The sequence below is a fragment of the Myotis yumanensis genome, unplaced genomic scaffold, assembly GCF_028538775.1.
Source record: "Myotis yumanensis isolate MYYU_CA2020_CCGP unplaced genomic scaffold, mMyoYum1.0.hap1 SCAF_62, whole genome shotgun sequence".
NCBI classification, from domain to species: Eukaryota; Metazoa; Chordata; class Mammalia; order Chiroptera; family Vespertilionidae; genus Myotis; species Myotis yumanensis.
In genome coordinates, this window is record NW_027223813.1 from 21,293 (window position 1) to 89,078 (window position 67,786).

The 67,786-nt window shown below is 54.5% G+C and overlaps 4 protein-coding genes and 2 long non-coding RNA genes across 11 annotated transcripts in view; 2 read left to right on the top strand and 4 right to left on the bottom strand.

Annotated features, from left to right (window-relative positions):
* Positions 1-8,948: 8,948 nt before the first annotated feature.
* Positions 8,949-11,444, top strand: LOC139001006 (5-hydroxyisourate hydrolase-like). Its single transcript, XM_070402879.1, has 4 exons — positions 8,949-9,186; positions 9,469-9,608; positions 10,546-10,681; positions 11,182-11,444. Exons 1-4 carry the CDS (start codon positions 8,977-8,979, stop codon positions 11,269-11,271), a joined length of 576 nt encoding a protein of 191 aa, XP_070258980.1. The 5' UTR covers positions 8,949-8,976; the 3' UTR covers positions 11,272-11,444.
* Positions 10,285-24,493, bottom strand: GAS8 (growth arrest specific 8). The gene is made up of 11 exons (XM_070402878.1): positions 24,409-24,493; positions 22,883-22,960; positions 20,705-20,902; positions 20,269-20,475; positions 18,509-18,563; positions 17,723-17,928; positions 17,058-17,225; positions 16,634-16,720; positions 15,257-15,466; positions 13,076-13,141; positions 10,285-11,842 (listed from the first exon to the last, which is right to left on the bottom strand). Exons 1-11 carry the CDS (start codon positions 24,409-24,411, stop codon positions 11,693-11,695), a joined length of 1,428 nt encoding a protein of 475 aa, XP_070258979.1. The 5' UTR covers positions 24,412-24,493; the 3' UTR covers positions 10,285-11,692.
* A 379-nt stretch (positions 24,494-24,872) lies between these two features.
* LOC139001016 (uncharacterized) lies at positions 24,873-27,637 on the bottom strand. The gene is made up of 3 exons (XR_011469799.1): positions 27,570-27,637; positions 26,884-27,050; positions 24,873-24,946 (listed from the first exon to the last, which is right to left on the bottom strand). It is a non-coding gene; the product is annotated as an uncharacterized lncRNA (long non-coding RNA).
* Positions 27,638-28,095: 458 nt separating this feature from the next.
* DBNDD1 (dysbindin domain containing 1) lies at positions 28,096-36,736 on the top strand. 3 transcript variants are annotated; one of them, XM_070402875.1, is made up of 5 exons: positions 28,096-28,325; positions 32,250-32,449; positions 34,323-34,472; positions 34,782-34,922; positions 35,803-36,736. In XM_070402875.1, exons 2-5 carry the CDS (start codon positions 32,374-32,376, stop codon positions 35,958-35,960), a joined length of 525 nt encoding a protein of 174 aa, XP_070258976.1. In that variant the 5' UTR covers positions 28,096-28,325; positions 32,250-32,373; the 3' UTR covers positions 35,961-36,736. The 3 variants fall into 3 exon arrangements, with proteins under 3 accessions (XP_070258976.1, XP_070258977.1, XP_070258978.1); XM_070402876.1 differs by having other exon boundaries at positions 34,329-34,472; XM_070402877.1 differs by lacking the exon at positions 32,250-32,449.
* A 1,834-nt stretch (positions 36,737-38,570) lies between these two features.
* On the bottom strand, positions 38,571-49,162 carry LOC139001003 (uncharacterized). The gene is made up of 3 exons (XR_011469795.1): positions 49,044-49,162; positions 40,618-40,741; positions 38,571-39,745 (listed from the first exon to the last, which is right to left on the bottom strand). It is a non-coding gene; the product is annotated as an uncharacterized lncRNA (long non-coding RNA).
* Positions 49,163-53,152: 3,990 nt separating this feature from the next.
* The window catches only part of DEF8 (differentially expressed in FDCP 8 homolog), a 15,136-nt gene continuing 502 nt past the window's right edge, over positions 53,153-67,786 (bottom strand). For 2 of the 4 annotated variants that reach the window (XM_070402899.1, XM_070402898.1), the window contains exons 2-12: positions 62,671-62,804; positions 62,292-62,389; positions 61,296-61,445; positions 60,317-60,458; positions 59,192-59,356; positions 58,523-58,650; positions 58,202-58,315; positions 57,445-57,525; positions 56,584-56,724; positions 56,340-56,449; positions 53,153-55,300 (exon numbers count right to left, since the gene is read on the bottom strand). In XM_070402899.1, the coding sequence (XP_070259000.1) occupies positions 55,198-55,300; positions 56,340-56,449; positions 56,584-56,724; positions 57,445-57,525; positions 58,202-58,315; positions 58,523-58,650; positions 59,192-59,356; positions 60,317-60,458; positions 61,296-61,445; positions 62,292-62,389; positions 62,671-62,794 (1,356 nt within the window). In that variant the 5' untranslated portion in view covers positions 62,795-62,804 and the 3' untranslated portion in view covers positions 53,153-55,197. Of the gene's footprint in view, positions 55,301-56,339; positions 56,450-56,583; positions 56,725-57,444; positions 57,526-58,201; positions 58,316-58,522; positions 58,651-59,191; positions 59,357-60,316; positions 60,459-61,295; positions 61,446-62,291; positions 62,390-62,670; positions 62,805-65,913; positions 66,234-66,347; positions 66,630-67,786 lie in introns of those variants that run through there. The other 2 variants (XM_070402900.1, XM_070402897.1) reach the window with 2 other exon arrangements.

Sequence of the window (67,786 nt, forward strand, 5' to 3'; positions counted from 1 at the left end):
AATGCGCCATGGACAGCGTCGATGATTTTGTGGGTTTTCCTTCGTGTTTTTGATTGCTCCTGTCTTTGTTTGGGTAGAATTTTCAATCAAGTACACAGAGCATTAGCTGAAATTTCAAGGACCACGGACAGAACACAAGGTGTTATTCTTTGAATGGACACAAGAGGGTAGCAAAGGATCTATTTTGCTTAGGTATAGGCTGACCGCTTCCTTCGCGTAGTAAGTATATAGATGCATAGATGTGATACTTAACCTAGTAAACTGGTAACCAGTAACCTGGTAACCAGTAGCCATTAACCTAGTAACTAGTAACCAAGTAACTAGTAATCAGTAACCTAGCGGCTAGTAAATAGTAACCTTTTCTAGCCTAGTAACCTCATAATTAGTAACCAGTAACCCAGTAACTAGTAACCAGTAACCTAGTAGCTAGCAACAAATAACTTCAGTAAAGGCGACCTATCCCATACTGCCTGACTCATTACCGAAGGCCTCCTCAATACGGGCAGCCTCAGTAAGGGCAGCCTCCAGGTTACGGAATGCCGCAATCATAGCGGATTCCAGGTTACAAGGACGGCGGCTTCCAAGGTACTGGCTGCCTTAGTAAAGGGGACTGCAGGCTGCTGGCTGCCTCAGCAAAGGCCACCTGTCCCGTACGGGCTGCCTCGTTCGCAGAGGCCTGCACTGTATGGGTGGCCGCAGTAATGACGGACTCCAGGGAAACGAACGCCTCAGTAACAGCGGACTCTGGCGAGGTCGCCCGGTCTCGCGATACTCCACACCTCGCTGTAAGGACTGCCTGCCTCAATAATGGCGGCTTCCAGGGCACAGGCACCCTCAGTAATGGCGGCCTCCGGGGAAAGGACTGCCATAATCAGAGCGGACTTCAGGTTCCTGGCTGCCTCAAGGACGGCGGCCTCCAAAGTCCCGGCTGCCTCAAGAATGGCAGCCTCTAGGTTTCAGGCTGACATCGTGAACACACAGGTTCACTCACGATATCAGTGCATCAGCCAAGACCTCCCTTTGCAGGGCTGGGGCGGGAAGAGGTGCAAAATCCAAACCCGTGACTTCAGTCCATCCAGGGAAGGAATGATTGCAGCCATGTACAGGCTTGATGATTTTGTGTGTGTGCTTTTTTTGTTTTGTTTTTGTTTTGTTTCCGGGTATAATTTCTTGTCGTGTTCCCGGGGCATTACCTGGGATTTCAGCACCACGGACAGAAGCACAATGTGTTATTCCTTGAACGACCACAAGAGGGCAGCAGAGGATCGTTTTTTGCACAGAAATTGGCATACAGCTTCCTTTGAGGTTTGTGTACTAAGTACATAGATGCATAGACGTGTACAGTATGATCAGTAACTTACTTGAAGGAGAAATAAAACCGTTTGTCCTAGAAAACCACAGTGTAAGTCTGCTCTAGGCTTGCATTCTGATAAATCGCAAAATAAGGAATCTTTGTTCTCATCACATTTCTATAGGACTATTTTATCTTTCATTCTGAAAGGCACAGGTATAGGTAATGAGCAGAACCCTTTGACATACAAGAACATGTTTCAAAACCACTGTGTTGCAACACCAAACTATTAACTAGAATCTTTTACTCAGAAAAAAAAAGTGTTTACAACTAATTTACTAGCAGACAAAAGTACTCATAATAACCTAATGTCACAGAAGTAACTTGAAAAGATATGAAGCAATATTGGAATTTGCTAACAACCTAGAAGGGTAGACTAATTTTTATGCTGCTGAAATACAATCAGAAAAATTCACCTTTTGCAAAGGAAATTCATCTCCAAAGCAAATTCACCGTTTACACTTCTGACCCTGACTCCAGCCCTGAAACTGACACCTCGCCCTAAAACCCTAACCCCACCCCAGCCCTAGCCCCATCCCCACACTTTACCTCTGACTCTTGACCTGGCACAAATTTATATTTTATTAGTGTACAGAATCCGTACCTGGTGTTGCTCACTGGTTAGAGCGTTGGCCCGCACCTCTGGTGAAAGACTAGGTGGAGGGAGAGTGGGAGTCTGTGGTGGAGCCTGTGGAGGAGGGAAGTACCTAGGTCTATGTTTACAGAGAGGATTCTGAGGACAGTGTGTGGGATGGGGTTGAGCAGAAGAGCAAGTCTCAGGGTCTCTTGTGCGGAAAAGCACAGCAGGCAAGGAAGAACTTTCTAGAGGGCGAGCTCTGCCGGGACCAGGCCGGGCCTCACACACTCTGCACTGTCACCCACACACTGTCTGTGGCCTGTGCCATCTTCACTTGCAGAAAATCATGTATGTGTAATTGTCTACACTCCATGCAGACTTTTGTCATCAGTGGAAAACACGGTTTTGAAATGACTTAAGTCAGACTCTACCATTGAGTCGTCCTGAGCCCTTGGTAAGTTTAATCATAGAGCCTCCCCCGCCCCAACACCCTTTTTTTTTTTTTTTTTTTACTATTTTTATCATCTTTTAAAAAAAATTTCTTCCAATACAGCATAGGTTTTCCCTGTGACAGCTGGTAGTGGATGCTGTTATTTCTTGACTGTCCACAGGGCGGCAGCAGAGGATCATTTTAGCTCTGGAATTGGCTGTCACTGTCAGAGTCCTTTGAGGTCTAGTGTCATAAGTATATAGTTCCCTACACGTGTACGATATAATCATTACCGTACTAGAAGCAAAATAAAAGCGTTTTTCCTATAAAAGTTGTGTATAAGTCTGCTCTATGTTTACATTCTGATAAATCACAAAATAAGGGATGCTTATTCTTAGTACATTTCTACAGGATTATTTTATCTTTCATTCTGAAAGAGGCAGGCATAGATATTGAGCAAAATCCTTTGACTTACAAGAATATCTTTCAAAACCACTGTGTTTATATGCCAAGGTATTAACTAGAATCTTTTGTTCAGGAAAAAAAATGTGTTCACAACTAATTTACTAGCAGAAAAAAATACTCAGTAATAATAACCTAATGTCACAGAAGTAACCTGAAAAAATATGAAGCAATATTGGAATTTACAAAATCCTGTAAGGGCCCACTCATTTTTGATGCTGTGGAAATACAATCAGGCAGCCACCACGGACCTTATCATTGAGATGTCTGCAATGGTGTAGGACTCTGAGTCACTAACCTTTTTCCCAGCCACTAATTCCTATATTATCATGAAAAGATTAACAACATTGATGCCCAAACAATGGAGTCCCACCCCAGCCTTCATAGCCTACTTCCCCATGCCTGTACTAATCCTTGCCCTACCCTATATCAACATCTGGCTCCTCCCCTCCTCCCCTTCTCCCCTTCCCGCCTCCCCACCACAATCTCTGGTAACTTCTGATTTACTTTCTCTCTGAATTTGCCTATTCTACACATTTCATATAAATGGGATAATGAGGTATTGATTCTTTTTTTACCTACCTTACTTTGCTTACCATAATGTTTTCAAGATTCATCTATGTCGTGGCATGTATCAGGACTCCATTCCTCCCTTCCTTCCAGATTTTTGTGGGTGGATGACTTGATGCATTCCCATATAGCTGGCTGTATTGGAAGAAGTGCTCCTAAGAGATTCAACCCTGTCTCTGCTTGATTGGTTCAAGCAGTGACAGGCAGCCTGGGCACACTGATTCACCGGTTACAATGCCAACCTCCACTCCGACTCACCCCCACCGAGTCTCACTGAGACTTGTTTTTTGTTTGTGCTTGTTGTTAATTCTTAACGGAGGATTTTTTCCATTGATCTTTTAGAGAGAATGAGAGAGAGAGAAACATCCATGTAAGAGAAACACATCGATTGGTTGCCTCCTACACGTGCCCCAACCAGAGCCGGGGCCAGGGAACCTAGGTACAGTAGCATTGACCAGAATCAAACCCAGAACCCTTTGGTGCACAGGCCTGGGCCGAGACTCCTTTCTCAATTAACATTGTCATTCGATGAAATCATGAAAATCACCCAATCTTGTTTTCAGGTCCCTGAAGGGCTAATTCTTGGGCTTTGCTCCATGCCCAGCCCCGTTCAAGGTGCTCATGGTCCAGATCCCCTACAAGGCCATGAGAGGTGTTTCTTTGCTTCCCTCCCTCCCTCCCTCCCTTCCTTCCAGATTTACCGAGCGCCTGTCTGTGCCAGGGGCTGGAGCACAAAGGCAAAGCTAGCAGCCACGACCCGTGAGAGCATCATCTGCAAAAGGGCTGTGACTGGGGCGGACGCAGGGTGCAGGGGGAGACCCACATGACTCAGGGAAGGTTCTCCAGTGGAGTTAAAGGTGAGATGGGATTTGAAGGATGAGGAAGGGCATTCAAGGTGTAGGGAACTGCATGTGCAAAGGCAGGGAGTCAGGAAACAGCTTGCCTGGACTTGGAGCTGTGGGAGGGTGATGGAGCCCAGGGCGACGGAGCCAAGGTCCAGGAAATCTGCTGGGTGAGATTGGGGTCCCAGAACCCACTACCTGAACCCTATGTCTCCTTGATCTCCTTTGCTCCTGGTGGCCTGGCCAGGAAGAAGCCCCTCCTACCTGCCCAAAAGGAGGCTTTGAAGCTGGAGGGGGAGTGAAGAAGGAGGAGCAAGCTGGTGTGTATTTTTGGATTGCTTCTCAGTAATCTCCTCCTCCTCCTCCTCCTCCTCCAACATCTTGGCAACCGTGCAGCAGCTGAGGGAGGACCTGTGAGCTGGGCTGAGTTGAGGGGGAGGTGGACTGGGGGTAGGGACCTCTGCTCCCCCTCTCTGAGCCTCAGTTTTGGCATCTACAATATGGGTACGACCACCCAGTTGCTGACTCCTGTCAACCCAGGGGCTACAGGAAGCGCAGGCCCAGGCTGGACTCATGGTGGGGAAGGCCTGCGAGGTGAGGTTGTGCAATGAACAGAGTCCGTGACTTCACATCTCATACCTCACACTGCAAATGTTCTGATGATTTGAAATGTTTTCAGATTTTATTGGAAGTTTTTTAGGCCGTTTTAATATTTATTATGACAACTCTCCAGTCCATAAGGGTCTTGAAGATGAGGCACCTTCTTCTAACGTGGCTAAAAGGCGCCTGGGGTTCAGCGCTGGTCACCTTCCCATCAGGGACGTTTCCAGAGCAGACAATGCCCAGGGGGGATCCTGGTCCTAGAGGGGCCACGCATGGGCTAACGGTTTCTGACTCCAAGGAAAGGGCGGCTCCCAAAGCTTCTGTGCTCCTCTGACTCTGGGTGGATCAGGCTGGGGAGTGGGCTGTGGAGAGGCCCGGAAGGGACTGTGAGAACTGCCTGCTCTTCCAGCCACTAGGTTCTCCCCGAGGACAGAGAGCCCCAGATTTCTGAAAGGGGAGTCGCAGGGCACTCCAAAAAGGTTTGTGTTTTTGTTGGTTTGCATATGACCGTGAAGCCTTAAATTGTTTTTAGAGTACAAAGGAAGGTTAAAGAGCAACAGTAAGTAACCCCCATGCACAACCGCTTGTCCCAGAGACGGGTCAGTGGTACCCATCTTTTGTGCATCAGATGAGACAATATTCCAATGGCTGACCTCCCCATGCCTCAGTTTCCTCCTCTGTAAAATGTGGAAAATACTTCGTGCATCTGAGGTGGCTGTGAGCACTGAGCAGCCGGCCTCTGTGATGTGGTGAAGGCTGCACAGAGACTTACAGCTCGAGGCTACAAACGCCTGCCTCCATTCCTGCCCAGTGTGATGCCTGTGGAGGCCTCGTCTTACCAGCAGCAGAGCACACTGGGGTGTGACAGAACTCACTATCTCTGCAGAGTGGGGACATGCTGGTTGTTTCTCGTCTCTTGTACCCACAGGCGTTTGCCGAAACAGGGTAAGCAGCATGTCTTTGGGGTTATCTCCTGTAAACATAGCCCTGCCAACTGTCATGTGTGTTCACATCTCAAATAGATATTTCCTAATCACCTCCCAAGAGTTGTAAACAGCTCACTCACAACCTTTGCTACAGGGTCAGCATCCCTGCCTGAGGGGCCTGATTCTAACCCTACAGAGAATCCATGCTCACTACGAAAGAATTCGAAAATGCACCTTGGTAAGAAGCAGCAGTTCCTGTGTCCAGAGCAACACGCCCACAGCGATGGATTCACACCTGCAGATCCAGCGCCCAGTCTCCTCCTTTCTGCAGCACCTGCCAGTCAGTGTGCGGAACTGGGGCCAGAGAGGGGGCGCCGGGGTGGAGGGGGACACAAGAGGCCAGAGGGGGAATTCAGAGACCAAGATGGCGGCGTAGGTAAACACTGGAGACCGCTGCCGCAAACAACCATTTCAAAAATACAACTAAAAGACTGAACGGACATCACCCAGAACCACAGGAAGGCTGGCTGAAGAGAGACTCTACAACTAGAAGGAAAGAGAACAGCAAATCGAGGCTCAGAGGCGGCACAGTGTGGAAAATACAAAGGTACCGAGGTGCGCGCGCAAAGCGGGCTGGTGGCTGAGGGCGCGGTTGTCGTTTTCTGCCGGGAGTGAGTCTCAGACTCTGGGCTCCAGATCCGGGTGAGTCTCTAGGGACCCAGACTCAAACGGGAGAAGCGGGACTATCCGGCATCAGTTGGGACCTGAGGGCAGCTTTCTCTCCGAGGTTTGCAGCGGCTGCCGGGGTTCTGAGAAGCAGAGCCTCTGGGAACGGGACTGAGCGTGGCCATAACTGCTCCCTCCGCCCGCCCTGTTGAGCCCGCCCCGCCCAAAACCTGCGCACAGCCATTTGCCGATCGCCTCAGGCAAAGGCTGGATTAGCACCTCCCCAGAAGGCAGACGTTTTCCACACAGCTGATTTCCACAGCCAGCCGGCCTGGTGGTCAAACCCCTCTAGTGTTAACTACAACAATTAAGGCTTGGCTAGAACAAGACTGCGCACAGAGACCACAAGTGGGTGCACCAAGAAAGCATAAAAGATGCGGAGACAAAAAAACATGACAGAAATGGAGGATATGGAGCTAAGAATCGCAATTTTGAGGGCTTGCCATAAATTTGTGCAGAGCCTCACGAAAACTAATGAGACCCTCGATGCTACGATAAAGAAATTAGAAAGTAAGCATACACGGACTGAAATAAAGAATATTATACCCAATAGCAGACCAGAGGAGTACAATAATCAAACCAAAGATTCCACAAAAAACACCCAATTGGAAAAGCAAAATGAAAAAAGAATCCGAAAGTGTGAAGATAGTGTAAGGAGCCTCTGGGACAGCTTTAAGCGGTCTAATATCAGAGTCATTGGAGTGCCAGAAGATGAGAGACAGCAAGATATTGAAAACCTATTTCAAGAAATAATGGCAGAAAACTACCCCCACCTGGTGAAAGAAATGGACTTACAGGTCCAAGAAGCGCAGAGAACCCCAAACAAAAGGAATCCAAAGAGGACCACACCAAGACACATCATCATTAAAATGCCAAGAGCAAAAGACAAAGAGAAAATCTTAAAAGCAGCAAGAGAAAGAGGCTCAATTACCTACAAGGGAATACCCATACGACTGTCAGCTGATTTCTCAACAGAAACTTTGCAGGCCAGAAGGGAATGGCAAGAAATATTCAAAGTGCTGAATACCAAGAACCTACAACCAAGATTACTTTATCCAGCAAAGCTATCATTCAGACTTGAAGGTCAGATAAAGAGCTTCACAGATAAGGAAAAGCTAAAGGAGTTCATCACCGCCAAACCAGTATTATATGAAATGCTGAAAGGTATCCTTTAAGAAGAGGAAGAAGAAGAAAAAGGTAAAGATACAAATTATGAACAACAAACATGCATCTATCAACAAATGAATCTAAGAATCAAGTGAATAAATAACCTGATGTACAGAATGAACTGGTGATTATAATAGAATCAGGGACATAGAAAGGGAATAGACTGACTATTCTTGGGGGGAAAAGGGGTGTGGGAGATGCGGGAAGTGACTGGACAAAAATCATGCACCTATGGATGAACACAGTGGGTGAGGAGTGAGGGTGGAGGGTGGGGTGGGAGCTGGAAGGAGGGGAGTTATGGGGGGAAAAAAGAGGAACAAATGTAATAATCTGAACAATAAAGATTTAATTTAAAAAAAAAAAAAAGAAAAAAAAGAGGCCAGAGGGGCCCCAGGAGGCCACAGTGCAGGCTCATCTGTCTTCTCCTGTGGAACCCTCTCAATCCCGAGTCATTACTGCCCCCTTTTCACAGATGGGGAAACTGAGGCATCATCACAGGGCCTGCTGGGACAGAGTTCAACACCTTACCTGACCTTTGAGAGGCTTCCATCAAAATGCTGACTGTTGCCCTGACTGGTTTGGCTCAGTGGATGGAGCATCGGCCTTCGGACTGAAGGGTCCCAGGTTCGATTCCAGTCAAGGGAATGTACCTTGGTTGCAGGCATATCCGCGGTGAGGGGTGTGCAGGAAGCAGCTGATCGATGTTTCTCTCTCATTGATGTTTCTAACTCTCTATCCTTTCCCTTCCTCTCTGTAAAAAAAATCAATAAAATATATCTTTAAAAAAATGCTGACTGTCCCGCGCTAACCGGTGTTGCCCAGTGGATAGAGCGTCGAACCTTGGACTGAAGGGTCCCAGGTTCGATTCCCGGTGGGGGCACAGGCCCGGGTTGCGGGCTGGGTCCCCAGTGTGGGGAGTGCAGAGATAGCAGATCCATGATTCTCTCTCATCATGCATGTTTCTGTCTCCCTCTCCCTCACCCTTCCTCTCTGAAATCAGTAAAAATACATCTATTTTAAAAATATACTGAATGCCCCAGAAGCGAAAAAATCCACGTGATTTCTGGGACTCCTGGCGGGGGTCCAGCTCATAAGTCACCTCCAGGCCCAGAGCTAGCGGCCCCTGCGGATCTCGCAGGAACCACCCTCCCCCGACACCCGCCCCGCCCCGCCCATTCCCTCTGTCACCGCCCATCCCTGCAAGTCCCCTGGATTTCACTTCCGGTGGGAGTCGCCTCCGCAGCCTGCAGGTCTGTGCGCCCCAATGGCCCGACTGGGCCCCTCCCCAGGGAAGTCCCTGGGGCCCTAGTGGTGGCACCGAGATGGACCTCCCCCCACAACCTGCCCCGTTGGGTCCGAAACTCGGCTCCCGGTCCAGGGAGGTGACAGCGGGACCGGGCGGCCAGGGAGGTGCCCTCAGGTGGAGGCGGGAGCGGGTGACCTCAGCTCGCGCGGTGTCCCGTCTACTGGACATGAGCTCGGGGTCCGCCCCGCGGCTGCGCGCGCTCCAGCGACACCTGGGCTCCCGGGAGGTAGGGCCAGTTCCTGTCCCTTCGTCCCTTCGGCCGGGGCTCCGACCTGGAAGCCGGGGACACTGAGCTGTGAGAACAGGGAGCACAGGCAGTGGTGGGTGGAGGGGAGGGCCCCAGTGGGGACGGATGGGGGACAGGTCAGCGTGGTTGACGAACTGCACTTTAGTGTGTCCCCACCCCAGGGACACTTGGGATCTCTGCCCCCAGGCTGTTACTCTAACTGCTGCCTCCTTGAGGCTGGTGTGGACACAAGGCTTGTCCTGTCCCTCTCTCCTGGCCCAGGGCAGAGGCATGGAGCCAGTCAGCAGCCCGCTGACCACACATGTGCTGGACACTGCCTCAGGGCTCCCGGCCCAGGGCCTCTGTCTCTGTCTGTCGAGGCTCGAGGACCACGGTCAGCAGTGGACAGAACTGAGGAGAAGGTAGGTTTGGGGTAGCACTGAGTCCAGAGCTCCTCCCTCAGCACAGGGCCCCCCCAAGGCGTCCCCCCCGCCCACCACAGCCCCTGCTGACTCCTGGAGCCTCTCCTGTCAGGGTCAGGGGTCAGGCTCGCCTGGGTAAGGCCTGAGGAGGAATCGGGAAGGCTCCCCTGTCACCAGACAGCACTTTCTCCTCTTCTATTCTCACTGCAGCCTAGTGGCCCTCCCACACCTGGCAGCTGCTCTCCGCGGCCCTGGCTTCTGCCCCACGTCAGCTCTGCTGGGGAGGCCCGGCCCAGGCTGGCATGTCTGCACTTGGTGGCCCTGTGGGCAGGGAGCAGACTCTTCTGGAGGTGGCAGTGGGAGCTGGGCCCCAAAAGTTCAGGGCCTGAGGGTGTGGAGCTTGTCCCTTCACCCTCACAAAGGCTGCGGGTCCAGGTCCCATCTGAAGGTCAGCTGTGGTCTTGGAAGAGCACATGGAGTCCCCTGGGGGGTCACAGGACCCATTCCCAACGCCCACAAGTGCTGGTGAGTGATGCTCTCTGTGGCCACAGTGCACGCTCACCGGCCTGCACAGCTGGGGACATGGAGACAGGAACAGGAACTGACCCAGAAAGCCACACACACAGACGACATGACTCACCCAGGTTACAAAACAATAGGAATCATAGAACCCATCTTACATTTTTTCCGTTTATAAATAAGCATACTTAAAAATAGACAGTATCTGGAAAAATATAGGTCAAATGAAGTGATGATTGCTCCAGGGATAGATTGTGGGAGGTCTTCCCCCCGTCCTGCTTCTCTGTGCTGTGCAACAGCTGTTCCGGAACCCCAGGCACCAGAGTCTCCCAAGTCAGGCTGCAGGGGCGTCTGAGGCTGCCAGGTGTGGAGACCCAGACAGCCAGGCAGGGGTGCACCTCCTCCCCTCCCCCCCCAGCTACACCGACCCCGATGGACGCTGCCCTGGGCTCCTGCTGCCAGGCCAGATGAAGGCGGGCACCTACAAGCTGACCTTCGACACCGAGGGTTACTGGAAGAAAAGGGGGCAGGACAGCTTCTACCCGTACGTGGAGGTGAGAGCTGCACGCTGGCATGGAGGTGGAGGCCTGGGATTCACCATGACCCCGAGGTCCTGCAGGAGGCAAGCCCTGCCCCCTCGCCCAGGGCAGTGGCAGGCAGTGGGTTCACCTGCTTTGAACTCCCAGGAGAAAGGTGGCCCTGCCCTGGGCCTGGGTCAGGCTGTGGGGGGCAGGGTCGAAGGTGACTCAGCCCCTGTGGACACAGGTGTTGAACAAGCCCTGCCCAATTCACTGGGCCTAATCTTGCTGCCTCCCCCTTCACCTGACCCGATTTCAGGGTGGACCCTTGGGAAGCTTGGCAGGCCCAGGGGCCCTCAAGCCAAGAGCTGTATCTAGAGCAGATTCAGCCTTGTCAACAGCCTTGGTCTCCAGGTCACCATCAGGCGCTGGCTGGTCTGGGGCTCCCTGGGAAGCAGCCCTCGGCCCACAGTCCGGCTTCTCCCTGGGAGCACTGGGTCAGGCCCTGGCTCCCTCCTGGTGCCTTCTGTTCTCAGGTCGTTTTCACCATCACAAGTGAATCCCACAAGTTCCACGTCCCCCTGCTGCTGAGCCCATGGTCCTACACCACCTACCGAGGGAGCTGACCACCAGCTGGCCCGAGGGCACCAATGCCCTCACTGTGGCCTGAGCCGCCCCCAGCCCTGCACAGGGCTCCATGTTCCTCATGGGGCCTCAGGTCCCACTTCCTGGGGGAGGTTCTGGCCCCCGATTCCTAGTGACACTGTGACTGGGCACCAATAAAGTCATGTGGCACCTGCAGGCTGCTGCGTCACTGGGCAGAGCCGCGCTGGTGCTGCCCAGCCTGAGGCGTGTGTGGGGGGCGGGGGGACAGCTGGGAGGGAAACAGACTGGCCATGGCCCTGGCGCTGCTTCTGCCACAGTCGTCACCAGGACACGCAGCAAACATGAAAGCCTTCATTTGCTGACCCAACAAATCACAAAAACACACCTGCTGTCCGTGGGTGTAAAAGGGGGTGTCCTGCAGGGAGAAGTCCTGGGTGGGGGCTATGTTGGGGTGCTCACAAGTCCCGCTGGGCCCTGGCCCAGGGTCTGCCCAACCACGGCCGTCTCCAGGGGCTTGAAGCCCACGTTGTCCAGAGGGATCCCGAAGGCCAGGAGCTTCGCCTCGTAGGTGCGCAGCAGGTCGCTGTGGGCCTGTGGGGACAGCGCATGTTGGGAGGGGCCAGGAGCCCAGCAAGGGCTCCCCCCTGGGCAAGGGCAATGCCAAGGCTAGCCCTCACTTAGGACACCCAGCTCTGTGGAGGGTGGGAAGGAGGGACCACAAAGAAGACTGATGGGGAGCACAGGTGACCCCCACGTCCCAGAAGAGCTCAGGTATGGGCAACAGTGCTGCCAGGTCCATGGACATGGTTCTGTCCCCTCTGGAAACCAGGCGTCTTGAAAAGGGTGAATGTCGTCGGTGGCTGTAGGGTCTGAAGAGGTGATGCCTGAGAAATGCTTGGAGCGTGGCTGACTCAGAACGAACACTGCAGAGGGCACAGTACCCTCACCGTCCTCACACCCCAGTGCAGGGACTGCGGTCAAGAGTTAGAGGTGAACTGAGTGGAGCTCCAGAAAGAACTGGGGGCTGGGCCTGGCTCTGCCCTTCGTGGGGCACAGGCCTCCTGACAACCAGATACAACTTGTGCAAATCCTCCCCAGAGCTGCACAGGCCAGTAGTTGCCACCGATTTTGTGTGTACAAGTTTCAGGGTGCCGGGGCATCCAGAGAAGGGTTGGATGGGCAGGTGAGGCTGGGAGGGTCGAGGGAAGGCCCAGCACCTCAGACGCCTTCATCTTGAGGCTGCACAGCCCGGGGCTTGCACGTAACAGAAGCAGCAGAAAAAAGAACTACGGGCACGTCTGAGTCACCCGTGAGGTGCTGCCCTTGGTAAGTGCGTGCCCAGGCAGCTACGTGTCTGCATGACCACAGGCAAAGCCCAGATACCTGTGGGGAATGCCAGAGCCAGGGGTGCTGGGTGCAAGGCCCAGGCTGCTGGGACTCATGGGACAGACAACAGTGCGGGGGCGGGCGGGGGGGGGGGGGGACGTCCAAACAGGCCTCAGCGCCAATGCGCACTTTGGGCACAGAAATGGTGTGCAGCGCTCATTGGACTCACAGAGGAGAAAGGGGAGACCTGTGCCTGCTCCCCGCATCGCCCCAGAGGCCAGGAGGGTGGGAGAGTGAGGGTCAGACGGACGGGGATGTGGGAGTCAGGAAGAGCTGCTGGAAGAGCCGAGCCCCCTCCTTTCCCAGAGGCTGGCCCTGGAGGAACACCAAGGCAGGCGGGGCTGGCCTAAGCCATAGGCAGCTGGACCCTCAGGCTAAGGTAGGAATCGCAGGGTCCTGGGTGGGGGCGTGCACTAAGACAGGCGGGGCTCCTCATACCTTGCAAACCCGGGCCAGCTCGTACTGTAGGTCCTTGATGGTGCTGTTCTTCGATTCCAGAACGTCCTGAAGAGAGAAATGCAGGCCTGAGTTTGAGGCCTGTCTTTGGGCCAAGACAGACTGGGCAGCCATAGGTCTGGCATCTGGGGCTCTAACGGTGACCCCAGATGTCCAGGGAATGGTGGCCTGGCCACATTCCTGTGTGTCCACACGGGGAGCAGGCTGTACAGAAAGATCCCCCAGGAAGAAAGGGAGCAGCACCTGCCCCTGGAAGGAGATGGGTGCTGAGAAGTGAGAGGCGCAGGCCTGGTGGGTTCCAACCAGGACAGCCAAGAGCTGACCCACACCCACCCTGGCCACTGGTGCAGCTGCGGTGACCCTTGTGGGTGAGACTGTTTTTTATCCCCTCATCACATCACTGGTGCTCCACAGGGACAGAGGCACACAGTCAGAGGTGAGCCCCAGACCCAGGACCCCAGTGCTGCCTACCCAGGCAAGGCCCCTCCTATGTGCCTGCCCTGCCCCAGGCCCCCTGCCTCAAGCCGGTCCCAGGGGACACGGGTCCCACAGGCACTGTGGCGCACTGAGCCAGGACACAGGAATGACCTCACCTTGGCTTCCCCAGCCCCGCCCCAATTGTGACAAATCCATCCTGCTCAGCCTTTCCTGCAGGTTCCTGTGGGCTCTTGGATCCAGTCTATCCTCCCCAGATCCTTCCATAGTCCTCCCCAGCCCCAACCTTCAGGGACACAGCTGACAGCTTCAGAATCCACACCCCCCCCCCCACAAGCTGGCAGTACCAAGTGCCAGCTGCAGGCCCAGGGGCAGGCTGGGTGCGGAGAGCAGCTGCAATGCTTTACCTACAGATGTGACCTGACAGGCTCAGCCTCTGGGCCTCGGGGTGGTGTGAGCCAAAGGGGTTCATGTTGGATGGGGCACTGGCCTGCACACCGAACAGTCTCGGGTTCGGTTCCCAGTCAGAGCACATGCCCAGGTTGTGAGTTTGGTCCCTGGCCCTGGTTGGGGTGTGTGCAGGAGGCAACTGATCGATGTGTCTCTCTCACATAGATGTTTCTCTCTCTGTGTCTCTCCCCCTCCCTTCCACTCTCTCTAAAAATCAGTAGAAAAATATCATCAGGTGAGGATTAACAAAAAATAAATATAATAAAAATACATAATAAGTAAATAATATTTTTCAATGCTGCCCATGCTACTGCTCAGGATAACACACACCCGCACCCGGACGGTGAGGAGGCCGTAAGCCGACGCCCCAGGTCTCTTTCTCCATGAAGACCCCGTCCAGCCTGGAGGGATCTGCGTCTGGGACAGGCCTCTGGGTGGACACATGCAGGCAGATGCACACCTGGGTCTGTCTCCCAGGTCCCCACCTGGCAGTAGCAGGTTGCCCAGTTGGCTGGGAGCTGAGCATCAGCCACACTCCCCTGGCAGCACCAAGACCCCTTTTCTCACATCACCAATTCTGTTTGTGACAACCCCACTCCCAAAATCAGGTCAGGGAGCAGAGGGACAAGGCCCATCCCCAGGTGAGAGAGGACCTACAGGTGCTGCGGGGCTCCGCCTGCGAGGCAGGAGCGACCCTGACGCCTCAGCTGACCTGTTGGCCTGAGGGCACAGAGGTCTCACCTGCCTTGACTACTGCTGCACCCGGTGCCGGGGCCATCCCAGCACAAAGGGGTGCCATGAATAACTGGATTCAGGTCAACAGACGCTCTAGCCTCTGCCCAGACATAACTCCCTCCCTCCGGGAAGCCCTCCCAGCACCCACCACAGAGGCTCAGCCCTGCCTAACTGCCCAGCTGGGACACAGCTTAGCGGCTTCCCTGCGAGTACTGGAGACTCAGCTGCCCCCAGGCCTATGTCTGAGTCGGCTGCCAGATGCCCAAGAGCTCAGGCCCACAAGTTCCAGAACAGTTGAGACCTAGAGCCTCAGGCTAAGCTGAACCCATCCTAAGAAGTAGTAGCAGTGAGCTGAGGTCTGAGTGAGAGAGTGTGGGGAGCCCCTCCCCAGGACTAATGATGTTAACTGGAATGATGCAGGCTGCACATGCTTGGGGTGTCAACAGGAGAGAAGTGACCCCCAGCCAGAGCCCCTGCAGGCCACCTGCCAGGGCAGGATCATGGCACCGTCCAGCTGCCACCCGGAGACCACCTGGGACCTACCTCCAGCTTGTGGGACAACAGGGTCAGGGTGGCAGGATCCAGGTTGGAGGCTGTCAGCACCTCATTGAGCTGCAGCTCCTTCTTCTCCATGGCAGCACTGAGGGCCTGCAGCTTGCGCTCCAGGAGCAGGTTCTTGAAGCCTGTCTTCTGCTGCACCTCCAGGATGGCCGCCGTGAACTTGCTGTAGAGCTCATCCCGCTCCTGCTGCACCTGAAGGGACGCCTCCGCTGGGCCACCTCGCTGGCAAGAAGCCCTCCCACTTCTGCCCCTGGGCCAGAACACACCTTTCACTGTGCCATCTGCACCGTGCCCACCCACAGCCAGGGAAACCTGTGGCGTCTACACTGCCTGCACCCCGACTCTCTGCAACAGAAGTAAAGGTGTGCAGCTGTACACACCATGGGAGGCAGGAGGAGACGCCAGGGGACCTGAACCTGGCCCATGGTGTGCCCTGCTCTGCCCATGGTGTGCCCTGCTCTGGCCCATGGTGTGCCCTGCTCTGGCCCATGGCACACCCTGCACTAACAAACAGGGCCCAGGTGGGAATGCTCTGCCCTGGGCAGACCCCGGACACTGCAAGGAGGGCCTCTCAGGCTCAGGGAGATCTAAGAAAAGCACATTCAATAAGACATTCTCCGCCAATTATACACCAGCAGAGAGGAAGCTGATGCAGCAGGAAATGGCCCCTTGGGCACTCTGGGTGAGATCACCCATGCGGACAGCCCTCTGGGCAGACTCTATCTGAAATCTGAATGCAAACCTTCCACCACCAGGAACTGACTTTCCTAGGGAGGGTCCCACAGGTGCACAAGATGAGCTGACACTAGAGGACGAGCAAGGGGGTCCCTCGGGGCACCAGCTGCATACGGCGGCACTTGCGGGGGGCAGGGGGGCACGGGCAACACCAGAATGAGCGGCTATGCAGGTGCAATCTGGAAGCCGCAGGACAGACCTGCGAGATGGAAGGTGCTGTGAACAAGGCAGGAATCCCACCCACGCTGGACACACAGGAGGAGCTGGAGGAGACTCGGAAGCTGTTACCACTCGGGAGGATCAGCGCTGAGCAGCAGGGGAACCCTCTTGTTTTTACTGAGACTCAGGGCTCCGTGACGTCCTCCCAATGTGCACATACTAATCTGGTACTAGATTCATGGATGTAGAGGAAAAAGACGCTGGCTGGAGAGGCCAGGCTGCCTCTGTGTGTTTCAGAAGTGAGCCGAGGGGACAGGTGGGCAAACTGCTCCCACCAGGGATATGCTCTGTGTGAGACCCAGGCCTCCCACAGAACTGCCCCGGGCTTCCTCGAAGGCTGCGTAGGGTGAGGAGCAGCAACAAGACCTCCTGGAACCGGTCCTGGCTGGGCTGCTGGCTGCTCACCTGGATAAATCGCTGCTCCAGCACCTCGTGCTCCCACTGCAGGCTCTTGAGCTCTTTCTCTAAAACTTTCAAACGTGCCTTTGTGCCCTGCAGAGAGAAGAGGGTGGGGCACAGAAGGCACTCAGGATTCAGGCATGCACACAAGGAGGCTCCTGGAGATGGCAAGGCCAGGAATACTCGCCAGAAGAACTGGCTCAAAGATCCAAGTGGCTCATCCCTACCAGGGCGGTAATGGGCACCAGCTCTACATCCCTCCTCCTCCGCCGCCCCCCCCCCCCATCTCCAGTGACAGAAAATAGAGATTCAGACGCCCTCCTGCCCTAAGGGCCAAGCCCTGCACAGGCCCCAGGAGGCATCTCATGGATGTCCCTTCTCTCCTGAGCCCAGAAGGAGCCAATGGGCAGGTAAAGGCAATGACACTCACAACCAGGATCTGCTTGTCCCTTTCGTGGTCGCCCAGTTTCTTCTGCATCTCGCTCATCTCCTCCCGAGCCTTCTGCAGCGGGTCCGCCAGGCGCCGGTTCTGCGCAGACACCTCCAGCATCTCCTTCTCGAGGTGCTCCTCCTTCTTCCGCATGTCTTCCATCTGCTCCTGTGGGCACAGTCGTGTGCAGGAGGGCTCAGCAGGCAGTGCCGGGGCTGCGAGCTCACCTGCCACAGGCAAGTCCTGCCACTGTGGGCACACAGGCCAACGAGACCTGTTTTATGTACAAACACACACCTACTCTGAATGTTCTAGGAATGAGGTTTTCCTGAGATCACGCTTTGTTCAGTGCGCCATGAAGGGCATTCTGCTTTGTGGAAACCCCATCCCTGCCAGCACCTGGGTGGCAATGACACCTGCCCATGAGTCTAAGCTAGGCTCCGACCACAGTCCTGCCTGAGCCTTCACTCTCAGAACAGACACTACCCTACTCGTTCTCCTGCCCGACATTAGGGCAACAGCCTGTTTTCAGCTACAGGTATAGGGAGGTTACGTTCCCTGTGAGTTTCAATCAAGGACAGGGAAGGGCATTATCAGGAAGTTTCATAAGGGAGAGTGCGTCTGGGGGCCAAGAGCTGCGTGTGGCCCGGGCGTGGCCCCAGCACCTTGAGGGAGTTGATGAGGGCCAGGTTGTTGAGGGTGATGTCGTTGTAGTAGTTCTTCATGTCTGTGAACGCCTCCTCGTGCCGCTGCATCAGCGTGCTGATCTGGCCGTTCTTCCTCTCCTCCACTTCGTGGATCTCCGTCTTTCTCCGCAGGTCGAGCTCATCCCTAAGCATCTTCATCTTCTTGTCATACTTGGCCTCAATTTCTGAAAGGCAGCAGCACACACAGCAGCTGAGTGGAGAGCAGCCAGCAGTGCCAATGCTGCGCATGCTCACCTGCCACAGGACAGGGTGGGTTTCACTGGGTTTTCCTGCTGAAGCTCAGAGGGCGTGTGAGGCACACCCCACGCGTGCTGTCCTCCAGGCACTGCGATTCCACCCCTGCAGGGGCTCCCGATAGCTACGCCTCAGCCCATCCCGTGGTCACGAGCCATGACCCGTGAGCCATCCATTCACAACACAGGGCTGTGTGACTCGAACTACAGACCGCCTCAGGCCAGGAGCCATGGAAAGACTAAGAACACTGCCCACGAGACTGAATGACTACCCCTGCTCCGAGCCACCATTGCTGACAGGAGTGGGGAAGTGGGTGGTGACCACAGCCTCCCCCAGCTGACACAGAAAACTCTCGGTTCTGGGATGCTGAGCGGTCCGTCAGCCTTAAAATGAGCACATTCTCTCTCCTCGCAGGTCCGGGCCGTGTTGCCCTGGTTTGCCAGCCTGTGAGGTGAGCCCGGGGGGGAGTCAGGCTCTGCTGTGATGGCGCCGCAGGAAGACGACACTGACCTCGCACTTGCCTCTCGAAGTCGTTGCGAAGCTTGGTGATCTCCTCCGTGTGCTTCTGCAAAGGGGGAAGCCGGCCGTTACGAGACGACAGACAGAGAAGCCGCTCGGCAAACCCTCTGCTGCTCTGGCGGGTCCCTGCGCTCCCGGCGCACACACCACGTCCAGAACAACATGGTTTTGGTAACTTCCACATTTCAAAACTCACTTGGCTAAAGCCAGCTCTGAGCCTGAGAAAATGTTCTCAGAGATTCTAAGGACTGACAGCAGCTGGCGGCCCCTTGCTGGCCTGCCTGCGGTGGAGCCATGGCCACACTGTCCAGACCTGCAGGCTCCCCCAGGTGGCTATTGTATACAATTCTGACTATAAAATGGTAATTATTTTTGTAGCAGTATTTTTACACAAAAGGGAACTCTGACCACATAACTAATCTGTACACAGGCCTTGGGTAGGCAGACAGCCTCCCGTCACTGAATTCATTGGAAACCATCCTACTGTGTGCCTGTCAGGAGAGATCAGACCATTCGTTTTTATTTATGTATTTATTTAATCCTCACTCAAGGGTATTTTTTCCCCATTGATTTTTAGAGAGTGGAAGGGACGGGGAGAGACAGAGAGAAACATTGATATAAGAGAGACACTGACTGGTTGCCTCTAGCGTGGCCAGGGATCGAGCCTACAACCGAAGTACATGCCCTTGAACCAGAATCAAACCCTTGACCCTTCAGTCTGCAGGTCGACACTCTAACCATTTAAACAAACCGGCTGGGGCCGTTCTTGGGGTCCAACTCTTTCACACACTCAGCCTTGGCGGCAAACTCTGCAGTTTCGGTGTTTTCCAGATCCAGTGGAGCCTGGCTCCCTTCACAGGAGACAAACGTGCTGACAAAGTCTTCTCAACCTGCCGCAGGAGGAGCCTCTGAAAACCAAGGTCAGATGCACTCTCCCTTCCCAAATGCCCCACAGGCCCGGCTCAGCCAGGGCCCCAGCCCGGCCTCCCCGTGGTTTCCGAGGCCGACGAGCTAGGACCTACTTGCTCCTCTGGCCTTCATGCGGCTCATCCCCTACCTCTTCTCCTGGCCTGGTCCCCACAGCCAGGATCAGACCTTACTGCCTTTACCCAAATGTCACCTTCTCAGGGAGGCATTCCCAGAACTCCATGTAGGAAAATGCAACCCACTCTCATTCCCATTGCCCACTCACTCTGTCCTTCCTTATAGCCGAGGGATGTGCTGTGCAGATCTGACACATGATTTTGCCTTCTCTGCTCTGTGTAGTTTCTCCTTTGCAGACCACGTGCCACACGTGGGAAGGCATTTCATCAGTCCTCCCAGAGATCAGAACGGGGCCTGGCACCTTCCGGGCACCCCCACCATCCTCGCTCAGAATTGACCAAAAGCTCTCAAAAGGCAGTCAGGTGCCCATGAGCCCAGCTTGTATGACAAGCTGCCATGTGCCTGTGGCCTGGGGTGCTGGACACCTCAATGATTGCGTGTGTCCCAATGCACCTGACAGACAGCCTGGGAGCGCAGCTGGGTGTCAGGTCTCAGAAGCACATGCAGAGGAACCCTGACTGGTTTTCCTCATGTCCGTTTGTTGCTCAAGTCGGAGACAGAATTCTGTACTTGACAACAAAGTGGATCTGCCTAGCTGCACACTTTTAAAAAATATTTCAATTAATTGCCAAAATGTGGGAGTTTTTAAACAGAACATGTGAATTCCCGGTTGCTGTTCAACACCAGCTGCCCATGGGTGTACCCACCAGCCGCAGGTTCTTCACCACCACCTCGCTGGCCAGCTCCTGCTCCTTGAGCTCCACCTTCAGTGCCCGCATGTCCTTGCGCAGCGTGCCCTCCTGCGTGCGGTGCTCCTTCTGGGCCAGCTTCATGGCCACGGTGCCCTCAGCCTTCATCTCCGTCAGGTTGTTCTGATGCTCGTACAGCAGGTGCTTCACCTTCTGCTTGTAGACCTGTGGGCGGGAGAACGACCACTCGCTCACCAGCACCTACACACACACACACACCTGCACACCCATGTTTGCCGGTATACACATCATCTTTTACAAAAAATACCTTTAGGTTCCCAGGGTGAAAGACACAAACAAAGGGCTGTAACCCCAGAACAGGGAGATGAAATGCCGCTCACCCTAACAACATCGCAGCAGTGACCCCAGCGGGACAGGCGGGCGCCCCACTCACCTTGATCTCCACCTGGTGCCGCTCCTCGGCCTCCTCCATCTCCCGGTCTTTGTTCCTCAGCTCAGCCTTCTTCTCCTCCAGCTGCCTCCGGGTGATCTCCCAGAAGGTGTGGATCTTGTCCCGCTCCAGCTGGAAGTAGTTGCGCTCCTCCCGCTCTCGGTCCAGCTCCTCACGGATGCGGCCGATGTGCCCCTCCACCTGCAGGCCGAGCAGAGACTGTGAAGGACCCAGCGGGGCCCACCCACCCGAGGGACACATGGGAGGAGAAAAGCAAGCAAGAGGGAGGGGCCACTCTCATCTAAAAATCCTGAAGAGCTGAAAGGAGGTAAAACAGTGCATCTGACTCAGGCCTCCACAGAAGACAACATCCCCATGTCATGGCCTTTAGTGCCACTCAGAGTCTAACAAGGCTCCCACCTACTGTGACTGTCTCACAGGTTAGATCTTGCCATGACTCAATAAACACATTTCTTAGAAACATGCACATTTCCAGCTTCTCTTTAAAAAATCAGAAAATAGCCCAGCAGGTGTGGCTCAGTGGTTGAGCATCGGCCAATGAACCAGGAGGTCAGTTTGATTCCAGGTCAAGGTACATGCCCCAGGTTGCAGGCTCAATCCCACGGCAGACGTGCAGGAGGCAGCCAATTGATGATTCTCTCTCATCATTGATGTTTCTCTCTCTCCTCTCCCTCCACCTTCCTCTCTGAAATCAATAAAAGTATATATTAAAAAATTAGAAAATAGCCCCGGAGTTGGACGCACAAAAGGTGGCTGTTCAGGGGCCTGTCTGCAGCTGCCTGGCTCTCACTGCCACCTGGACCCTGGGCCTTGGGCCCTGGCACCAGACGCTGCCGAGGTGTCCATGCCACTGCAGACACACCACCGCAGGCCAGGGCTGTCTCCACAGGGACCGGAAGTACACAGGGGGTAAGAAACAGCTCAACCGCTGGGGCGATGCAGTGTGCAGCCAGTGCTCTCTCCAGAACACAGACTGGCCCCACCACCCTCTGCTTCCACTGGTTTCCCTGCAGGGACAGTTCTCACTTAATGTCACCAACGGGTTCTGAAGCTGTGAAGACAAATCACGCGTAAGGAGACCAATGTGACCACTGGCTCAGTGACCCAAGAGCTAAGTCCCCTGGCGTCTCATCAACGTTGTAACGCTACGTTATTTAAGGACCGGCTGTAAACACAGTCCCTCTGACCATCAAGGGCCCTGGCTACACATCCAGCTTCAGCTCATATGACTGTTGGTCTGCTTTGTATTTATTTTTATCTTAAAACTATGCAAAGACAGTCAGGGCTCTGACAGCAACACCAGTTGACACAGAACCCGCAGGTCCGTGGCAGATGCACACAGGCAGTCCCGTCGTCAGAACACGGAGGCTGGCCGAAACCGGTTTGGCTCAGTGGATAGAGCGTCGGCCTGTGGACTGAAAGGTCCCAGGTTCGATTCCGGTCAAGGGCATGTACCTGGGTTGCGGGCACATCCCCAATAGGAGATGTGCAGGAGGTGGCTGATCGATGTTTCTCTCTCATCGATGTTTCTAACTCTCTATCTCTCTCCCTTCCTCACTGTAAAAAATCAATAAAATATATTAAAAAAAAAAAAAAGAACACGGAGGCTGGAGTGGGCACCAGTTTCCTCTCGTGGTTTGCCATGTGCTGCAGTTCCCAGGGGCCTTTTAATTAAAATTGTAATCACACAGTTTGTTATCTAGCCCCTGCCTTCATCAGCAAGGACACGTGGACACAATAATTTCTAACGTTTCATGGTAAATAAACAAGAAGACTATAATGCATATATTATGAAAACAGCTCTGTAGCATCAGACGGATGAAGGGGTAAAACTGAAAGGGAATACAAAAAAAATGAAAAATGGCTTTTATACCAGAAACAAACATTTGCTTCCAAATTCTTACCACCCTATAAAAAAGTTCTTCAATACTGTGCCTGAGAGCTTTGGCGCTGACGGGGATGATGGCTCTGGGGAAGGATATGCTGTCAGAACTGCAGGAGCCAGAAAGGGGGAGGCGGGCACAGAGCAGAGGGCAGGATGAGGGGTGAGCTGGTCTGACAGAGGTTCATGCAGACAAACAGCCAGAGGGATAAGACGGAAAAGCACCCACCCACCCACTCCACCCAGGACTGGACCAACGCACAGGCCAGCCTGCTCACCTGCTCCTTGGTCATGTCCTCCGGAGCAAGCCCGTCCACAACCGGGGTGCCTTTGCCCTTCCCTTTCTTTTTGGGCGCCTGTGGTTAAAAAGAGAGGCTGGGTAAGGGAGGGAGGCTTCCCTCTCAGGTTGGCTCGGATCCCCTCCTGGGCATTTGTGGGAGTGGTACCTGACTGGAGCCTCCCTCTCCTGCTCACTGTCTGGTGCCCAGCCCCTGCAGCACATCACTCCACCCTAAGCTCCCACCCTAACCACACGCACATTCTCTGCTGACACCTTTGGAGCAGCAAGAAGGAGAAATCTTCCTTTTCAGAAGAGAACATTTTTTTCCCCTCAGAGATTAAGGGAAGGAAACTGGACCAAATTCACTCCTTAATACACAGCAGAGACTGCCTTGGTGTGGATGCAAACTGTACTTGGCCTCAAAAGGGAGAACCCCAATACCAGGGTCAGATGTGACCACGTTGACTATCATGTTTGGTAACCACCACAGAGAAACACGCAAGAAACTTTCGATATGTGTTGGCAGAAATGCCTCGATAGCAATGATCAGGATGATAATATGAGACTGTCTTTGTTCCAAATACGAAACTCCTCAGAGAACCTGGTCTGGGGAAGACAACAGACAGCACCCACCCACCGTGGGGGCCCTACATGGTTCACCACGGGACCTGCTCAGCCGTCACGACTCCTGTACCAGCTTTGACAGATGACAGAACCTTCCAGCCCACTCCCTTCCTGAGCAGACACTGAATTTCCAAGTCCTTATCCTCTGCCCTCACTTCTCTCCACTGTCTGTGGCCCACACTTTGTGTGTCTATATGTGTCTGTATCACTTTTTGTGTCTATATCTCACTGATTAGAAAAAAATTATGTGGAAGTCTTACAAACATAGAGAAACAAAAAGAATATCCTATCCCTAAAGCTAGTAATAAGTAGAAGTATTTTGGTGGCCTTCATCCAGTTGATATTCAAACACCCATCCACTGACACCTTCCCTCCTAAAGCGTTAATTAATCCCTCTACTCCAAGAAGTTAATTAATCCCGCTACAGCCAAATGCAGCGGCTCGGCACCGAGTCTCCTCCCCACCAGCTACCTGCCCCGTGCATCTGCCTGGGAACTGCGCTACTGACAACTCCTCTATGGGGTGGGGTGGCGGTGGGGACAGCGGACGGCCCTGTCACATGAGACAGATGAGGTCTGACTGCTCCCAGCCTCTCCGAGGAAGCAGCAGTTCTGCCCCGCTGGCCCTGCCCTGGGCGTCCATGAAGATGGACATCCTGCCCAGGACCCCTTGCTGTACAGGGACCTGCAACCGCCCTGGCGCCCTGGCTTCTCCAACCCGGAGACTGGAGGTCCTAGGTTATCCCCTGCGCCCCACTGTCCTGTTTGGGGACACGTGTGCCCCAGGCCCCTGGGAGAGCCCAAGGCTATGACGGGCTGAGCCTTCCGGTCCAGGTAGGGCATCCCTCGGGGTCTCTGCGCGCAGGGCCGGCTCCCGGGGCCAGCTCCGCGTCGTCCTCACCATGGTTCCAGGCGTCCGGACCCGCAGCGACCGCCGCGACCCGCAGACAAAAGCTCACACTCCGCAGAGGCTGCGCTGTCTCCCAGCAACCGCTGGGCGGTCTCGCGAGAAGTATCGAAGATCCTCGCGAGACTCCGCACGCAGCCACAAGCCCTGGCAACGGTGGGAGCGCGTCCCTACCAACCCGCGCTGGGCCCAGTCCAGGGTTGCGGAAGTCGGGTAGGTTTTGTCTGCAGCTGGGCACCATCCACACTCGTGATCTCCCCCACAGCGAAACGCGTTTCGGTTGCTGGATATACGTGTACACTGCCGCCCTCGCCCGCTGTTTCGTCCACTTTAACCTACAACGCCTAGAAAAGCACATATCGGTGCTTGATAAAAATGCCTTTAATGAAGGAGGGAGGGAGGAATTATCCAAATTAGATTCCAAATTTGGGCTGAGACTGCCCGTGAGCCTGACCTCACCCTGTCCACCTCTGAGGATTCCTTCCCTGCTGGTCTGGTGAGGATGCAAAACAGCCAGGTTTCCACAAACCATCTGAATAAAAAAACGTAAGGAAGCTCCAAAGTTTGGAAATCACCAAGTGTCCCCTTCACAGAAGTAAAGGCTTCTTCTTCTCAGCCTGAAGAAGCCTCTTCTGTAGCACCCTGGCCCCCCCTCCACCCCCCAGCCCCCCCACCCCCCCACCCCCCCCACCCCCGGCTCGTGAGGAAAAACTAGAAACTCTGCCAGAAGACTCCAGATGAGCAGAAAAAGTGAGATATCCGTTCCTTTCCTAACCATGTTACAGTTTCCGAAGGAATTTCCGTTGTTGACACTACACTGTTACCTGCATGTATCACCCAGAAGGCTGAGTGTTTGTCATAAGCTGGTGCCCATCTTTACACGTCATTATGGTCTTTATTTCCTACACTCTCAATTTAGCATCCTCCTAACTCATGGCTTGGCAGCAGGGTTTTTCATCTGTTTGGGGATAAAGAGTCCACAATCTTCCCCTGCAGAGTTGCATCAGGAACACAGGGTGAGCTATGCAGAAAGGCTTGGCTCTGTCTGTCCCTGCCATGGAGGGAGATGCTGTCTTTGCTCCCTGGGCTTCAGACACCACCCAGTGTCAGGGATCTGAGAACCACAGTGATGAACTGGAGGGGCTTCCTGTTTGCACAGCCAAGCCCTGATTGTGCTTGGAGTGGAGCAGCCGGTTGAAAGGGCTGCATTGACCTAGCTTGCACTGAGCTGTGATTTATTTATAGCAGCCCTGAGGCCTTTGTGAGGTCTGGTCCTGCCACTGTGCCTGGGCAGCCAAGGCCCCTGTGCCAGACACCACTGGCTTGATAGGATCCTCTGCCCCCAAGGCCAGGCCTCCTTGAGGGAATTGTCAGGCAAAACAATGCAGCTGGGTAACACAGCGCAGTGATTATTATTAATTAGCATTTACTTTACAGACCCATATGCTAGGTGCCTCATGCTGACTGTATTTTCCTTTATAAGTCTGGCTCAGAGTTCCTGGATTAAATAAATACATTAACAATAATTCCTTTCAGTAAAAAGGGCAAGAATAGGAAGGTTAGCTCAGGATAACCAGACAGGGTGTTCATTTGTCACATCAGCATGGATTGCACAGATGAATAGTTCACAGAGTCCCAGAGAGAACAGGGGGGAGAGGATTGGGAAGAGATTAACCAAAGATCTTATATGTATATATACATTACCTATGGACACAGACAATAGAGTGGTGAAGGCCTGGGGTGGGGTGGGAACCAGGTGGAGGGGGCAATAAGGGGAAAAGGGGGGGGCATCTGTAATACTCTCAATAATAAAGATTTTTTTAAAGAGTTAAAAAAACAAGATCAGTCAAGAGCTGGTAATCACTGAATCGTGTGATGGGTACATGCTGGATAATTGTGTTATTCTCTCTACTTTGGTTTGAAAATGTTCTTAATAAAAAGTTAAAAGCCCTGGCTGGTTGCTCAGTGGTTAGAGCGTAGCCCGAGAACCAAAGCTGAGCCACGGGTGGTGGTGTGGTCATGGGTACGTGCCTAGGAGGCAACCAATTGATGTGAGTCTCTCACATTGATGTCTCTCTCTCTCTCTCTCTCCTCTCTTCTCCTCCTCCCTCCCTTCCACTCTCTGAAATTGATGGAAAAATATCCTCCAGTGAAGACTAACCAAAAAAAGGAAAAAAGTTAAAAATATATACTGCCTCTGGAGGCCTTTGAAAAGACTCTCTCTGTATAAATTTATTCATCTCTCAAGCAAGAATTATTATGCACTTACTGTTACAGTTACTGTGGCTGCATAACAAGTTATACCCAAAACACCGTGGCTTAATATAGTGACATATCTGTTTTGCTCATGAATCTGCCACTCAGCAAGGACTACATGGAGAGAGTTCAGCTCCTGGCTCCACATACCATCCCACAGGGGATGGGCTCAAAGGAAACACGTGGCCTCCCGAGGGGCTTGGGCTTCCTCACCGGTGGCTGGGCTCCAGCGGAGCTTTCGGAGGTCCTCCTTCTGACCCAGCCTTGGAAGCCACAGAGCACCCTGCAGACGCATGCTACTGGCCAGAGCAGTCCCACAGCTGGCCCGGCTTCAAGCAGGAGGAGTAAGATGGGAAGAGTCTTGATTGGAGTAGGAGGTTCTAGGAGACGTGTGGAATGAAAAATATTGCCTGGACCATTCTGAGAAAACGCAATCTGCCACCCCAGCTGACTTTGAGCAACCAATGCCCACACCACCACCCGTGGCTCAGCTTTGTACCTGAGAGGCCAAATTCTCTGCCTCTTGGGGGGCACAGAGACAAGTCAGTGGCTGACAAACTATAAGGGTTAGTTCTAGTGGGTCATTAAATCGTTGCAAAGGGTTTTTAACAGCCTGGATCACTGACTGCCAGTGTCTCCAAGGCCTTGGGCTCTGGGCGACAGGAGATGGGCTGTGCAGTGAGGTTTTGGGGAGCTGGAGTTGCATGCACTGCCCTGCCTTTGAGTGGGTGATTTGCCTGGAAGCCCCACCTCCCTCCTCTGAGAGCCTTTTCCGCTCTGAGCTGGGAACAACCCCTTTCTCCCCAAAGCTTTGCTTTGGTTTGGTTTGTTTTTGTAAAAGTGCAGCCCTTGGGCTTGGATTCGGGCCCCTGGCTTTGCATTCTTGTCAGGTTACTCACCCTCTCCGCTGAGTTTTTCCCCCTGAAAAGCGAGGGTACCGTGTTCTTAGGTCACTGGGAGAGTTAATGAGATGCTGTGTCCCAAGGGCTTGTGTGAGGTCCCGGCGCCGCAGACTGCGTTTGGAGGTGGGACTTGAGCGAACCAATCTCTGCTTTCAGCGAGCCGACCTGCCTCCATCACCCGGAGCACCCCCCCCCCCCCCCCGCCCGCGGCCGACGCCTCCTTATCTCCCATCCCCCACCCACGACCCCTCCAGCATCGCCCCCCTCCCCCCCACCCGAGCTTCTTCATAACGTGGACCACATCCACAGTCCTAGGGTGTCGGCCCCACGTTTGCCTCTCCTTGTGCGAAGCGCGGGGTCGTAGCTGGCGCCCCATAAATATCTGGGGGTGAGCAATGAACGGAATTCAGCGCAGCTGCGGGACGAGTGTGTGCGCGGGGCTGGGAGGGCGCGGTCAGGTGCGGGAGGGTCCGCGGGCCCGGGTCCGACAGGGGGCGCGCGCGGGCCGGGCGGGGCCGCACCTGTGCGCGGGGCTGAGGGAGGATGGGGTGGCAGGGGCCCGGGAGCAGCTGCGTGCCCCGCCCCGCGGGCTCCTCCCCGCCGCAGCGGCCCCCCGGCTGCTGCCCGATGCGCTGCGCCGGGAGCCAGGAGCCGGGAGCCGGGAGCCGGGCCGAGTCGCCGCCGCCGCTGCAGGGCCGCCTGGTCCGTGAGGCCGCGGCTGCATGGAGACCCCGGAGGGCGCCCGCCCGGGAGGTGAGTGCGGCCCCAGCCCAGAACCCCAAGCCGCGCTTCCCCGCAGCAGCCGGGCCGCGAAGACCTCTGGCCGCGCCGGGTCCCGCCGCCCGGGATGGGGCTCCTCCACGATCAGCCGCCGCCCTGCGGGGGCTCCCAGACCCGTCCTGTCCCCCGGTCCTTGGCGCTCGGGCAGCCGCGCCTGCCTGCTTCTGGGTGGGAGACCAGAGTTTCCCCCGACCCCTCCCGGCCGAGCCGTGGGTCCGGAGTCAGGGGGTGGGGCGCGCCGGCCGGAGTTTGGGGTCCCGGGGGGCGCAGCGCCTCGGCCGCGTCTGCTTTGTTCGCTCACGCAGCGGCTGCCGGGGCAAGTGATGTCCGGGCGCAGCGGGGACCCTGCGGCCCCTGGGCCCAGAGGGGGTCTGGGAGAGGTGCTGCCTGCGGGGCGGGGCGGGGCGGGAGGGGGCTGGGCGAGCCCCAGGGACCACGCGTCTGGGTGGGCAGGTGTGCACGGAGGGACCCTCCTCCAGCCGGTCCGCTATCCTGACGGAATGAGAGGAAAACTGTGGGAACCCCCACCCAAGCCCGTTCAGAAAGGATTTGTGGGTGCCGTTCATCCGACTGGGAGCCAGGATGCAAACGCAGGGCTCCAGCCCGCCTGACCAGGCCGGGTGCATCCGTTTCCTGGAGGTCCCATTCCAGGGGCCCTCCCTGACCACACAGGGGCCCGCTGGGGGTCCCCCGCGGCGCAAGCGGCCTCCCCTGGAACCAAACTGCTGGCCCCGGAAGTGTCCCGGAGCCGTGGGTCCGTGCTTGTCTGCAGCCCTTGTTGGGCAGGTTCATGCCAGAGGGTGGCCTGGACCGTTACCCTCCCTGCCAGCACCGCACACCAGGGACTCGCGGTGCCGGGTTCCTTTGTTTTGTCACTTATGGGAGGGATCCAGCCTTTTCTCACAACTGACAGCCTCACCCCCCCCCCCCCCCCACACACACACACACTTCCCAGCGGCAGCTTGAGAGCAGAGCCGCCAGGCCTGCGGGGCGAGGGGAGAGGAGCCTGGCCACCCTTCGGTCTTGGAGTCTCAGTTACTGGAAGCCCAAGATTAAGTCATCGGTGCACAGACGTGTTTTCGGGGCCTGTTCTGTGCAGGGGGGCTGGGCTGACTGCACGCAGCTGGTGTGTCCACTCCGTGGGGTCTCACCAGATAGGTCACATGTGGGTGCTGTGACTGTCATCCTCTCAGTTCACTAACTTTTGTAAACTTTGGAGAGTGCAGAGCACACACAAAAGGAGAGAAAACTGTGGGAAAGCCCTGACTGCCACCTCCTGCTGCTCACCCAGGCCCCACCAAGCCCCGCCCTTCAGCAGTCATTGGTAGCAAATCCAGACACATTATTTCACCCACAATTGTCTCTGCAATTATCTCGAAAAGATAAGGTGTTTATAGAGCATCACTCAGATCTCATCATGGACTTAAAAGGAATGAATATCTGAATCATCCAAGAGTGCAGATCCAGAGCTGAAAAGATTAGGGGCTGTGGTGGGTAGTGTACTTCTTGAAGGACCTCAACTGTTGACTCTGGAGAACTAGCCCACCCACAGGGAGAGAGAGGTTGAGCCTGGACGGGGTGAGGAGGAGGGGCGCTGAGTCTAGGGACCAGGGCTGGGGAAATAGGATGCGGGTGCCCCACTTCTGTGACATGTCTCCCTCGCTGCGGCCTTCTTTATGACATTCATTTATTCATTTCATTACTGCGTTTGCTCGTGGGTGCGCGCAGAGGGCCTCCTCGTTGATGCTGGGGCAAGGCCCTGGACACACAGAAGGGGACTTGAAATTTGGGCCGTTCTCAGCACAATTGTGCTGAAAATAGGTCAGCGGCATAGCACACAGTAACCCTATCCACTCTACTCACATTAGCAGTCAGCCCTGGGGGAGGGGGCAGACTGTGGCACCCCAACTTCAGTCTCCCCACAGGGAGTGTCCTGGGCATCAGAAACACCTGCTGGCCTCAGCCCTGGCTGGCGTGACCCCCGCATGTGGCTCCATCAGGCTGCCAACCACCCTGCCCACGCCTGCCAGGGCGCTCCCTGCTCTGCTGTGCCCCAGGAAGAGCAGGGGGTCTGACCTGTGGGACATGTGTCCCTTTGTCCTCCAGAGATCGGACTGATCGATTAGATAGCCTCTTGTTAACTACTAGAGGCCGGTGCATGAATTCGTGCACAGATGGAGTCGCTCAGCCTGGGCTGCGATCGGGGCCATCTCGTCCAGTCCTGGGAGGAGAGACCACGGGAGGTTGGCCAGCTGCAGGAGGATGGCTGTGGGAGGGCCCTGACCACCAGGGGGCAGCTCCTGCATTGAGCATCTGCACCCTGGTGGTCAGTGCGTGTCATAGCGACTGGTCGACTGGTCATTCAGTCAACTGGTTGTAATGGTCGCTTAGACATATATATATATATATATATATATGGGTTTTGGAGCTCAGTCATTCCACAAACATTTATGGTGCACCTACCGTGCACTAGGACAAGCCCAGATCCTGGAGCTCACACCCAGTCCCAGCCTCTGAGCCAGGTGCCTGGCACATAGTAAGTAGGTGTACAACATATGGTTCATGTCCTAAGTCATCCTGGCTTTGCCCTTTAATGCCAGCCAAAAATCATCTTTGTTTCCATTGACGATTTCAAAAATTGAGGCATAAGTCACATGTCCTAAAATTCAGCCTTTTACAGTTTCCAATTTAGTATTGTTAGTACTTAAGTTGAACTTAAGATGGTTCAAATTAATGATTTTTTTACTTTACGATGACAATCAGTGATAAGCATCCAGTGGAAACTGTACTTTGAATGTTCACTTTTGGTCTTTTCCAGACTAGCGATACGCTACTGTCTCTTGTGGTGCTGGGCAGCTGTGAGCTAATGTACATGGTCTTCTGAGCACATTTGAGGGGTCTGGACTAAGCTACGATGTTCAGTACATGAGGAGTCTTAAATGCATTTTTTAATTACAATACTTTCTTTTCTTTTTTAATCCTCACCCGAGGATATTTTTTGCATTGATTTTTAGAGAGAGAGGAAGATAGGAGAGAATCACCCATGTGAGAGAGACACATCAATTGGTTGCCTCCCACATGCCCCCGACCAGGGCCAGGAGCCTGTAACTGAGGTACATGCCCCTGACCAGAATCAAACCCAAGACCCTTCAGTCCACAGGCTGATGCTCTACCCAATGAGCCACACTGGCTAGGGACACTTAAAATATTTTCACCTTACGACAAGTTTATCAGGGTATAACCCCATCATAAGTTAGGGAGCATCTGTATTCACAAAGTTGTACAACCATCACCAGCGTCTAATTTTAGCTTTTCAGGAAAGAAACCCTGTACACATCAGCAGTTACTCCACATTCCACACACACCCCACCCACCAATCTAATCTGTGTCTTCTCTGATTTACTTTTCTACTCTATGGATTTGCCTGTTCTGGTCATCTGCATAAATGGTGCCATAACATGTGGCCTTTTTGTGTCTGGCTTCTTGCACTCACCGTGTTTTCAAGGTTCATCCACGTTATAGCCGGTGTCAGAGCGCCGTTCCTTTCTGTGGCTGAGTGGTATCCAGTGATGGATGGACCCCGTTCTGTGTATCCGTCAGCCACTGATGGACATTTGCGTTTGCTTTCACTTTTGCCTTTTTTGAAGCTAAGTGCTGCTGTGAACATTTGCGTTCAAGTGTTTGTGTGCACATATGCTTTTGATTCTCTTGGGTTTAAGCGTCGGAGTGGAATGGCTGGACTGTGCGGTGACTCTGCATTTAACAGCTGGACTGTCTTGCATCATGGCCACCTGCTTTACCTGACAAGATCAGCCCTAACCTTCCTGGGCTGCTCTGTCCCTGGCATCTGCAGTGGCACACTGACTCTTACTCTCCCTTTCCCTCACATTCTTCTAGCCCAGGACCAGTGTCCTTGATGGCAGAAGCTACATCTTCCTCCCCCACAGCTTTGGGACAGACCAGGGCACCAGGCACTGCCAAAAGGCGATGAAGATGACTCAAAAGACCAGACACACACCATATGCCGTTGACTCTACAGCACACAGATGCTTTGCTGTTTCTGGGATGTTGGAATTTTGTAAAATGTGCTTCTTACGGTCAGTGCCACAGGCCACGGTGCTGGTGGAGTCTGTCCCAGGAGCTGTCCGAGGCTCCTGCCTCCCTCTATCTGTAAAGAGGCACGTGGACGCTCCCAGTCCCCCTTCCCCGCTAGATGGGCCAGGAGTGTGCTCTTTGGCTGAGGTCCTGCTGGGTCCCGTGAGCCCCCATCTCAGCCCCTGTGGTCTTCATCCTTCCCACCTGGACTGTGTCCCTTAAAGGTGCAACTAGCGGGTGCCCCTCTCAGCACAGACCCTCCAGCACTGTACCGCTCGCTCCCTCGGAGTAGCAGTCAGCATCTACGGGATGTACCCCACCCCTGTCCCCTGGGCCTCGCTCTGTCCCCTCAGATGTGACGCAGCTCCCGCCCACCTTCAGACCCCTGCCCCCAACAGGAGAACTGCCCGTCCTCAAGGGTGGGACCACCCACTTGGTTCATGCTATGGCCCTGGCACAGAGTGTGCATTCAGAAAACCTTTGTTGGGTTGAAGAATGAATGAATGGATGCTTTCTTGCTAGAGAAGGGCCCCACCCAGCAACCGAGGGACAGGGCAGCTGTGAGCAGACCCCTGCCTCTATCCTTCCATCGTTCAAGTCCGCTTCCGCCTAGGGAGGACCCAGGAAACATATTCCAGCTTCCCTGCGGGCACAGGCAGGGGTCTCCTCCCTCCTCTGCCCCTGCTCCCAGCCCTGCACCATGACCTGGGAATGGAGGCCGAGAGCTCAGACTCCATGGTCCCCCGTGTGGTGCCTGCAGGGAGCTGAGCCGCTCTCTAAAGCACAACGCTCAGCGCTTGGCCCTCATGGCTGGTTGTGACGTCCAGAGAGCAGAGCACTGGGCAGTGCCTGGCACAGAGCAAGTCTGAAAACCGAGAGGCATTGTCACTAGTTATCATCCCAGAGGCTTCAGCCCAGTCACCCCCACAGGTCAGGTGGAAGTGTCTCAGTGTGACAGGCCCCAGGACACTTACCCCCGGTGCCACCCTCCCCATGAGGACACAAAGCAAAGTGTCCTGCAGACCAAGGTCCCCAAGGGCTTCCTTGGCCCAGCACCCCCAGCACGGAGCAGGGTCCAAATCTCATCTCTCGTGGCCTCTGGGCGGGAAGGTGTCCTTGCCAGGCTGTGGGGGCCAGGACAGGGGTGGGTGTAACTCTACCCTCTAAGGATGCTCAGAAGCCACACTCCTGATGCACCAGAGGTAGAAACCGGATCTCGAGCCTGTCCAGCCTGGCCTGCCCACGTGAGGGCAGTAGGGTGCAGAGTTGGGCAGGCCGCCCGCGGGCAGCAGGTACACCTTCCCTCAGCCCCATCCAGGGCAGGTGGTGCCCGTCCAGAGGCCAGGCGCACCGCCCAGCTCTGCAGCTGTAAGCCGGGACCCTCCAGACCCACATGTCCCACATGGTGGCGTCCAGGCTGCTGACCACAGTGGGGAGGACAGGCCCACCCTCACAGGCAGCTGTTGGCACCGAGAGCCCCAGCGGGGCCCCTCGTCGCGACGGCAGCAGCTGCTCCTGGGGCTTCATCCACTCTGACTCTGGCATCCACCCGAGGCATCGCAGAGCCTTGCTGGGGGCCCCCGGGTCGGTCCCTGGAGTCTACTTGCTCGGCTGTGGGGTCCCAGGGGACGTATGGGAGCCTGTGTTCCTGTGGTCCCACCTCCACCAAGCACCGCCCTTAAGGGGCCTCCTGCCCTCACCTCACAACAAACTTAAATATGGAAAATGAGGAGCCTCCTCAGAGAAGCCCCCACCTCGTCTGGGGTCCTGGCCCAAGGCTACCCTGAGCACCCTGCTCACTGCCCAGCACCCATGAGGCAACTTCTCAAGTCCTCCTGCCTGTGTCCTGCGGGTAAAGCATTCTGTCTTTTGCAGAAATAGTTAAGGAAATCGAGGTGCCACTGGCTGCCCTGGATGCCCCGGCCCTTGGGACAGGGGACAGCGGCCACTTGCCTGTGGCCGAGCAGGAAGAGGTGGGAATCCCAATACCGGCCCCAGGGCTCCTGCAGGTCACAGAACGGAGGCGTAAGTACAGGGGAGCTGCCTGGCATGTTCCATGGGGACCTGTGACCCACAGGGAGTGGGGACCAGGGGCCACATCCTGTCCAAACACTCCCCAGTGTGGCGACCACTGAGCTTTTCAAGCTTTTGGCTCGCTGGGCCTCAGCTGTACCATCTATAAGTGGGGCTCCCCAGAAGGCGTTTGGTCCTGAGTGTGGGGAGCAGAGTTGGGGGCCGTGCTGGGCTTTACCCAGAACTCTGGGTCTCCCCTGGGCCTCGTGGGGGCAGGGGGCCCCACGGACAACTGCGCAGTGACACGCCCCCTGCCCCCAGAGCCACTCAGCAGTGTGTCCTCCCTCGAGGTGCACTTTGACCTCCTGGACCTCACCGAGCTGACCGACATGTCCGACCAGGAACTGGCCGAGGTCTTTGCTGACTCCGATGATGAGAACCTGACGGGTGAATCACCAGCAGGTGAGGCTGGCACTGGCACACGATGGGCATTGGGGGAGGCCCTGGGGCCCGAGACCACTAAACACTGCTCCCTGAAATCCGTTTTTAAAAATAAGTTTATCTCAATTGTGTTTAAGTATTTGCCACCACAGCACCATTTTATTCCACATTTTTGCCTTCTACATATCTATGTGCCTCCTGTTCCTGCTACCCCTCCTCAGTTCTGCTTTTCAAACACCACCAAAGGCCAAAGGCACAGACCCACTGAAGGAAGCATTTACTAAATGGCTCACTAGTTAAGCCCCGTTGGTTGGAGCTCAGTTGCCTGGAGCACCGTCCAGCACACCGAAGGGTCACCGTTTCCTTCCTGATCAGGGCACATACCTAGGTTGCGAGTTCGATCCCTAGCCTGGTTGGGGCAGGTGGGAGAGACAGCTGATCAATGTTTCTCTCTCTCCCTTTCCCTCTAAAATGAATGAGCATGTCCTCAGGCGAGGATTAAAAAAACAATCTAAAAAAGTCACAAGTTAAGCTGAACACAGAGGAGGTGCCATTCACCAACCTGGCCCCACCTCAGCGCAGCCTGGCGTGGTGTCCACTTTGGTTCCCAAGGAAGCACTGTCCTGGGCCCAAGACCCCAAAAGCCTCAGAAACGGCAAGGCATCCAGTGGGGTGAGTGGGACCAGGGACATTCCTCTCTCCCGGCTAAGACCACATGCAAGCGGGATCCAGGGTGGGGGGTTCAGACCCACACGTCCTCGATGCTGGCACTCACATTTTCTAAGTGCCTGGGGACCCCTTGTGTGGCCGACACTGTGTTGGGAAGCACACAGGGCCAGCCTGGTATCTACAGGAGACGCAGGACCCCAGGCCATGCTGACCCTGCCCGTGTTCCCACCAGGCCTGCACCCACTGCCCCGGGCCGGCTGTCTGCGGTCCCCATCCTGGACTCGGACCCGGGCAGAGCAGAACCGTGAGAAGCAGCACCTCGGCGACCCTGAGCGGCAGCCAGCGATTGTGGACACGTTTCTCACTGTGGAGAGGCCCAAGGAGAACTAGGCCAGGCAGCCCCGGGACCCAGGCAGAGGAAATGTGATGTTGCGGCTCCGTGGACACTCTGCCTACCCCACATGGCTCCAGGTCAGGGTCTCAAGGCACCCAGCACAAGCACAGCCCAGTGGCCTGATGTCCAATTCCTTCCTGGTCCCTGGATCAGGGCTGACAATGCCCGGGGATGAGACAGGAGTGGACTGGGCCTTCTGGAACCTTCTGTCCACAGAACTGGTGCTTTCATCTGTCACAAGGTTCCCGAGTGGATGCTGGGTGACGGGGGGATCCGAGTAGATGACTGCCGCTCTGCAAAGCCCCTGGGGTCTAGCCAAATACGTGGGTGGAAGAGTCAATCCTGAACATTTCCACCTTTATTTCAATCCTGTCCCCTTCCAGCCACCCAGGGAGCAGTGCCAGCAATGGGGTCCCTCCCAGGCCCTAAGACCCTGCTCGTCCTGGTCCCTGCAAGACAGCGGGCCCACCCTCCTTAGCTCAGAACACCAAATATGGCACGACTGCCTCAGACTGCTTGGGGGTGGGCCACCTTCTTCCAGTCTCCTGCCCATGCAGTCCCCATACCCTATTGATGCACATCCTGGCCCAAGGGGGTTGGAGGTGTGGGAGAACGTGGGCACAGCCCCGGCCCCCAAATCAGGCCACCAGGCTCAGCTGCTCCCAACACTGCTTTTTATGTGCTAAAGGACAGGACAGGCTTCTGGTCTGATTGCAAGTCCAAGATTGGTTTTAAAATAAATGTGTGAGCTTGCTTTTTGTTCCCACAGAAACCTGCCCTGATCTGTTCCCCACTGAAATGTGCTCCTCCATAGGAGCCCTGGGCAATGGAACCACTGTGCTTAGCTAGAGGAAGGTCCCCCAGGCAAATTGGCCTGAGAAATGCAGGTGGTTGCCTTCCACGTAGGGGCAGGAGACTCCCTCTCCCACCATATGATCAGCAACAACATGGGGACATTGACTGACCAGGCACAGTCAAGAGTGCCCCTTAAAACCCAATCCTGTAAGGGTGGCCTGCCTGCACCACCACCCCGGGTCTCCCCCCCACACACATCCATCCTTCCTGCTGCTGCGGAGCTAATTACAGAAGTGGCATTAAAACATCACCCGTCCTAAGCCCTAAGGCCCAACCACCGTCTCTTCCTTTGCAGCTGTCCCCACAGTGTGGTGCGGGGAGGGTGCGAGCCAGGGGGTGCTCCGTTTTCTCCAGCCTAAGCCCTTGGGGCCTACTGTGCTGCACTCAGGGCGGCTTATTTGGATCACCCGTCAGCAACAAGTGCCCTGGACCTTTAGTCATTACAGTGAAGATCCTGCCCCCACAGAGGCCTGGCCCTCCTGTGTGAGCCTCCCCCGGCCAAGAGCAGGTTTCCAGGAGCTCCAGGCTCAGAGCAGCAGGTCCTCATAGGGAGGCAGCCAGCAGGGATGGCCCCACTTGTGAGCAGAGGCCACCATGAGGCTGAAACCCCAGCCATTTTATTCACCTGTGAATCAAGGGCCCAGAGAACAGGTGCCAAGTGCATGGCAGGTGGTTCCTCAAACCCTGAGCCCCCTATGGAAGATTCTCGGCCAGGTGTCCTGTGCACAGGCCCAGGAGCTGACAACAGAGCTCGTGGGGAGGGGGGCGGGCGCGATGGCCCAGAGAGGAGAGGGAGGGTGCAGCAGTAGGGGTGCCAGGTGCTGGGCCCGCAACCCGGGGAAGAAGCGCTACGCTCCAGGCTCTGGACACCTCAACTGCCAATCTATAATAATAAAAGCGTAATATGCTAATTAGGCCGGACTTCCTTCCAGACGAAGCCGGGCCTGGGAGGGAAGCCCAGGTGCCAGCATCTGGGGGAAGGAAGGCCTACTCTTGCATGACTTTCTCTACATGCTTCTCTAAACATGTCACACGTTAGTAAAAAGTTCAACAAGGACAGATCAGCGACACTAGCCTGCTGACCTGACCATGGACAGCTGCTCGCCATGTGGACACCTGATGTCCATCCCTGGGAAGGCACTCTGGACACCTTCAACCAACTGACTAGTTTCCCAAGCAGCTGAGCTGAGGATGGAAAGCCAGGCGGTGACGCTGCACGCACACGTACACACGTACACACACTCGCACATGCAGCACACAGCACAGCTCCTCACAGAGCATGTCCCAGCAGGAAGCGTCCAGGAAAGCCTGTTCCTCTCAACCACATGCAGCACCCCTGTCTGCCTCTACGCCAGTGCCCTGAGGGTCCCATCTCTTTGAGATTCTAAACGTAGCTCTAAAAAAATCATGGAGGTTGTTGGCGGACCCAAAGTCCCAAATTTTGGTTTGGAAAACAGTCCATGGCTCCTGTGTGCTGAAGTGAACTGCGCCCCAGGGTGGGTGGCCCCCAAGGGACATCTGCTCACCTCCGATGACCCTCAATGGCCTGCTCAAAGTGCTTCTGTTGCACAAAAGGACTCAGGTGGTGAGCGGCGATCAGGGCTGCTTCATTGCAAACACCGGAATATCAGCACCTGACCCGGGAAAGGAGAGACGGCTGCCACTGGTACCCAGTGGGCTTCATCCCAGGAAAGCCTCCAGGCGAGAGACCAGAGGGAAAGCAGGTGAGCACATGAAGGACACAGGAACTACCTTGTCATGACCACTGTTTTTAACCAGCTTTCTGGTTAAACATCTTCTTAAGGTACAAGTTATTTTTTTTTTTTTTTTTTTTAATATATTTTATTGATTTTTTACAGAGAGGAAGGGAGAGAGATAGAGAGCTAGAAACATCGATGAGAGAGAAACATCGACCAGCTGCCTCCTGCACATCTCCCACTGGAGATGTGCCCGCAACCCAGGTACATGCCCTTGACCGGAATCGAACCTGGGACCCTTCGGTCCGCAGGCTGACGCTCTATCCACTGAGCCAAACCGGTTTCGGCCAAGGTACAAGTTATTTAACATAAAATCCACATCCCGTTACACGTATAATACACCCGGTTCATCCATCACGCGCTGGTGGACACGGGCGGTTCTGACGATGCTGCTGTGAACATCTGTATGGACACCGAGGAACTGCTGGTCATACGGTGACTAGTCTACTCTCTGGAGAACCACCACACTGCTCCCTCACCTGCACTACTGCACATCCCACCAGCGTGTCTCCAACGCTTGTCCATCCTTTACAGCCAGCAGGTGGGTGTGAGGTGCTACCTCCCTATGCTCTCAAGTTGCACTTTCCTAATGACGAACAGCACTCCGCGCCTTCCCATGTGCTTTCTGGCCATTTGTGTATCTATGAAAAAGTGTCTGCTCCGATCCTCTGCCCAATTTAGACTGAGTTCTTTATTGCGCTGACTTGTGACAGTTCTTTACAGATTCTGGATCTCATACCTTTATCAGACGCATGATTTCCAAGCGTTTTCTTCCAGTCTCTCGGCTGGCCTTTCGCTCACTAGACAATGTCTGCTCATACACAAAATTTTACTTTTGAAGGAGTCTAATTATTTTTTCATTTGTTGCTTATGCTTTCAGCATCATACTAACTAGGAAACATTTATCAAAAGAGGTCATAAAGCTTCTCCCTTGTTTCCTTCTAAGAGCTTCATGTGAGTTAACATATAGAGGGTGGTAGGGTCCAACTTCATTCCTGGTATGTGAACATCCGACTGTCCCAGCCCCATTTGTTCAAGAGCCTGTTCTTTCCCCACTGAATGGTCTTCACACGCTGGACAAACTCACTGACCAGCGAGCTGTAGGCTTCTCTCTGCTGATCTATGTCTGTGGTTGTGCCGTAGCCGTGTTTGCTAGAGCCTGCAGTAAGCTGTGAAGTAGAGCAGTGTGAGTCTCCACTCTGTTCTTTGACAAGATGGTTTTGGGGTACCCAGGGGCCCTGCAGTTCCACGTGAATTTGAAGATCAGCTTCTCCATTTCTGCCTCAAAGGTTGTCCATGAGGAAAAGACAGTCTGGGTGGTCTACTCCAGTCTTTACCTTTGGTGTGTGAGTGACTTGTGAGACCCCAAGGGGAGAGAGAGAAAGACAGAAAGCACATTCTGGGCAGGACACAGACCGGGACCCTCCCCAGCCAGCTTGGTCAGGTGAGAAGTCATCTCTCCGTGCCCTTAGCTGACAAAGGCTCACCCTGTGGAGACAGCGACTACAGAGGCTGGAGGACACGGGCCCATGGCAGGGTGCTCTGGGGAGGCGGGGAGCACAGCAGAGGCTACTGGCTCGCTGAGGTAACCACAGGCTTGCAAAGGGCTGCTGAGTAGGTGGGGAGTCCCCAGGAAAAGCCCTGAACCACTGGGGTTTAAACCACTCTGGCAGGCAAACAAGTTTTCTAGACCAGGTTCTTGGGTTTTAATTACAAAGAAGAAAGACACGCAAAGGGAGCTGCCAGGTTGGGAGCTTAAGCCCATGACCATGAAATGCAGCCTGGCTGTTCACTTCAGTGGGTCTGTCCTTAGATATAAATTTGGTTAACATAGTAAAAAATTACCAAGTCTAAACAGAATTAAAACAGAAATTCACCTGGGTACAGATTGCTTTAGGGCCAATCACCTCCGAGGCCTCTGCTACCTCTCGACAGATTCAAAGTTTTAAGACAAAGATGGACACTTGCCAGATCAATGGTATAACCAGAAACCAATTACACAACCTCCCAAGGCGAGCGGCACGGCCTGGCCAACACTCACCTGTGAAGCCGGAGTGCGTGCCGCGGGCTTCTTCTGCAGGGTGTCCGAACTGAGGCTCTCGTCCAACTTCAGGGGATGCAGGTGCACCTTGAAGATGCAGCACCTGCTTTGATGTCAGGGGGGCCTAACAAAAAAAGAGACACCACAGCAGAGTCACCTGTAGCACCTCTCAAAACCCCAAGGACAGCCTGGTGTTCCAGCACCTTCCTGGCCACAGGAGTCAAGAACAATAGCAGAAATAATCCAAAGGCTGTGCATGTTCGGCTCGAACACATTAACCAAGCTGCCGCTGGCCAACACCAAATCCATGCCCCAACAATGCAAACACGGCCCGCCCCGGAGCGGGGTCCAGCGGCACTGACACTCACAGAAGGAGAGCAGAAGGCAGACTCTGCTTGCAGACTCTCTCGTTTCCAGCGCACTGCATACTCAGGAGACGAGGAACATAACTCGGCCACACCATTCCCGCCTGTATGGACTTACTCCAAAATCTCAATCAAAATTCCCACCACATACACAGCCAATGATTAACCAAACTTTTAACCAAGAGCATAATGACCAGCCATGCCCGGTTTTGCTCAGTGGATCGAGCATCAGGCCATGGGCTGAAGGGTCCCAGGTTTGATTCCGGCCAAGGGCACATGCCCGGGTTGCGGGCTCGATCCCCCCTGGGGACATGCAGGAGGCAGCCAATCAGTGATTCTCTCTCATCATTGATGTTTCTACCTATGTAGCTCTCTCCCTTCCTCTCTGAAATCAATGAAAATATATTTTTAAAAATTGGGCAGGTGAGAAAACTATAAACGGGTAAGAAAAATTCATGAAAACATAGATTCTGCACTCAGATGGCTTCAAAGTCCTCACTTCAATTCAGAGAAACAAAACTGTCACCAACACATGGTTCATGCAGGACATTCAACAGAGGATCATGGCCACTGGGACCAAACTCACAGGAAGAGAGACAACACAGAACGTACAATTAAGTTAAAAATAAACACACCACACAGGAGTATGTTCCACTGCCTTACAGTGTAAAAATAACTCCCTGTGGTCTCAGGTCGATCAGGTGAGAAGATTGTCACTGTTCTACTCTGCAAATGCTATTCACCCTCTCTAATGTGATTAGTAAAATACATCGGCATCACAGAAAGCTGTTGTCAACTACCTGTCAACCCTGGACCATAGGGACCTCTGGCTTTGACTTGGAGCTGGAGTAGTATTGCGTTTTCTGAAATCGATACCTTTGGAATTTTGGCTCCTAAGTCCTGGCACTGTTTAGGATTCTTTTTTTTTTTTTTTTTTAATTAAATCTTTATTGTTCAGATTATTACATTTGTTCCTCTTTTTTCCCCCCATAACTCCCCTCCTTCCAGCTCCCACCCCACCCTCCACCCTCACTCCCCACCCACTGTGTTCATCCATAGGTGCATGATTTTTGTCCAGTCACTTCCCGCATCTCCCACACCCCTTTTCCCCCCAAGAATAGTCAGTCTATTCCCTTTCTATGTCCCTGATTCTATTATAATCACCAGTTCATTCTGTACATCAGGTTATTTATTCACTTGATTCTTAGATTCATTTGTTGATAGATGCATGTTTGTTGTTCATAATTTGTATCTTTACCTTTTTCTTCTTCTTCCTCTTCTTAAAGGATACCTTTCAGCATTTCATATAATACTGGTTTGGCGGTGATGAACTCCTTTAGCTTTTCCTTATCTGTGAAGCTCTTTATCTGACCTTCAAGTCTGAATGATAGCTTTGCTGGATAAAGTAATCTTGGTTGTAGGTTCTTGGTATTCAGCACTTTGAATATTTCTTGCCATTCCCTTCTGGCCTGCAAAGTTTCTGTTGAGAAATCAGCTGACAGTCGTATGGGTATTCCCTTGTAGGTAATTGAGCCTCTTTCTCTTGCTGCTTTTAAGATTTTCTCTTTGTCTTTTGCTCTTGGCATTTTAATGATGATGTGTCTTGGTGTGGTCCTCTTTGGATTCCTTTTGTTTGGGGTTCTCTGCGCTTCTTGGACCTGTAAGTCCATTTCTTTCACCAGGTGGGGGTAGTTTTCTGCCATTATTTCTTGAAATAGGTTTTCAATATCTTGCTGTCTCTCATCTTCTGGCACTCCAATGACTCTGATATTAGACCGCTTAAAGCTGTCCCAGAGGCTCCTTACACTATCTTCACACTTTCGGATTCTTTTTTCATTTTGCTTTTCCAATTGGGTGTTTTTTGTGGAATCTTTGGTTTGATTATTGTACTCCTCTGGTCTGCTATTGGGTATAATATTCTTTATTTCAGTCCGTGTATGCTTACTTTCTAATTTCTTTATCGTAGCATCGAGGGTCTCATTAGTTTTCGTGAGGCTCTGCACAAATTTATGGCAAGCCCTCAAAATTGCGATTCTTAGCTCCATATCCTCCATTTCTGTCATGTTTTTTTTTTTTTTTTTTTTTTTTTTTTTTTTTTAAAGTATATTTTATTGATTTTTTACAGAGAGGAAGGGAAAGAGATAGAGAGTTAGAAACATCGATGAGAGAGAAACATCGATCAGCTGCCTCCTGCACATCCCCCACTAGGGATGTGCCCGCAACCCAGGTACATGCCCTTGACCGGAATCGAACCTGGGACCCTTCAGTCCGCAGGCCGATGCTCTATCCACTGAGCCAAACCGGTTTTGGCATCTGTCATGTTTTTTTGTCTCCGCATCTTTTATGCTTTCTTGGTGCACCCACTTGTGGTCTCTGTGCGCAGTCTTGTTCTAGCCAAGCCTTAATTGTTGTAGTTAACACTAGAGGGGTTTGACCACCAGGCCGGCTGGCTGTGGAAATCAGCTGTGTGGAAAACGTCTGCCTTCTGGGGAGGTGCTAATCCAGCCTTTGCCTGAGGCGATCGGCAAATGGCTGTGCGCAGGTTTTGGGCGGGGCGGGCTCAACAGGGCGGGCGGAGGGAGCAGTTATGGCCACGCTCAGTCCCGTTCCCAGAGGCTCTGCTTCTCAGAACCCCGTCAGCCGCTGCAAACCTCGGAGAGAAAGCTGCCCTCAGGTTCCAACTGATGCCGGATAATCCCGCTTCTCCCGTTTGAGTCTGGGTCCCTAGAGACTCGCCCGGATCTTGAGCCCAGAGTCTGAGACTCACTCCCGACAGAAAACGACAACCGCGCCCTCAGCCACCAGCCCGCTTTGCGCGCGCACCTCGGTACCTTTGTATTTTCCACACTGTGCCGCCTCTGAGCCTCGATTTGCTGTTCTCTTTCCTTCTAGTTGTAGAGTCTCTCTTCAGCCAGCCTTTCTGTGGTTCTGGGTGATGTCCGTTCCGTCTTTTAGTTGTATTTTTGAAATGGTTGTTTGCGGCAGCGGTCTCCAGTGTTTACCTACGCCGCCATCTTGGTCTCCTCTGTTTAGGATTCTTGAGGAAATTAACAAACTCCATAATCTCCAACTTGGCTTCTTCGTAACCAGCTACATCTGCAGACCGCACGTCAATGTTGTTCTTTAGGGTCCTGGCCGTGGTCTCGCCAGCACTGAAGAGGTCCCGTCCTCATCCGCCACGCCCAGTCCCATCGGGCCCTCCTCGCAGCATGGAGGATGCCAACCAGGAGAAGGGTGGGCACCAGGCTTTGCAAGAAAGAGCTAGAAAACCCAAGAAAACCACTCGTCAGGAGAAAGGCCATAAATATTACCCCAGGCCACGAAGAGTCAACAGTTCTGGGACTGCTTTTTTAATATAATTTACTTGTATTGATTTCAGAGTGGAAGGGAGAGGGAGAGATAGAAATATCCATGATGAGAGAGAATCACTGATCGGCTGCCTCCAACATGCCCCTCACTGGGGATCAAGCCCACAATCCAGGTATGTGCCGACTGGGAATCGAACCGTGACCTCCATAGGCCCAGACTCAACCACTGAGTGGCTGGAACTGTTCTGATACACAAAAGGGAGGGTTTTTTTAAAAATGTGTGGAAGCCCTGGCCGGGCTTACTCAGTGGTTAGAGCGTCACTCAGCGGACCAAGAGTCTCGGGTTCAATTCCCGGCCAAGGGCAGGTACATCGGTTGCAGGTTTGATCTCTGGACTCTGGTAGGGGCACGTGCGAGGGGCAGCTGTTGGATGTTTCTCTCTCACATCAATGCTTCTCTCTCTCTCTTCTCTTCTTCCCTCCCTCTTTTACACTCGTTCTAAAAATCAACGAAGAAAATGTCCCTGGGTGAAGATTAACAACAAGAAGTGTCAAAGTCTGTCCCTGGCATCAAACCTTCCCCCAACTCTGAAGGCTCTTCATCCCCCCATGTGGGCCTGCCGGCTTCGCCTATGGTTGGCCCGTGTGGCGGGAGGGTAGCACCCCCAGCAGACGAGTCCTGCCCAGCATAGTGTACCACTTTTTTAACCTACCTGATCAATTCTTTCCTCAATAAAAACAGAGCTAACAAACTATTTTCTTACTACAGACATTAAAATTATTAGCAGATGCCCGAACCGGTTTGGCTCAGTGGATAGAGTGTCGGCCTGCGGACTGAAGGGTCCCAGGTTCGATTCCAGTCAAGGGCACGTACCTTGGTTGCGGGCACATCCCCAGTGGGGAGCGTGCAGAAGGCAGCTGATCAATGTTTCTCTCTCATCGATGCTTCTAGCTCTCTATCCCATAAAAAAAACAATAAAACATATTTTTAAAAAATTATTAGCAGATGCCTGACACGCTTGAAGAAAGCACAGTCCACACCGCTCTGCCCGGAACCAGGCGCCCGTGCTGGAGCCCTGTCACTCTCCCGTCACTCGCACGGGCAGGGTGTAGACCACTGCCGCCTGGCTGGGAGGCTGGGTGCCAGCTCCCCATGAGCAGTCTCCAGGTTCCGCTCAAAGGTGTCAACGCTGCCGATGTTAAACCACACAAACCTCTGTGGAATCGAGATGCGAGCAGTGTGAGGTGCCCTCCCCACAGCCACCGCCTCACTCGCCAACTCCATTTCCTGCAAAGCAGAGCCTAGTTCTGCAGGTGAGTCTGCTCACGACAGGAGGGTCCTCTGTCCTGACCCATAAACCACGGCCTTAGGTTTTACACGGAAGTAGAACATTCTGTCCTTGTCCCTTGTTTTTGCCTTTTTATTCTTCTCTCCTCACAAGCCTCGCCTGGTGGTCCTCACATATGACTTGGCAAACTCAATCCTGTCTGCTTGGAAGGCTGCTGGTGATGCATGTCAGAGAGATAAACAGTCACATGAACGTGGGTTACTGTTGGTGGTAAATCCAAAGAGGCATTTCTCTGAAAAATACAAAACTACGCTTTACATTAAAGCAACTGGAATCAGTCTTGAACCCAGCCCTCACCTCAGGTGATGTACCAGGGGCAACAATAACACGCACAAACTGTTTGTTCACGACTCCCAGCCAGTCCACCGAGCAGAGAAGAGAAACCCAGTCAGGACAGCTGAGGTGCTGACAGGATGCTCAGCAGCTACCAAGGGCCTCGGACATGCTCTCCCCACACAGACTGGACTGTGCCCGAGACAGCTAACACTCTCCTGTTTTCCTACTGACATGGACAGTTTTAACCTGGGGTATGTATGTACCTATTTCCATTTTAATAAACAGGATCTAATTCAAGAAGAGGAATTAGAATTTGAGACATCAGAGCACTAACATTCCACCCCGGCTCTAAAACACAAAAGGACCAGGAACAAAAGCCTTCTACTGACGACACAGGGAAGTCTTATATCCAGAGCCCATTCAGTAACACTCTTACCTCCCAGCGACGTGGCTGCAGAGACCACAGGGGAATGATGCCAATGAGAATAAAGACGCAGCCCCAGCGGCCCACAGGCTGCTGTGCCTCTGTACCCAGCTGTCCGGGAGAAAAGCCCTCTGGAAAGCAATCCAAGGACACAGCAAAGGGATGCAAACTGAGACGGTGAGCTCATGCACTCCACACAGGCCAGGAGGGCCCCGTAACAAGCCACCCTTGGTCAGCACAAGATGGGGATCGCCTCCTGGATACCGTGATTTCCCAATGACTTTTCTGCAGGAAGCATGTCTTATGTTTACACTCATAGGAAACAACGGTGTCTGGAAGATCGCTACTGAGGTTTTGGAATGCCCCAGCCTTTTATTCCCAAATAGGCTCTCCACTGAAGAATGGCTGTTCCAGGCCAAGACCTGGAAATGCATTTGGAGCTCAAGGGTGTCTATGTACAAGGCTACTTCTTTCTGGGATACCCTAGGCAGTATCAGGTGACCTCCTCGGAACCATTCAGGAGGAGCGGGGAGAGGACTCAGCCCTCATTCACATGCCAAGCGTTTCCAGCTCACAGATCCTCTAAGTGAGCAAGACCAGGTACTTAGTCTCACTGAGCAAGAGGCTGCCCTCACCAAGCACTGCAGGACTGAGCACAGGGCTGCCTGTGTGAAGGGCAGATGTGCGCCAAGCTAACTGCGGTTTGTACACTGTCTCAGTTCTGCTTTCCAAGTACGAGGCTCAGCCTGGTGGGTCCTCAGATGTGCAGAAAAAAAGGTTTGTTCCCACGCCTCCCAACAGAGGCAGCTTCCTTCTGAAAGAGTTTCCTTTCACCGTCTTTACTGAGTATGGAATCTGTAAAGATGTGGAGGTGCTGTGTGAGCCAGAATGGTAAGAGCTTAGTGTGGCTCAATACGGAAGCTGCAAAAGTGGGGAGGCATGGGCATCAGGGTCATCACACACCTGTTCCCTGGTTCACCGCCCCCCCCTCCCGCCCCACACACACACTGTGGGGAAGACACTGGGGAAGCCAAACTGGGTTCCTGGGAACCTTGCGCTGCCAATAATAGGTATTTACCTCTGGGTGGTTTTGAATAGCCGCTGGGAAAATGACAGCAGTTGTGCGGGCAGAACCAGCAGCTGAAAGCAGCTGCCTTGGAGGCACTGAAAGGAAGATGGGAAAGAGGATTCGCTTCTCAGCTGGACTGCATTTGCTCACAGTGGCAGTTACAGGTGTGCAGGGACAAGGATCAAGCCCGAGGGGTAAGCTTGCTGCCTTTATTTGTCTGCTTAAATATCCCTTTTAAAAATTATTCCAACAGGAACTTTACTGCAGGAAGACATAAAATACTTTTATTGCTACAGCTGTCAAAGAAAACTAACCGTTTCTTGACCAAGGCATTTTTGGTAACTGAAACTATTGCAGCCTCAAAAACAAACACAATTATAAGACTAAAATTATGTGAAACTTAAAAACCAAAGGATACTACATAATTTATATATGATCAACCAAAGATTAGTGTTTTCGTCAGGCCAAGGAGAGCAAATGTTCTTGTGTACCGTTTCTTCAGTCCTCAAAGAGGAAAACTCCAGTTTTTACCATAACCTGCTAATACTTACATCAGTTAAAGACAGAACTAGATACAATTAAAAATTTTTTAATTGATTTGAGCGAAAGAGAGAGAGAGACATCAATTTATTGTTCCACTTCTTTACACATTCAGTGGCTGCTTCTTGTATGTGCCTTGTTCGTACTAGCAACCTTGGTGTGTCAGGACAACGCTCTACCCAACTGAGTAACCCAGCCAGGGAAGAACTAGAGATAATTTAGGTATTTCACTACAGTAGGTCAAAAGCCAATATAGTAAAAACAATCACAATAAGAGCCACCATAACCAAAAAAAAATCAGAAACCAAGGAATCTTTCTTGTATCAAAACCCAAAAACTGCACATAGGTGTATTAGAGGAAAAAAAAATCAATGTGATTACTGCTCTCTGGGGTGTATCAATAAAAAATAAAACAACCTAATCGTGGAGTAACATTTCAGAGTCTAAGCCAGGGGAAGGGGTGCAACACAGAAGTAGTTAAAAGTGGAGGAGCTGGAGCAGGAGGACCTGAACTGCAAGGCGCGAGCAGCCGCTGGCCGGCTCTTGGATAGGAGGTTGCAAGGCGCCCACCTGCAGGCCAGGTGTGGGTTCAGCGAGAGTCTGTGAGGCTCAGCACCGAGGCCCCAGGGCTCCACGAGGGGCGGCTGAATTAGAAACTCGTAACGATTCACAAAACTCTTTCGCGTCCATTATCTCCACCGGCGCGGAGAGCAACTCTGCGAGGCGGATCAGGCGGAAGAACATCCGGGGAGCCCGGGCAGAAACGGGCTCGCGTCGGAGCGAGGTGCCGGGAGGAGCGGGACTCGAACGCAGGACGCTCAACCTGGGCTCTTTGCAGCCAGAAAAGGAGGCGGGGCACCTACTGAGGTTGCCCAGGGAGCCCGCGGTGGGAACCGCTGAGAAGCGTGGAGGGCCCCCGGGGCTCGGAGGGCGACGGGTTAGGACCAGGGGCAGCCGAGGCGGCAGCGGGACGGAGCTGAAGCTGCTCTTGCTGCGTTTCTGACGCCCTCATCCTGGCCCCCCAACACCACCCACCCCCGCCCCCGTCCCCCGCGCTGGCCGGCGCACCCCGATGGCGTCACCCGCCTCCGCTCACCTGCGGAGCTATTTCGAGGGCTCTGACGCCAGACCCGGCCGTTCTGCCAGGTCCCGGGCCGCCGCGGCATCTCCACAGCTCGGCGAGCGGCCGCCACCAGCCGCTGGGACATTAGCGGCCGATCACACGCCGCTGGGGGGCGCGCACGCGCAGTGCAGCAGCTACCTGGTCGCAGAGGCCGCCGACAGGCGCGGGAGCTGTGCGCATGCGCAATGCAGTGGCCAACTGGTCGCAGAGGCCGCCGACAGGCTTGGGAGCTGTGCGCATGCGCAGCGAGGCCGCGGAGCCGGCGCCGGGACCTCTCTAGGAGCCTGCTTCTCGCCTGACTGTAAGGAGTGACCGTGAGCGCCGCCTTCCTCTACCAGACAGCGGAGCACAGGAACCAGCGAACGAGGCGGACTCGGTGCCAGGAGGAGTGCTTTAGACTGACTTTGAGTCTGGCACAGACAGGGACACGCACTTCCGGTCCTCGGTGGGCAGCAGCCGCTTAAGAGAACGCCACCCGCTCTCCACCGGGTCGGCCGCTGCGACCGGCGCGCGGGGGTGCAGGGCACACGTGTTGCTGCGCCCGGGAACCCTCAGAACAGAGGAGCTGACCCGGCGGGTGCTGTGCAGCGTGACTCCCCGGCACCACTTTCTGTCTGTTCTCGGACCACAGAGACCCAGGCAGTTTGGATGCGCCTGCAGCTGTGCAGTCCCGGGTTTGGACACGGACGGACCCCAGAGGCCTGGCTGCCCGCCTTCGCGTCGAGGATGAGCAGCCTGTTGCTGGGCCGTAGAGCTGGGCAGGCTGTGGTGACCCACGTCCCCGGGGAGGCCCCCCTGCGCCTCCGCCAGCGGGTTCCCTTCCGCAAGCCCTGCCCGCGAGCCGGGTGCACAGGCCCTCTCCCCCCGGGGACTGCTGTGGTTTCCCTACATTCTGGAGGCAAACATGCCCGGGAAAAGGCCCCCAAAGGTCGTCCCAAATGCCAAAAGGGAACGGAAAGCAATTCCCCTCGACATAAAATTGGAAGTGTTACGACGGTTTGAAGTAGGCGAGAAGCTCAGCCAGGTCGCAAAGGCCTTGGACCTTGCTGTCTCTACAGTGGCGGCGATCCGAGATAGTAAAGAAAAAATAACAGTGAGTTCACAAGTAGCCACTCCCTCAAGGGCCTCTCGGTTGACTCGCCATCGAAGTGCAGCCATGGAGACTCTGGAGCGGCGGCTGCGCCTGTGGCTGGAAGACCAGAGCCAGGGAACCTGCCGCTGAGTGTTGCCACCATCCAGGAGAAGGCTAAGAGCTTGTTCGATGACTTGCAGCGTGGACTAGGGGAAAGCTCTCAAAAAGAAACCTTTAGTGCCAGTAAAGGGTGGTTTGTGAGGTTCAAGGAGCGCCATCGTTTGCCCCACTTCAAGATGAACTGCACAGCTTCTAGCAACCAGGACACATACCGGGAAGCGCTGAAAAGCATCATGGAAGACGGTGAGTACACCCCCCAGCAAGTTTTTAATGTCGATGAGATAGGGCTTTATTGGAAGAGAATGCCTGAAGGAACGTTTATTTCTGTGGAGGAAAAAGCTCAGCCAGGGTTTCAATCGTCCAAAGACCGTTTGATGCTGCTGCTTGGTGGCAACGCAGCTGGGGACTTTGAGTTGAAGCCCTTACTGGTGTACCACTCAGAAAACCCCCGGGCTCTGAAGGGGTACTCCAAGCCCAAGTTGCCTGTGATTTGGCGCTCAAACAGAAAGGCCTGGGCAACCAGGAGCATTTTTCATGAATGGTTCACGTACTTTTTTTGTCCTGCTGTTGAAAAATACTGTGCCAAAAATAATCTAAGCAACAAAGCATTGCTCATCCTGGACAATGCACATGCCACCCAGTCACTTTGAGTGGCCTGTCTGATCACGTGAGAGTGGAATATCTTCATGACAGCACAGCCAACTCCATCCAGCCCATGGGTCAAGGCGTAGCCTCCACCTGCAAAGCTCACTACCTGAGAAGGACTTTTGAGCACATGCTAGAAGCAACAGATGGGGAGGATACAGCTACGGTCAGGGAGTTTGGGAGAAACTACAACATCTTGGATGCTGTAGACAACATTGCAATAGCTTGGGAGGCACTCAGCCCAGCAACAATGAACAGTGTGTGGGAGAAAATTTGGCCCCAGTGTGTTCAGTTCCAGAATTTTTCCCAAACATAACATTGCACAGCTTCAAAAAAACACTATGACCCTTGCCAAGACCCTGGCTTTTGAAGAGCTTGTGGAAGCTGACGTGGATCAGTTGCTACAGTCACACGAGGATGCTCTCTCTAATGAGGAGCTGATGCAGCTGGAACAGGAGCCAGCAGGAGAGGAGGAGAGTGAAGACACTCAACCTGTTCTGCGTCAACTAACCCCAGGAGAACTCTCGGCAGCCCTCTCACATTTTGAGGCTGGCTTACAGATCCTTACCAGTAGCAGTCCCAATGGTGGGTGGAAACTGAAAGTTTCGAGAGCAATCGGTGGTGCCATAAATTGCTACAGGGAATTGTACAATGAGAAAAAGCGACGCTTAAAGCAACTATCTTAGGTTGTTTTTCAGTGTGTGTAACGAAACGTTAAAGCCAGAAACAACAAAATGACCTCAATGGATGAGGCTCGGCCAAGTCTCTCTGCTTCCAGAGATTTAACATCCCTGAAAACCCTATTTCTGATATTTTAATTTTGAGACTTGAGTATCAAATTTTGTCATTAAAAGTTTATTTAAATATGTGCTCTAAAAAATTTGCATGAGCCTTGAACACTGTGGCTCGGTTGAGTGTCATCTCTTGCACTGAAAGGTCACTGGTTCAATTCCCAGTCGGGGCACATTCCCAGGTTTTGGGTTCATCAGTCCCAGGCCCTATGGGCCCTATGGGAAGCAACCAATCAATACTTCTCTCTCTCCCCCTCTCTCTTCTTCTCGAAAATCAATAAAAACATTTTTTTTGTAAAAAAAAAAGATTGCATGCTAGAATACTCATGAAAAAAAAAACAATGAGGCGACTAGCACTTCTAGACATTAAAACACATTGGGTTTGTAATTAAAGCACTTTAGTAGTCAGAACTGGTCCAGAAATAGATCAAGTCCAGAAATAGATAAAGGTAGACTTTTTAAAAAATAACGCATGACAACTTGTTAAGCAATGTTAATTTCTTATGTCTTCTGATAATTGCACCGAAGCCATGTAAGGTAATTTCCTTGGTTGGGAGGAATATACACAAGTATTGAGAGGCAAAGTGGCATCCTCTGTAACCTACAGTCAGATGGTTCAGAGAAGAAAAGAATGAACCAAATGGGGCAAATTGTTTACACGTAGGCCATCCAGGAGACAGGTACGTGGGAATGTTTCTGCAACGTTCCTGTAAGTCTAAGTCAAAGTAAAAATGTTAATTACTATTTCATAACCTGAAAGGGGAAAAAGATTGTATCCTCCCCCTGATATCCAAAGTAGAGCTTTAGTTATTTGTAGCTGAGGTGCTGTTCAAACCTTTAGGAATAGGGTTGCTGACAGCTTATCTGGATTGCAACTGGACATAGGTGATGAGCAGAGATTTCCGAGGTTCTCTGGGTCATAGCCCCTGTGAGATCCTGGTCAAATCTGCAGATGATATCTCTGTAGAAAAATGGACATATACAGCTGTTTGGACATAACTTGCAGTAGGGATGTGTGGTTTCCTGTAGTCCAAGGGTAACGGGAATAGCCTTGAGTTTCAGTGAGAGCCTTGTAGTGGGCCTAACAAGATGTACCAGGCACAGGACCTGTGACGTTCCTGTGATGCTGGGTCAACGAGACAACCCTTCCATTGGGACACTGAGCATTCTCTGCATGCCCCGCTCAGTGGTCAGTGACTCCTGGCCCCCAAACAGCCCATGAGACAGTCTGCGTTCTCATCCATCTCATAGGATAATGGAGGCTGAAGGGAATGGAGCACTCAGGCCTATGTCTGACACCCATGCCCGAGCTCATCACCCATCAAGAGTGCTTCTCCCCAAACCAGGTTAATGAGACTCAATTGGATGGGGCAGGTTGTGGGCTTGTCCTAGAACCCACAATTGGTTTGCCTGTCAACAAACCCTGACCTGTCCTTGATTCACCACAAACAAAGTCTAGAGATCACAGATTTAATGAGACAGTGGCTGCAGCATCGTTCCAGCTGGATGCCCCTCGTTGCTCCTCTGTAAGGTGCTGGCTGTGCAAACTGGTTCCTCTGTGGGTTCTTGTTACAGTGCTGTGGACTCAGAAGGACCACATGTGATTCTGTTTGGAGACTGTGTCATCCAGAAGGGATAGGTGGAGAAGAGGTGTTGGGGCAGGAGGTAATTGAGGGAGCTAAAAAAATAAATTAAAAAAGCCAATTCTGTCCGACAAATGCCAGCAAGCTAGCATTTCTTCTGGACATTGACCCTAACACATGAACGCAGGAATGGCTTCTGTCCCAAGACAGACGTGCAGCTGTGAGAAGGTGCAGATCTGAGCACCTGCCCTTACCCCTTACGCCGTAAGCATCTACAGACGCAAGCGGCGGACCTTCCCCACACGCCACGCACGTCTATAAAAAAATGTTTTTCCTAAGTGGCAGCTCTGACCAACTTTAAAATCATTTTTTGTGAGAATTTTCAGCTGAAAATATTCAACACTCAAATTGTAATATATTTATTTTTGTAATATTCATTGCAAATTGATTTTTTTAAATTAAATTCAAAATACTGTGGCGTATGGAGATGGTTTCCGTTTTGGACGCGTGGTAGTTAACTGGTTAAACCCTCTGCAACCCTACAAGAGAGGCAGGCTGAGGACCTGCTGTTGACCCCTTCTCGCTGTCACACGGAGGCAGGTCAGAGCAGACAGCAAGAGGATCGCCTAAAGCCGCCACATGACACTGTCTTCAGCACCCCTTGTGTCGGCCAATGGCCAACAAGCTGAGCTGACCCTTCTGCCGGCTGCAGCCTCTCCTCTTGGGCTTCCTAGTCAAAGGTGATGGGGAACGCAGTGGCTGTGTTCTCTGCCCACCACCACTACCTGTATGTGACAGCCAATCACAGTCCAGGGCAGGGCAGGAAAGACTCTGCCCCCAGGCCGCCCCCTCAAAGGCAGGGTCTCTGATGCATGAAACATCCCTGCAAATGTCGAGGTTGGCTGCAGCTCCCCCAAGGAAGAGCTGTGGGCCTCATCCTCCATCTGGGGTCCTTTGTCAGATGGGGCGTCACACACCTCGTGCTCATCTTCCTTCATGGACTCGAGGCTTCCTGCCTGAACTCACTGGAGCAAATATTCCCAGCACTTGACCTCAGGGTCCCCAACAAGGCCCTGGCTGGTGGTCCGTGAGCTGTCCGGCACTGTAGCAGGACAGACCATCTCAGGGCAAATCTTGTCCCCAGAAATGCCACTCAAACCTCTGGAACCTCTCCCAGAGCCACACCTGGAGGCAGGACCCCCAGCCACCCAGCTCAGAGCACCAGAGTGAGCTGGGCTAGGCCGAGTCAGGAGCCACAGCTGGTCCCCCAGGGGAAAGAGCTCCATGGCCCCTTCCCTCCATGTTGCGTAGAAAGAGCCGGTAACCCCTGGACTGGCCCTGTCAACCTCTAATCTATAGGAGAGAACCGTGGAGGCAGGGCCAGGCCTTTGGGGGACAACTGTAAGAGCCTCAGCCAGGAACAGCCAGGAGACCCCAAAGAGACAAGGGGTGGGGATGGGAGCCTCCAGGGAGATACCAACCATCCACTACAGATGAGTCTCAGGCCAAGGCTGAGGGTGTGCAGCCAGCGTCCTCAGGCTTGTCAGCCACTCCCTGGAAGCCCTCCAGGGTTTTTAGGGCAGCCAAGACCCAGCAGCCTGGCTCCAAGGACATGGGGGGGCTCTTCACCATGGGGAAGACGGAAACCCTCCCCCACGCCCCTGACCATGGAGCCCTGCAGTGGTAGGGGGCACATTCTGGCCCTCACAGCAGCACACGCAGGAAACAGCCAGGCACAGCCCTGAGTCCCAGCAAGACCGGGGGCTGATGGTCTTTGCGGTGCTTTCACCCTCTGGCCCAGTGGGTGAGGTCCAGGGGCTGCACCCCAGGGGTGTCCAGAGCACAAGAAACACCTTGACTTTGGCAATGACCGGTAGGGTGGGCTCCAGAGAGGCTTGGGAGGGGTGCCCATGGCTCTAGGCATCCACGTCCGGACCAGGCTCCTGGAAGAGAGACTGCTTCCGCAGCATGAGCCGGGCACACTTGGGGCAGGTGGTGGAGTTGTCATAGTAGCAATCCCTGGGGACAGTGACAGGCAGACAAGGTCAGACCCTGGGCACAGGGCGGGGCCTCTGCATGTAAGATGTTAGCAGTGAGTCCTCAAGCTTCCTAACCAGGCTCCCTCTGTAGTTGTGGAAACCGAGGCAGTGTCTTCCAAAGGGCACAGCAGGGTTTGTACCACATGTGCCTACTGGGCCTGTGATTGGCACCCATCAATGCCTGACAAGGACAGTCTGGCTTGGATCTCTTCCAGTCTCGGTAACCCTACCTGCCCCATCACCACTGGGCACTCTGCCCCAGGCACTGTGGAGGCACAGGGCCCATGGGCTAAATTTCTGAAGGGGGCACAGCAGCCTTTGACATGTCACACACCATGCAAACTGCTAGCTCAAGGGACTTCACAGCTTCAACATGAACCCTTCCTGTGACAGCAACCCCAGTTCTCAAAGCTGTGACGTCAGCTGCTGCGATGACCAACGGCCAGTCGCAGGAAACACCCAGTGTGGGCAGAAGCGGGGGACGCTGTCCCATCTGAGGCCACTGTGAGAAGCTGTGCAGGGCCCAGCAGGCAGACTCCTATTATTAGTAATTGTGCTTCTTAAACAGTTAAAATACTTTCTTCCAATTTATGTGCATTATTTTCCCAAACATTCAGTAAGTCTTTGGTTCATAAATGCTTACGTTGTTTAACCTAAATACTTAATGAACAAAATGTTAGGTATTTCTTTTAACCTAGGGAAGTTGGAAAAAATATCACTCGGACATTAGAAGTGCCAGGAACTAGGTTTAGGACACCATGGCCTATGCTAATCCTGAGAGGCCAACTCAGTCCTGGGGAGAGGGAAGCAGGACAGCCGTGGGGCTCACACCGGGGCCCTCCCCAGCCCCACAGGTGCTTGTCTCAGTGGATCTTGCGATTCAGGCACACACATCAGGGCCTAACTCCCTATCTCAGGATCAAGGCAAAGGGCTTTGAAAACCAGACAGCAAAGACCAAGCCCCAACCATCTTCCCCGGCCCTCTCCCTGTGGCTGGGGTGGGGTGGGGCCACACCCACCTGTGGAAGACGGCGGAGCAGTCACTGCACACGGACGTGTGGCTATCGAAGGGGAACAGCACGTCACCCTCTCTGCAGAGCTCACATACGAAACCCTTGGCCTGGCACCGCTGGGGGTGGGGGTGGAGGTGGGGGTGGGAGCAAGTCAGTGCTGCTCCAGAGGGCACCTGAAGCCAGGGCGCACCACCCTCCCTGCCTGGGGGCTGGGCGAGGAGAGATGGCTTGTCCTCAGCGGGGCACCCACCTCACAGTCCAGCTTGATGTGCTTGGCGAAGAGCGTGTGGGTCTCGGTGAGCGAGCAGCCCAGGCGGCCCGTGTGGGCGTCCAGGAGGTCCTGGACTGAGTACATCTCATCGTTCTCCACAAAATGCTGCCGGTCCTGGAGCTACGGGGCCAGCAGCCATGACTCCAAGCCCCAGGAGGGCCCCTCCCCCTGCCCACCCACCGTCCGGGTCCTGGGAGCTCATGGAAGAAACAGCGTCAGCCCCTCCAGCCACACTGGCCACCTTGCTGCTGCCCACTCACCCCACCTCTGCCTGGCACACAGCTCTTCCTCCCGTCCTGACCCCAACATTCCCATCCCCTTCTCTGCCTCCTCTTGTCCACAGACCTCACCAACAGCTGAAGGGGGCACAGCAGCTCATTTTTCTTATCTTCCCCCCTGAAGGGCCCCCTCTGAGACGAGGCAAGGATCTTGTTTTGTTCACTTCGCCCCAGTATCTACAACAGTGTTTGCCCACAGCAGGCACTCAGTGAAGATTGGTGGAACAAATAGGTAAGCCTTGAAAAGTGTGCTTCGTGGTCCACCCTGCCCGGCAGGCCTGTGCCTGGCCCGCGTCACGGAGAGTCACACAGAGGCTGCAGGGACGCTGCCTGCTCCTCACAGCCCCACACACTGACGTGATCGGAGAACACTTTGTGGGTGGAACGCCTGTTTGCTCCTGACAGACCTGGTGTTGCCTGGGACAGTGTGAAAGACCCTCTGCTAACGGCTGTTGTGCCAACACAAACTGCCGAGCCATCTGAAAAAGACCTGCACGTGACGGGTCCTACCTGTCTGGCTGTTTCCCACCTGCCCTCACACCTCCCTGGGCGGGCGTCTCACCTGCAGGAGCAGGCGCGCTTCCATGGCCTCCTTGCAGGTGATGAAGTATGGCTTCATGAGCAGGATGTCCTGGCGCAGCTTCTGTGGACGAGAGAGGCAGGTGGGCCCGAGGCCAGGGCAGGGCTGCCCCTGGCACTTCTGTGTGGCCGTGGGGGCTGCCCTGGAGGGAGTCGTGTCACCTGACACCCCCCAGGAAGGGCCTAGTTGTGAGTGCTCCCGCCAGGCTCAAGGGCAAAGCACGGCTTCCAGGCCAGCCAGGACGCTGAGGCTCCGTCACCCTGTGGCTCTCCCCCCACATCCGAGAGGGATGCAGAGCCCTCCCAGCCCAGGTGGCCTGGGCTCTGCGGAGTCACCTGCCCTGTAAATGCAGTCTGATCCTTTCTGACTACCTCCGGGCCTGGCACCAGCAGGCTCCAGTCGGCCTGGCCCCGAATGGGACTGGGTGAGACTGCCCCAATAGGCCCAGATCTCCAGCCAGGCCTAGAGACTTCACCCGTGCACGAATTTCGTGCACCAGGCCTCTAGTGTCTTAATAAAGTATAGTGATTATATTCAAACAATCTTTTGGGTATATTGGGTAACATAAGTATGTTATTCAAAATAACTTTACTGGCTTCTTCTTACTTTTTTCATGTGGCTACTAGAAATTTTCAAATTTCCTCTGGGCCTAGAGGACAGCTGATGGGCCAGTAACCTAAGCAGGTGTGTCTCTCCTCTGCTCCCACAACACAGGTAGCCGCCCCCACCCCCGCCTCACCCGGATCTCCACCAGCTCCTCCACATAGTTGAACAGCAGAGGGTTGATCTCCCGAAGCCTGAGCACTGGCCGTGACACCATCAGCGCCAAATAACGCAGGCTGCAGCGGGACACCTGGGGGAACGTCACAGAGTGGCCCCTCCAGCACACACCGGCCCCCACCTGCCCACCCACCCCCGCCCAGCCATGCCCCACAGCCAGTCAGCACCTGACCACGCCCCTATCCCGAGGACCATGCCCCAGCCCACCTCCCCCCCCAGGCCTCCTGGAGCCACGCCCCCTCACACCCCAGGGCCGCACCCCAGCCCCCCCCACCCTCACCTTGCGTGGCTCGAAGTCCCAGTTGTGCACCACGCGCGCCGGGATGACAGCCAGGTCGTTCCAGTGGCAGTGGCTGCAGTAGTACTGGCCCGTGTAGTCACACTGCCGGGCCTCACTGGGCACACCCCCTGCAGAGCGGGTAGGTTGTTACCAAGTCCGGGCTACTTTTAGGGTCCCAGCCACACGCATGCCCACAGGGCTTCTGCCGCACATGGCGCTGGTCCCATGGTCCAGCTAAACCCACGACACACAGGAGAAAGAGCCATGGGACATCAGGCAGTTCAGGGTGTCTCACTGCCCTCAATTTTCTCACCAGTAAAATGGGACAATAATAGGACTGCCCGCCAGGACAGCTGAGGGAACCCAGTGGATTAACATTCCTGTCTCCAAGGCCTGACACAGTGCGGGCCGACCATGGGCTTTCTGCGACAACAGGGCTGCACACCAGCCACACGGTACTCCTAGGCGACCTACGCTGGAACCCGTCTGCCTGTACCACGTGGAAAGGTGCCATAGCAGCCCCAGGTCGCTTCCCCGGGAGAGAGAAACGGCACCTGCAGGAGCCATGCTGGCCTTAGCCACCTGATGTATCCAGTGCTCTCGCCCAGATGTTGGCCTGTTACCCTGCCCAGGACAGCTGCCTCCACCTGCCCCTTCCTGGGCACTCACGCAGAGAGATGGGCGCCCGGCACTCGGCACACCGGTAGTCCTGGCTGTCCAGCCCCGCCTCTGGGCAGATGTTGAGCTCGTACTCGGCTTGGTGGCTGACTTTGGAACGCACGCAGGGCTTGGAGATGAGGTTCAAGCACTTGCTGTGACAGCGATAGTAACACCCTGGGGGTGGAGGGCCGGGGATACGCCTCTTAGAGGTCGGGGGGACCCTGCGGCCCAGGCGGACCTTCAGCCGCCAGGAGCCCCAGAGGGGCTACTCAGATTCCCGGGCCAATCCAAGAGCTTCTCACTGCAGGTCCCTTGGCCTGAAGGAGTGTGCACTTCGCCCCTGAACTCCCATGTGAAGCTGCCATTCCCACCTGGACCCCTAAAGGGCTCTACACCCACTCTGTCTGAGTGGAACTCTGGCTCTTCCTTCACCAAACCCACCCCAGTGTTCCCATCTCAGACCTCAGAAACCCATCCTTCCACCTGCTGAGACTGAAAACTATGCACCCGGTTCTAGTCCTTCAGCTCGTTCTTCTAGTGACCCCTTCTCACCCCAACTGCCCCACTGTGATTGGCACCTATCACACTGTGATTGTGATACAGCCAGGCACAGCCCTGAGTCCCAGCAAGACCGGGGGCTTGGTCAGAGTGCCACCCTCCTCCCCCTCCACCTGGCATCCCTCCTTTAGTCCATGCTCAGCTCAGCAGCCAGAGTGACCCTGTTACAACTTAAGTGTGTGCAGCACCTGCTGAGGCCACAGCTCACTCGGGCCCAGCAACCTCTGAGCCCACATCGACCAACCTCTCAGACACAATGCTGCAGCCACGCTGCTCTCTGCTCTTCGCTGCAGACCCCGCACACACGGGCCACAGGGCCTTTGCGGACACCTCCTGGCAGGAACCTTCTTCCGCAGACATGTACCTGGCTTGTCCCTGACCTCCCAGTTTTTACTTAAATGCTACATGATGCCTTTTCATTCCACCCTTATTCACGCCCAGGGCTCAGTGAACACCAAGTACATGGTCGAGAATCGAGTCACCTGAGTACTAGATACAGCAGCAGACCTGCGAGGTCTCTGCCCAGCCTCGGGCAGAGGAGCCCACCCAGAGGAGCCGGTCTGGGTCCCTGCCCACCTGTACAGGTATACCAGGTCTGAATGAGCCCCCAGATGATGGTGTTACATTTGTCGCACGTCTGCTTGACACTCTTGCTCTTCTCCTTGTAGAAGCGATGCTCCAGGAGGACTCGGATGTTGGGCTCATCTTCATTGGGGTCCTGGAGAGAGCCCAAGGAGGGGTCAAAGGTGAACCGGGGGTCACAGGTCACCCCTTGACTTACTTCTTCCAGGCATCTCTCGTAACAGATGGAGTTTCTCCCAATGTCACCACTTTTCTCTTTAGCAATGGAACACCCCTGTGATTAGTCAGGCCTGGACCACCTTTTCAGCACCCCTTGCGCCTGGTTGCTGCACCTAGGGCCAAGGATATGCGAGCAGGAGGGACATGACCTTCTCTGCCCTTCCTCCCTTCTTTTCTGCTGGCTCAGTGCAGCCCAGATGGGAATGTGGCCACCCAAGGACTGTCAGAGCCACAGGAAAGGAGGACCTGGGGTCCCCATCACCATTACCTGCCACGGGGCCTGGACCACCTGTGGCATTTCTAGAGTAAAATGACACATCTAAGTCCTTTAAGCCGCTGTATTTTGGAGTCTTTGTTACCACAGCCTTATCTACATCCTAATGAGTACAGCACTTTCCAAATTCCCAGGGACTCATGGGCCAGTGCAGCCAAGCCAGAGGCACAGATCCAGGACGACATTATAGACATGTGGGTTTTGGCTGCCAGGACCCATCACCCCGACCTTCAGGAAGCCCCACCTCCCAATCTGAGTCCTATGGTTCAATGAGGAGATTTACTTCACCCGCTTGCGACAGTGGGTGGACACATGACCCAGGACTGGCCACTTAAGATCAGACGGATGGAGAAGGCGTCTGCCCATGGACTGAGAGCCCATCTCTCCGCCTGCCTCTCTGGCTGGCCTCTGCCTCAGCCCAGGCCTCCAGGCTTCCACTCCATCCCAGCCTCCTCCCTGGTGGGCTGGCCCGGCACCTGCCTTCAGTTCCTGGAGCTTCAGCCGCAGGTGGATGAGCCGCACGACGGCGTCCTTCTGCCGCTCTGACTGCTCGGGCAGCTCCAGGATCACCTGCTTGCACTCCTCGATGGCCTGCCGCAGCTGCTGGATGTCAGAGGCCAGGAACAGACCCTGGGGGGACACACCAGCCGCACGGCCACTCACGGTCTCCCGTCCACGCCAGACCCATCCTCATGGACAGCGAGGCCCAGAGCAGACCTGGCTCAAGGCCCAGGGAAGGTAGCAGCCCAGGCAGGAACCACCCCACCCCACCTGCCCCCAGCTGCACCCGCCTACCCACAGGCCTCTGAAGACCTCATTCAGGATGTTTTTCAAAACACAACTTCCTAAATTTCTAAAGAAATTTGCTCGCTTTTCTGACCACGTTATTTCACTCAAGCTGGGGAAACGACACTCGCCCGTCATCAAGGAGAGGAAGTGGCCTCTGGCCTAATCGCCAGGCCCAGAGACGGCCCAGTCCCCCCACATCCCCGACCCCCACCCCAAGTCCAGCACCTCATAGTGACCAAGCAAACCACGCAACAAAATCTACAACAGACAAGAGTGGCCGTCCCGGCTGAGTGGCTGGTGGGGGTTGTGGGCAGGGAGTTTCCCCTCTCTCCCTCCCTCGCCCCCCCCCCCCCGCCCCGCAGCATGCCCGAGGAACCCCAAATGAAGTCAGTCCTCACATTTGCTTCACAAGAAGCCAGAGTGTAGGGAGAGGAACAGCCCTACATGAGAACAGCAGCCCCCAAACCCTTTCCCAGGTCCAGCCCTTGAACTGGTTCTGCTGATGGGTGTTAGGTGTCACATGGGCCTCAGACTTAAAGAACCTTAGCTGAGATGCACATGACCCCTCTGCCTGAGGGTCAGGGGACAAGGAAATATCTGGCTCCTTATGCCTTGGGTGCTCACCAGTGTATACCCCACTCCCCCCCCCCCCACCCCAACACACACACACACAGACCCTGGACCTACCACGGGGCGGGAGAAGTGGTCCTCAGACAGACCGAGATCCATCACTCGCTCCGCACAGCTGAACTCCGGCTCCCCAGGGGCCAGCTCAGGCAGGGTCTCTGGAGTGAGCGTGTGCAGGTGGAAGGCAACAGAGAGAAGTCAGTCTGCCTTTTCCCGGGGAAAGCTGTGTAGCTGGGGGTCAGAAGGGCCCCTGAGACTCAGGGCGCCCACAGGAGGTGCTGAGGGGAGCCTAGCCCGGCCCCATTTGCAAAGGAATGCGTGGAGAGAAGGAAGCTCCGGGGGAAGCCAGCACCCCCCACCGCAGGAACCAGGAAGGGCAGTGGGTGCTGCTGTGAGGGTCACATGGCCCACCCAGCCCTCCACCCGCCCCGGCACCCACCTTCTGAAGCGACGTCTGGGGCCTCCTCACCAGCCCTCTGCTCATGCTGCCTGGCCCCAAGCTGCTTGTTGAAGGGGTTGAGGTGGGCCTGCCGGAACCGGGCCAACTTCTCATCATATTCCATAGCATCCCACCTGCAGGGCAGGGCAGGGCAAGGGGGGGCAGAGGTGAGCAGACAGCATCCAGCTCACCCGTCCCGCCCCTCTCTGCATTTCGGGGGTTTCGGAGGGATGCCTGGTCTCATTCATTCTCCATGGGGGTCCGGCTGGAGGCCCACACACCACAGCCTCCACCCTTGGCTAGTCCCCAACCAGCTCAGCCCCTCACCCAGGCCTCCTGGTGGTCCCCTCAGGAGTGATGACACCCAACACACTCCCAACACTCACAGGCAGGGACAGGAGGACTTGACCTATCCCAGGGTGCCCTGCAGGACAGCCTCCCAGCACAGGGTCCGCGGGTCCCAGGTTCCTCATTTAGTTCTAGTCCAGCCCCGCCCCACTGCCCACTCAGAGGGCTCACTGCCGCCATGACACCCACACACCCACCAGGACTCAGTTCCTCACTTCTGGCCCACAAACAGGGACTCCTTCCCCATCAGACCACCCCAAATCACAGCCCAACCACAACTCAGCGATGACCGCCAGAGTGCGGTCCTGGAAACCCTGGAGCCAATGCTGGGCCCAGGCCACCTCTGCCACCTGCACAAGGCCTGGGGCAGGGCCCTTCCCGTGGCCTGGGCTCCCGAGGACACTCCAGTGGCCTTCGTCAGTGACCTCATACCTTGGGATCCCAGGAAAGAGGCAGGAAGTGCCTACGTCACTGCCTGCACTGCTTCCCCTCCTGAGGGCTCAGCAGACTGCACACAGGGCGGCTGCTGGCTCCCACAGAGGCAGGGGCTGTGGCTGGGGGCAGGTTACATCCCGGTCCCCACACCTAACTGGCTGGGCCACATTCCTTAGCCTCCAGGGAGAAATGGATCTATAGGAAGTAGGGTGTTTAAAAAAGAAAGGATTTGTACTAAGTGCCTGGGTGTGGGTTATGCTTTCTCTACATGTTTACAGTCAGAGGTAATTCCTAACTATAAAAGACAATCTGCCCTGGCCTGTTTGGCTCAGTGGATAGAGCGTCGGCCTGAAGACTGTAGGATCCCGGGTTCAAGTCCAGTCAGGGCACATGCCCAGGCTGCGGGCTCAATCCCCAGCAGGGGGTGTGCAGGAGGCAGCTGATCAATGATTCCTTCTAATCACTGATGTTTCTATCTCTCTCTCCCTCTCAATTCCTCTTTGAAATCAATTAATATATATATATATATATATATATGTTTTTAAAAAAGACAATCCCATGATTCTTACCTGCCCTCCCCCAAGAAAGAGAACTGAGCACAGAGGAACAGCCCTACCCAGGGCCGCCCCCACCCTGCCCACTGCACTGTCAGGAACCCCACCACCCCTGGGACCTGTTCTCCTGTCTGACCTCTGGTGGAAGGTGGGCTGGCAGTTCCGGTCGGTCGGGCAGAGCCTAGCACCACGGACCGTCCGCCCCCAGGTCAGGACAGGGGAGACCCAGGCGCATGGGCTCAAGCCCTCTCTTATTACCTGACGGCTTTAAGCAGCTCACACAGGGTGTTTAGACCCTGATGCCCAGTGACCCCCCCCCCCCACCCCATGGCAGGTGCCAGTGTCCTGGGAAGCACCCTAACCCTCCTCCTTGGTGACAGTCTCCGCTGGACCAGACTCCATTCAGGCTCCTGGACCTCTCCCAGCCCGTCTGTGCCTTCCTGGTGAAATCGGTTTTAGCAAATATCCTGCTAAGTTAGTCAGTCCTTTTGGCAAGAGTCCCTCCCTCACCCTGACTGGGTTCCTCGTTCCTCTCCCGCCCCGGCCCCCGCCTCAGCTCTCAGAGATGTTAGGTCTGTTTAACCAGAACCCCCTGCACACTTAACGTTACCGCTTAGCAGTTTTTCATCCACTGACCCCATCCTGCCCTTGGCTATAAATCCAGTGGCCAATGCTGTATTCAGAGTTCATTCCATAGAGGTTTCTATTCCCTATTGCCATCCTCCTGAATAAAATATGTTTTTACTGCTTTAGCAACAGTACAGGTCTGGTTTTATGTTGACAGTGAGGAACCCTAGTGTGTTTTTAAAATTTTTTTATTTCTACTGATTTCAGAGAGGAAGGGAGAGAAACATCAATGATGAAAGAGAATCATTGATCAGCTGCCTCCTGCACACCCCACACTGGGGATCGAGCCCGCAACCCAGGCATGTGCTCTGACCGGAATCAAACCTGGGACCCTTCAGTCTACAGGCTGACGCTCTATCCACTGAGCCACACTGACTAGAGTGGAAACCCTGGTTTTCATCTTATCACATGATTTCCCAGCAGCTAGATGTTGTCATGTGACCATGTTCTGACCAATAGGACATAAACAGAAAGCTCTCCTGAGACTTCTGGGAATTGTTCTTAAAAGGAGGGGTGCCCCTCTCCATCTCCTCCTGCCTCTTGCTGTCTGGGATGCAGATGTGAGGGGTGGAGCTGGAACAGCCACTTGGGTTGTGACATAAGAACCCTGTGTTGCTCTCCCTGGGTCTTGCTTAAAATGAGAAAGAAAGAAACCTGTTTCAAGCACTGCTATTGGGAGGGGGAGTTCTGTCTTTTGTGGCCAGAACAGATCCTAACCTATCACCCCAGCATCCTCCTGGAAATCACACAAATTGGCCTTCTTCAGATCCCAGCTCTGCGAGCGCCTCACTGTGTCCTTGGGCAAATGCCTAAACCTTCTGTGGACGAAAGGGGCCACACGCTGACCTGAGAAGCTCAGGGGAGGCCTGCATGGCAGTCTTGCAAACTCAGAGACCTAAAGTAACCACAAAGGAAGGTCTGAAATTAAACTTTAACTAAAAGCAGCGATGGTGGGCAGTTACGTCCTGGGCCAGTATCTTCACTGACAAGGTCGACCTTTACCTTAACTGAGCCTATCTGTCTTTTTGCATCTATGATAACACGCCCTTGAAATGTCTGGGTAACTTGTAACCTCCCTTTATCTGGAGCCCCTGGGGCACAACCAGGTGTGCTGGGCCCCAGGACAGAGACCACAAATTCCTTCATCATCATGTTAATTGTTCCTGCACCCACCTAAGCATGTGTCCATCATTTTACTTTTTATCCAATCCCAGGGGTTTCCCTGCTTTGCTTTATCCCTCCTCCTTAATCTGTCACCAATGAATTTCATGTAACCCACCTATGTTCCTCCTTTGATTGGAATGTATAAATACAAATGTAACCCGCCATTCTCCGGAGCACTATCTCAATTCGTTGAGGTTCTGCTTCCCGGCATATGTCGACAGTTTGGCTCCAATAAACTCACAAAAATTCTTTACAGGCTTCAATGGTTTTTTTATGTTAACACTTCCTTTGCTTCCAAGTTCTCATGTTTTAAATGGGGATAATAATGGTGCCAACTGTATGGTGTTATTGTTACGATTACATCAGTTAAATCCAGTTCTGAGCACCCTGGTCAGCACTTAGTAAGCATCCCGTAGATACTGGGTAGAACTCATGACGGGCACTACTATTATCGAGAAGCAGACAGACCTGACTGACACCCTGCCTCTCCCAGTGAGGAGCTCTGTGACCCCATTTTCTTGTCATAAACAAATAAGGGAGCATGCCTACCTCCCGGGGTGGGTGGGAGGACTGAGTACTTGTACACGGCGGTAAAGTACTGTCCAGAGTTGCTGCCATCACGTGCCGACAGCCCGCCCGGGGATCTCTGCCTGGAAACCTCACGGCATTTAAAATACGGCCAGAGGAGCCCTGGCCATGGGTCAGGGCACGTGCCGGGAGGCAGCAGATCAATGTTTTTCTCTCTCTCTACCGCTCCCTTCCTCTCTCTCTAAAAACAACAACAACAAAAACATATGTAAAAATCTATGGCCAGAGGAGCCAGAGGCAGGAACTCAGCTCTGCCCAGCAGCTCTCACCGGCTGCCAGCTCCCCTGCAAAAAGCTCTCTCACTCACCTCCGCGGGCGGTGCCAGCCCCAGGCCTGGCACAGAGGCCTGGATAAATACATGAGCGGAGTGACCTCACCTCTCTGGGCCTCCATTTCCCTCCTGACAGGTTGGAGAATCATGTTTTCCTCTGGGCGGCCAGGGGTGGACAGATGATGTTCCCACACGGGCCCAGGCACACCAGCTACCCCCACTGCCCACCAGGGTCACCCACAGAGTCCAGGCCTCCCAGAGGAACAGTCCGGGAGGCAGAGACTGGGAAGAATGAAGAAAACCGGCCACCCAGAGCCTGCCCCTCCGGAGAGCGCCCCTCCTGTGGGGGCAGAGGGCTCCCTGACCAGCAGTGAAAGGAAACCCGAGGGAGACAGCCCAGGGCTCCGGGTGCTGGGGGGCCCTACGCTGAGACTCAGACGCCCTCACCGGGACTGGACATGTCCTGCCTGTGGCTGGAACACCAGGCCCTCATCACCGGAGCGCCCCCCGGGCCCCCCAGGTCCCCAGCATTCCACCCGGAGAGGCAGGCTCCCCATCCATCCCCTCTGCTCACACCTGGAAGGTGTGCCAGGAGCAGCAGGGAGCAGAGCAGGTCACTGTCCCTTTAAGGACTGTTTGTCCCTGAAGCGCGGTGGGGCGGCCACCCCCCAGTGGTACCTCCTCCACTTTCCCTCCAAACAACAGGCATCCGCTCGGACCGCACTGCCACCGCCCACCCATCTGACAGGTGGGGAACAGGCTCGGAGTGGCCCGGCCTCCGCGGAGGGTGGCACCGCCGTGCGGGTCCCTGGGCCTTACGGGTCCCGCGGACCGCGAGTGCTGACAGCCGGAAGCAGTGACAGTGGGGGGGGGGCACCCCCGTCTGGAGGGCTGAACCCCGGGTGAGGGCAGCCGAGCACCCACACGCCCCGCGCCGGGTGAGGACCGGAAGGCAGGCGTCCCGACGCGGCGGGTCTGAACCCTCCCGGGCACCCCGATCCCGCACCCCTGCGCCCTCGGTGACCGCGTGGGAAAGGGCGGCCCCCGCTCCGAGCGCGGCAGGCCGAGTGGCCCCCGGGAGGGCCGGGAGCCCCGGGTCCCTCCACCACCCGCACCCCCCGCCTCCCGG

Excerpts from the sequence above, each read along its gene's own strand:
- GAS8 (XM_070402878.1), bottom strand. Across the intron at positions 20,476-20,704 it reads GGCACCAGGTGGAGATCAAG|GTCTACAAGCAGAAGGTGAA; the intron begins GTGAGTGGGGCG and ends TCCCGCCCACAG. Across the intron at positions 16,721-17,057 it reads GGGACAAGCAGATCCTGGTT|GGCACAAAGGCACGTTTGAA; the intron begins GTGAGTGTCATT and ends TTCTCTCTGCAG.
- LOC139001006 (XM_070402879.1), top strand. The coding sequence starts at position 8,977 with ATGGACCTCCCCCCACAACCTGCCCCGTTGGGTCCGAAACTCGGCTCC. Across the intron at positions 9,187-9,468 it reads GACACCTGGGCTCCCGGGAG|GGCAGAGGCATGGAGCCAGT; the intron begins GTAGGGCCAGTT and ends CTCCTGGCCCAG. Across the intron at positions 9,609-10,545 it reads TGGACAGAACTGAGGAGAAG|CTACACCGACCCCGATGGAC; the intron begins GTAGGTTTGGGG and ends CTCCCCCCCCAG.
- DBNDD1 (XM_070402875.1), top strand. The coding sequence starts at position 32,374 with ATGCCGTTGACTCTACAGCACACAGATGCTTTGCTGTTTCTGGGATGT. Across the intron at positions 32,450-34,322 it reads TGTAAAATGTGCTTCTTACG|AAATAGTTAAGGAAATCGAG; the intron begins GTCAGTGCCACA and ends TGTCTTTTGCAG. Across the intron at positions 34,923-35,802 it reads GACGGGTGAATCACCAGCAG|GCCTGCACCCACTGCCCCGG; the intron begins GTGAGGCTGGCA and ends TGTTCCCACCAG.